This window comes from Salvelinus alpinus, chromosome 28, assembly GCF_045679555.1.
Source record: "Salvelinus alpinus chromosome 28, SLU_Salpinus.1, whole genome shotgun sequence".
Classification (NCBI taxonomy): domain Eukaryota; kingdom Metazoa; phylum Chordata; class Actinopteri; order Salmoniformes; family Salmonidae; genus Salvelinus; species Salvelinus alpinus.
Window position 1 is genome coordinate 20116375 of NC_092113.1, and position 50491 is coordinate 20166865.

Sequence of the window (50491 nt, forward strand, 5' to 3'; positions counted from 1 at the left end):
AAAAGAAAGTAACAGGCTGATGTAGAGAGAGCGTAAACTGTATTTGGGCTGGATCCATGGATTCTGCGGTGCAGAGACGAAAGCTGTACTCCCTGCGCCACAAAAGCTTTAGGCCTAGGGGCGGAGGCAGAGCCTCTTTCCATTCACACCAAGCCCCAAATGGCAACAATTCCTTACAAAGGCCATCCCACAGCTACCACCAATGTAGCCTAATATGCACTATACTTTACTTGTGGTTGATATAAAATAATATAGACGCAGGCTACTGATTGAGGAGTGAATCCACACTGGAAGCTTTACTTCTTAACACACACTACAGTTGCCCTGTAGGACACCTCATCCAAATACCACACATGTCATAACAAAATCATCCACAACTCAAAGGCCAAATTATTTCATATTGCTCCGATACATTGGCAACATTTAGCACATTTAGTAAAATAGATCACGGTTTATTAAATATATTATATTTACCACAATGTCTTGGAAAACATCTGTCCTGTCTTCACAATCCTTATCCTTGGTTCTTCTGGGAATCTAAAAAAACAACAACATAAAATTAAAATTAGCTTCTCAAATATATTTATTTTATGAATACTTTGTGCCCAGAAAGTCCTTGATATGCATCTCTAACTTTGGTCCTGGCAGTTCCAGCCAAGCACTTACACACACGATTCAATCTCCAGGACTTGTTATTTTTATTTAACCTTTATTTAAAACCTCTTGGAAATAGGGGGCGCCCTTTTCACTTCTGGATAAAATTGTGCCCAATTTAAACGGCCTCGTACTCTGTCCTAGATCATATGATATGCATATTATTATTACTATTGGATAGAAAACACTCTGAAGTTTCTAAAACTGTTTGAATTATATCTGTGAGTAAAACAGAACTCATTTGGCAGGCAAACTTCCAAACAGGAAGTGAAAATTCTGAAATGGGTCTCTGTGAAAGGCATTGCCTATTCAATTGTCTTGTATTTATGGATCTGTATGCACTTCATACGCCTTCCACTAGATGTCAACAGGCAGTAGAACGTGGAATGAAGTGTCTAGCCTTCCCTGGGACCGGATGAGAGTCGTTGGAGTGAGAGGTCAGCCATATTGGTAGTACTTGGCTACGCACTTAGGTTTGTCATATCGTTGTCTGCAATGCGTTAGGTAGACACGAAGAAATGCTCCGTCTGGAACGTTATTGGATATATTTGTGAAAAACATCCTAAAGATGGATTCTCAACTGAGTTTGACCAGTTTATTCGACTTTTATTATGACTTTTTGAATTTTTCGTTCATGCGTAAAATCTTCATGGACACGTGAGCTCCACCATGCTAGCCAAAGTTGCTAATTCGACAGAAGAAATGGACATTCTAAACCAAAACAACGATTTATTGTGGAACTAGGATTCCTGGCACTGCATTCTGATGAAAGTTCATCAAAGGTAAGGGAATATTTATGATGTTATTTTGTATTTTTGTGGACTCTTTGGACTCCAACATGGCGGAGAATGGCTGAGCGCTGTCTCAGATTATTGCATGCTGTGCTTTGTACTAAAGTTATTTTTTTAAATCTAACACAGCGGTTGCATTAAGAACCAGTGTATCTTTAATTATATATGCAACATGTATTTTTCAGCAAAGTTTATGATGAGTTTTTCTGTTAGATTACGTGGCTGTCTAAAATTTCTCCGGACATTTTGGTGCCATTTGTGACCATGGCGGCAATGTAGAACCACGATTTATAGCTATAAATATGCACATTTTCGAACAAAACATAAATGTATTGTATAACATGATGTCATAAGACTGTCATCTGATGAAGTTGTTCAAAGGTTAGTGATTAATTTTATCTCTATTTGTGGGTTTTGTGAAAGCAATCTTTGCGGTGAAAAAATGGCGTTGTGTGTTGGGCTATTGTGGTGAGCTAACATAAATATATGTTGTGTTTTTGCTGTAAAACATTTTAAAAATCGGACATGTTGGCTGGATTCACAAGATGTTTATCTTTCATTTGCTGTATTGGACTTGTGATTTCATGAAATTATATTATATGATATCCCTGTGGCGCTAGGCTATGCTAGTCAGCGTTTCTGATAAGGATGATCCCGGATCCGGGATGGGGGGTCCGTAGAGGTTTTAACTGATGGAGACCCCAGTTCTACTGTATATGTATGTTTCAACTTACCTGGTTGCACACAGCTTCTACATATCGTACAAAGGCAAAGTGTTCACAGTTGAGTGAGAATAGTCGGTATGGGAATAATAAATGTTCATCAGAGCATCAAGCCTCTGATTTATCTTTTCCTGTGATGAGGGCTGGTGACCTCCTTCACACACAGGAAACTCTGCTTGCAGGCCATGGCGGATGGTACTCATCAGTCACCCCTCATCTAGGATCAAAGCAGTTTGGGAATAAAGATGCACTTGAGGGTCATAAAATAGTAATTACATAAAAGTAGTTGTACATTTGTTGACTCAAGACTTTATGGGTATCATTAACTCTAAATATCAATATAAGAACTCTGTAACACACCAATCTTGTATTACCCTGTTTTCACATTCATGTCTCACCTGTCACTGCAAAATGGATTATGTGTCCATCTTCATCATATACACCGAAATGTGAGTATCCAATAGGGTAAGAGAATTCGATCAAGTCTCCAAACTTGGTAGCTGACAAAATGTCATCAATATGTACAGAACATACCATAAGAAATGCATTCAAAACTCCACCCTATGACAGCTTACCTATTCGGTTTAGCAGCAGAGTTGACATTGTAGATGCAGGTGCAGGTTTGTAAAGGATTTCACACAATTGTTCTTGCAATTTTCCAACATTCAATCAGTAGTTTTACTGTAGTTTAGTTATAGACTTGCAGTGTTTAACTTTTTTTTTTAAAGACATCATACAGTGCCTTCAGAAAGTATTCACACCCCTCGACTTTTTCCACATTTTGTTGGTGTTACAGCTTAAAATTAAATTGAGATGTTTTGTCACTAGCCTACACACAATACCCCATGATGTCAAAGTGGAATGATGTTTTTTGAAATTAATGAAAAGCTGGGGACTCCAGAATGGCACATAAGGCGTCACTACAGACCCTGGTTCACTCCCGGGCTGTGTAACAACCAGCCGTGATCGGGAGTCGCATAGGACGGCGCACAATTGGCCAAGCGTCGTCTGGGTTAGGGGAGGGTTTGGCCGGGGGGGCTTTACTTGGCTCATCACGCTCTAGCGACTCCTTGTGGCGGGCCGGGCGCCTGCAGGTTGACCTCGGTTTGTCAGGTGAACAGTGTTTCTTCCGACACATTGGTGCGGCTGGCTTCCGGGTAAAGCTGGCGGGTGTTAAGAAGTGCGGTTTGGCGGGTCATGTTTCGGAGGACGCATGACTTGACCTTTGCGTCCCGAGCCCGTTGGGGAGTTGCAGAGATGAGACAAGATCGAAAAAGGGGGTAAAATAAAACATTTAATTAAAAGCTGAAATGTCTTGAGTCAATTCAGCCCCATTGTTCTGACATGCCTAAATAAGTTCAGGAGTAAAAATGTGCTTAGCAAGTTACATAATAAGTTGCATGGACTGTGTGCAATAATAGTGTTAAACATGATTTTTGAGTGACTACCACATTTCAAACACAGATTCAACCACACAGAGCAGGGACATTTTCCAATTTGTCACGAAGGGCACGTATTGGTAGATAAAAAATAAAAGCATACATTGAATATCCTTTTGAGCATGGTAAATGTATTAATTACACTTTGGATGGTGTATCAATACACCCATTCACAACAAAGTTACAGGCGTCCTTCCTAATTCATTTGCCGGAGGGGAAGGAAACCGGTCAAGGATTTCACCATGAGGCCAATGGTGACTTTAAAACAGTTACATAGTTTAATGGCTGTGATAGGAGAAAACTCAGGATGGATCAACGACATTGTAATTACTCCACAATACTAACATAATTGACAGAGTGAAGAGAAGGAAGCCTGTACAGAATAGAAATATTCCAAAACATGCATCCTGTTTGCAATAAGGCACTAAAGCAAAACTGCAAAAACTGTGTCAAAGTCATGAAAACAAAGCATATGTTTGGAGCAAATCCAACACAACACATCACTGAGTACCACTCTTCACTTGTTCAAGCATTGTGGTGGCTGCATCTTGTTATGGGTATGCTTGTCATCGGCAAGGACTATGACGTTTTTTTATGATAAAAGGAAACACAATAGAGTTAAGCACAGGAAAAAGCTTAGTGGAAAACCTGGTTCAGTCTGCTTTCCAACAGACACTGGATGTCACGATCGTTATAATGAGTGGACCAAAGCGCAGCGTGATCTGAGTTCCACATCTTTTTATTTCGAGGTGAAACTCACAGCAAAACAAAAACAATAAATCTCAAAACGAAACGTGAAGCTAACAATAGGGCTAACATGCAACTATACATAGACAAGATCCCACAAAGCACAATGGGGAAATGGCTGCCTAAATATGATCCCCAATCAGAGACAACGATAAACAACAACCAGGCCAACATAGATCATTAATCACCTAGATAACTGACCCTAGTCACTGTCACGCCCCAACCAACATAGAGAATAAACAGCCCCCCCCCCCCCAAAGGTGCTGACTCCGACCGCAAAACCTGACTCAATAGGGGAGGGTCCGGGTGGGCATCTACCGTCGAGGGCGGCTCCGGTGCGGGGCGAAGTACCCACTCCGCTCGCAGATACGTCATCTCCCATGGCGGCTCTGGTGCGGGGATTGTCGCCGGAAGCTCCGGACCGTGGATCCTCGCCGGAGGAACCCGGACCGTGGCTCGTAGCCGGAGGATCCGAACCGTGGGTCGTCGCCGGAGGAACCGGACCGTGGATCGTTGCCCTAGGAACCGGACCGTGGATCGTTGCCGGAGGAACCGGACCGAGGATCGTCGCCGTAGGAACCGTGGGTCGTCGCCGGAGGAACCGGACCGTGGATCGTTGCCCTAGGAACCGGACCGTGGATCGTTGCCGGAGGAACCGGACCGAGGATCGTCGCCGTAGGAACCGGACCGTGGATCGTCGCCGTAGGAACCGAACCGTGGATCGTCGCCAGAGGAACCGGAACGTGGATCGTCGCCGGGGACTCCAGACCGTGGATCGTCGCTGGAGGAACTGGACCGTGGATCGTTGCCGGAGGCTCCGGACTGGGAACCCTCGCATGAGGCTCTGGACTGGGAACCCCCGCTGGAGGCTCTGGACCGCAGACCGTCACTGGAGGCTCTGGACCGCAGACCGTCGCCGGAGGCTCTGGACTGCAGACCGTCGCCGGAGGCTCCGGACTGGGAACCCTCGCAGGTGGTTCTGGACTGGGAACCCCCGCTGGAGGCTCCAGACTGCAGACCGTCACTGGAGGCTCCGAACTGCAGACCGTCTCAGGAGGTTCCGGACCGTGGACCGTCTCAGGAGGTTCCGGATCGCGGACCGTCTCAGGAGGTTCCGTACCGTGGACCGTCTCAGGAGGTTCCGGACCGCGGACCGTTGCCGGAAGCTCCGGACCGGGAACTGTCGCCGGAAGCTCCGGACTGGGAACTGTCGCCGGAAGCTCTGGACTGTGGAGGCGCACAGGCGGCCTGATGTGTGGGTCCGGTACAGGTGGCACCGGGCTGGACGCGCATTGGAGGCCTGATGCGTGGGACCGGTACAGGTGGCACCGGGCTGGTGACACGTACCTCAAGGCGAGTGCGGGGAGGAGGCACAGGACGTACTGGACTGTGGAGATGCACTGGAGGCCTGATGCGTGGGACCGGTACAGGTGGCACCGGGCTGGTGACACGTACATCAGGGCGAGTGCGGGGAGGAACAGGACATACTGGACTGTGGAGACGCACTGGAGGTCTGGAGCGTAGAGCTGGCACAACGCGTCCTGGACAAGGCAAGTGCGGGAAGCTGGCACAGGATGCACTGGGCTGTGAAGGAGCACTGTGGATGCAGCGCGTAGAGCCTGCGCAGGATATCCTGGACCGAGGAGGCGCACTGGAGACCAGGCGCGCTGTGCCGGCACAACACGTCCTGGACAGATACCCACTTTAGCACGACAAGTGCGAGGAATTGGCACAGAATGCACCGGGCTGTGAATGCGCACTGGAGACACAGTGCGTATCACCGCAAAACATGGTGCCTGACCGGTCACACGCTCCTCACGGTGAGTACGGGGAGTTGGCTCTGGTTCAAAACCTGGCTCCGCCAACCACCCTGTGTGCCCCCCAAAAAATTTTTTGGGCTGCCTCTCGGGCTACCGTCGTGGCCGCGAACCCCGGTGTCGTCATTGTTGTTCCCTCGCTGCCTCCGTCTGCTCCCATGGAAGACGATCCTTTCCGGCCTGGATCTCCTCCCACGTCCAGGATCCCTTACCGTCCAAGATATCCTCCCATGTCCAGGATGTCTGCTCCTCCTGGCCACGCTGCTTGGTCCGTTTGTGGTGGGATCTTCTGTCACGATCGTTATAATGAGTGGACCAAAGCGCAGCGTGATCTAGGTTCCACATCTTTTTATTTCTAGGTGGAACTCACAGCAAAACAAAATCTATATATCTCAAAACGAAACGTGATGCTAACAATAGGGCTAACAGGCAACTATACATAGACAAAATCCCACAAAGCACAATGGGGAAATGGCTGCCTAAATATGATCCCCAATCAGAGACAACGATAAACAGCTGCCTCTGATTGGGAACCATACCAGGCCAACATAGATCATTAATCACCTAGATAACCCACCCTAGTCACTGTCACGCTCCAACCAATATAGAGAATAAACAGCTCTCTATGGTCAGGGCGTGACACTGAAAGACAAATTCACCTTTCAGCATGACAATAACTTAAAACACAAGACCAAATATACACTGGAGTTGTTTACCAATACGACATTGAATGTTGCTAAGTGGATTAGTTACAGTTCTGACTGAAAATCGGCTTGACAATATATGGCAAGACTTAAAAATGTCTGTCTAACAATGACCAACAATCAAACTTGACAGAGCTTAAAGAATTTAAAAAATAATAATGTGCAAATATTGTACAATCCAGGTGTGCAAAGCTCTTAGAGACTTAACCAGAAAGAGTCACAGCTGTAATCCCTGCCAAAGGTGAATCTAAAAGGTGAATCTAACATGTATTGACACAGGGGGTTGAATACTTATCAATATACAGTATATTAGTGTTTTATTATTCATAACTTTTTTACAAATGTTAGAATTTTTCTTCCACTTTGACATTACAGAGTATTTTGTGCAGATCGTTGACAAAAAATTACAATTTAATTAATTTTATTCCAATTTTGTAACACAAAACATTTAGGAAAAGGTCAAGGGGCATGAATACTTTCTGAAAGCACTGTACATTATAGGCCTACATCTCTTCTGTCATGAAACAATACTAGGCTACATAGGCCCACTATTTTGTAAAGTTGTTAGTTGGTCAAGAAATAAACTATAAGAGTAATTTATTAATAACCTACTTTCAAAACATAATACACACACCACAAACAATTCCTTACCTGCGGCAGAAAGATAGGCTACAGTCACAGAGTACAGTAAAGCTGCAGGTGTTCTCGCGCGTTAAATAAAATGCAAGTTGGGCAACGAATTTCACCACTGACTGTTGTAGAACGCAATATTTTCTTAGTATATGAGGCTATGGTAAAATATATTGTAGCTCACATGCTGCGTGTAGTCCATTATTGTGTCAATAGTTTTGACCATTAAATCTTAGCAGGTTTGGTGGCAGGGCGTGTTTTTTTTAGTTGAAGGGAAAGTCGTTTGTAAATTATTTCAAGTGTCAGTGACTCATTAATGTTTGGCCAGTATTTGTATTGTTGTCAGGCTGAAGCCTATTAAAAAGTTAGCCAGTCTGCAAGAATATTGAGAATATTCTAATAGGTGGGATAAAATAGTAAAATATTGAAATAACTAGAAAAACGTCTAATGACATTAATTTGTTGAAGAAATCACACGATTTCATTAAAAGGTATGCAAAATGTGTTCTAAATTATTTCCAAACACATCATAACAACAAAAAATGTTGAACAAAGTTTATGAGTGATCAATTCTTCTGAAGGTGATTAAAGCTTTCAACTGACAGTTTGTATTGTTCTTTTATATCCAAAACATGAGGTCAGTTGAAAACAAACAAAGAAAATTATTTATTAATAATCATGGTTGACCTTAAAATGAGGGACAGGTTTTTTTTTCTTAAAATTATTCACTAATCACATAATATAAATAATAATCTTCAGAAATGACTTTGTCAAGCAACAAAAATAACTAGGGCTATGATGGTGAAAACTTGGGAAAATGTAGGGGTTAAGTGGGTTAAACTCTTCCTTGAAGTTCCAGAGTGCACATAGGAAATTGTCAAAATGCTGAATTTGCGAGTATGAATGTGCTCTATATTAAAGGGCACTTAATTTAACTGACTATTAAAATGCATTATTGGTGCTAAATTTTTACTTAAAATTTCAAAGGGACGCAAAAGGGACTCATTTCGTGGAACGACCTGCCTAACGACCCGCCTAAATACATTGGATTGATTGATTGAAGTGATGAGGATGATCCATTTCTTCCCAATATACAATATCGCCCACCCCATGCATGCAAAACAGACTTCAGTTATGTTTTATTTATCTATCTTTTACGCTACGTCAGACTATCAATTAATTGTTTTTGAACTGTGTAACAAAGTTATTTATTTTACATCTGAGTTGCATGTATTCCTCCCCAGCTGGTGCCTCTCATGCACTACTTTTTGTGGTTGCCAAACTGTACGGCCATCCTGTTGCTGACACAGCGGAAGGTGGTCGGCACCACCTCCCAGGAGTTGATTGGGTTATCAAAGAGACTGATCCCGTTGTAGTAAGTCTTCTTCACACCAAAACCCTCAGGGCAGAAGTCATTCATGTCAACCTGGCTGATGTTGTTGGAGTGAAGGTAAACCCCCTGTTTAAAAAACATTACATATATCAACTGTTATCAACATAACATAACATATCAAGTGAAATCACCAATGTTGATGTTTAAAAAACATTACAGATATTAATTGTTGTTAACATAAGTGAAATGACCAATGTTGATGTGATTGATGCTGCTTCACAACCCCCTCCACACTTTACCTGCAGATGCTTCATTCCAGCAAGACCTCCAGGGACATTGGGGATCCGGTTGTTCTCTAGATGCAGCTCTCTCAGGTTTTGCAGGTAATCCAGGCTGCCGTGCTCAATGTGGCGAATGTGATTGTAGCCTAAACCCAAACTAACACCCACACAGACACACACAGACACACAGACACACAGACACACACACACACACACACACACACACACACACACACACACACACACACACACACACACACACACACACACACACACACACACACACACACACACACACACACATTGAAATTGAGTGATTGATGAGACAATGAAGGGCAGACCAACTAGAGAAGGGGTCCCTAATTACATTCAGCCGTGTGTCGATTTTTCCTTGAGCGAATGGTCGGGCCACCGAAACATAGTTATTAATAATTTGTACACTGCAAATTGACCGCAACAATCCTAAACAGATATAGTTTTGGACAAAAACAGAATAATTTCAAACGTTGATGATTACATTGGGATACGATCACATATGCCTCTCCATTTTTGCGTGGGAATACTTGGAATCAGAATTCCTAAATTAAAATCACTTTCAGCTAATTTCCTGGTGATTAAACTGTATTTTATGTCCAAGAACGAAAATGATATATAAAAAAATCTTTCAGATGCTCACTTCTTATCTTCAAAGGAAAACATTTATTTAAAAAATTAAAAAGCATATAAGTAACAACAGCATAATAGAAGAGTCATTGTTCAAGTTGCACAACAGAAACTGTCGGGTATCATCATGATAGGGGCACCCTCTATTGCAGGGTTCCCCAATAAGCGGCTCTCAGGCCAAATTCGGCCAGCGGGTGATTTTATTTCCCCCCCAAGTTTTCTGAGCAAAGAAAAAATATATATAGATCTACAGCATTCATAAACTCCTCATAAATGCATAATGCGATGGACTTTTAGAAACTCTCAGATATTGAACACCCTCTTGTAAAGCTACTTGTACAGACGTACCTGTGCAAACCCTCATATTGCCTTAGGTCTTCTAGTTCAATGGCTTGAATTTGATTCTGATCCAAATGCAACTCATGTAGACCCTCAGGGAGATCCGGAAGGTGAAGGAGAACAAGTGACTGATAGATTCAAAGGATTTTTCAGTGGAAATGTGTGGGAAGTTGCAATGTAACAAACAGAACACTTAGCAGAACACTCCAAATATAATTATTGTAAAGGTTATGCCATGCTTTCTACCTTTAGGGATGCCTGTGAGTTTTGCCTCAGAAATGCGAAGGAAGGTAAGTTTGAGACCATCAAAGGCTCCCGGCTCCAAACCACTGTTCTGAATAGGATTCCTCCCCATCTCTGTAGGAGAAAAGTATGTGTTTAAGTCAATGCCAATACCTGCTCCAGTACTCAAGCGGCTAGATGTAGACCTCAAAGACCTTTAGATGTTAGATGTGTTTTGCTGTTCCCATATCTGGTACTAACACATAATAAATATGGCCTAAGGTCCAACTATAGCTTGTCATCTCACCAATGCAATTCATGCTGCCCAGGCCAGAGAAATCACCAGCCGCCACCTTCTTGATGTGGTTGTCATGGATACGGAGCTCCACCAGAGAGGAGGGCAGGTTCTTGGGCACGGCTGTCAACTGGTTGTGGGAGAAGTAGAGCTTTTGCATCCTTCTGAGGGGCATGAAGGCCCGCGGGTGCACCCTGGAGATCTTGTTATTCACCAACACCAGAGCCTGAGAAAAGAGGGATAGGTCATGAGGAGACCAGCCACCCTGACCCAAAATAAATATAGACCATCGCTCATAGAATAATACAAGCATTGTTTTCATTGTAATACTAAACCATGATATATTCAAACACAGATACGAATCAACCCATTACCATTATATAATAAGTTATGTACTATATATAGTAAACAATATATTACTTTTAACAGCATTAAAAGTGTTTATGTTTTCAGTATGGACACTGAAAGGGGGCACTACTATGAAAAAAGCAAAGACAGACAAGTGATGTATCCTTCTATTGAAATGCCAGAACTCTCTTTCACCATTTGTGTTATGACTGTTGGTGCTCACATAGAGGTTTGTGTTATGACTGTTGGTGCTCACATAGAGGTTGCTGAGACCCTTGAAGTCATCCTCTCTTATCTCTCTGATCTGGTTGCTTTGAAGGTCCAAGAGCCTGGTGTCCAGGGGGACGTCATATGGCACATAGTGTGAACCTGCAGATCAAACCACAAGAGATGAACTTACCTGCTTGACTTTACAAACTTTTCCACATTCTGTCAGTTCACAATGATTACAATTCAGTTGTAATATAAACAGTTGTTATTGTTGCTTTTCAAAAAGTGTTAAATCTATGAATCATGACAATATACCTCTTGGACACACACAGTATGTTCTCACTCTTAAGGTTATGTCTGGATAATTCTACAAGTTAGAATTTATCATCATACTGTAATTTGGTAAATGCTGAGTAATTTTCTGGGCTATGGTTTGTATGCATATGTTGCACTTTGTTGTTGTTTGTGTGTGAGATGTCACCATATAATTAGGAAGACACCAGATACCCCAGACTCCACGTAGCACTAACAAGTAACGTGCAGTTGTGCAGTGTGGCTGCTGTCTACACATTAACAATTGTATGTTAAGTGTGAAGAATAATTTGGAGAGAATATAATATTGTGACTTTGTATCTCTTAACTCACCCAAGTCAGAGCACTGCACAACCTTCTGGTTACACTGACAGCCGAATGGGCAAGAAGGCTGTTCTGGTTTGTAGTATTCCTCAACTGCTGAGCCCTCCTCTTCATCGTTCATCATCATCATCATCAGCCCCTCTACATCGATGCTCTTCCCAAAGTCCAAGAAGCCCTTCTGCTCAAAGGGCAGTGCCACAGAGGGGATGGGTAGAGGGGTGGCACACAGCAGGAGAAGGACAACAGAGAAGGGAATCATGGCTAAGCCTTTTGTTGAAGAGAAATCACAAGAGGAAGACAAAAAAAAGCACAAGGAAAATGAACAGCAGTCAATAAAGAACCACAGTTATGAATCCAGCAACTATTCCTGTAGCCTACAATTGCAGAGTTGCTCCTCAATGTAAAATCTATTATAAACTGGGTGGTTTGAGCCCTGAATGCTGATTGGCTGAAAGCGGTAGTATATCAGACCGTATACCACGGGTATGACAAAATAATTATTTTTACCGTTCTAATTATGTTGGTAACCAGTTTATAATAGCAATAATGTACCTCTGGGGTAAGCAGTATATGACCAATATACCACGGCTAAGAGCTGTATCCAGGCACTCCGCCTTGCATCATCCCTAAGAACAGCGCTTAGCTGTGGTATATTGGCCATATACCACACCCCCTCAGGCCTTATTGCTTAATTAACTTCCAGTTAGAAAATAAAACAATACTGAGGATCTCTATGCTTGTATTTGTGTCCCCTGCTCTATGGTGTGATTAAAACACACACACTTAGGCAGTTGCTGGTTGTTTCATCCTTAGTGGATGCTGAATTTGCCCTTTAAGTGGTGAGATAATACAAAATGGTTTATTTTGGGCATATATCTTAAATATAATTTGCTTAACTCACCAGGAGTGGTGGGATTGTATTGTATATAGTGTAGATATTGAATGAGAAGAAGTTTAAAATAACAAAAATGTCTCTCTGTTTGTCACACACACTCACACACACATACCAAACCTATAGCTAGCATTGTGTTACAGTTATGAGTAATTTCATAGTCAACATTGCCACTCCAGAGCAAAAGTCAGTCCAAAACAAATAGTAACCAGGGACAAAGAGGGAAATACACCCTGGCTTTCATACATATGTTTGTTAGGCTTCAATCTCAAGATGTGATCTATCATAGATGTCATAGGCGTTCTCACTTAAAAGTCAGTCTTACTCTTCCCATCAATTTTGGGCTTGGCATAAGAGGCAGTACAATCATGGACCATGGATACTATGTGGTCTTTGGGTCTGTAACTACTACACTGTGTGCTATCTGTCAATATGTATTAGCAGGATTGTACTGCAAACTATCAATAGATGCCCTAAGGTAATTTGGAAATTGAGTTACTAAGACATACACAGGCTATTTAAAGTAACCATAGACAATGAACAGCAATTATTTTACATGTTTTATTTCCAAAATGTTTCATTACACAAGTTGGTCACAAAGTTGAAACAGTTGTTCATCAATTCATAAAAAACAACAGTGAGTCTAGAGTAGAGGGCACTACTTTCAAGTAGCTACCTGGATCACCCTGGGTAACTGCACATTCTGTTTCTTTTGATACATGCTACTATCAAGCAAGATTAAAGTCACAAGTAAAACCTAACACTGCCTTACAGAGTGAATCTGTGAAACAGGTCAAAGACAAACACATAATCTGTCTTATTACTTGTGATAATGAAGCCCACTGACAAAGGGCTGGTTGCATTAACATTGCCCTGGACTTATGGTAAGACTTAGGATAGAAGTCTAAGTTCACCTGTTGCATACAGCGTGGGTATCATAAGTCTGACTAACCTAATCACAACGCATCAGAGAAGAAGACAATCAGAGACAGACTCAGAGGGAATTATGTAATGAGGCACTAGGTCAAACCCAGGACAAACTGACAGGGGGTTGGAGAGAGGGGTGAAAGAGGAGGAGGGAGGGGAGGAAGAGGGATGCTAGTAATCTTCATGGTGGTAATCTTCCTCGTGACTCTGTGGCCGTAGTATGATGCTGTGGTAGGTCTTGATGCAGGAGAGGGCAGTGGGTGGGATGAGGCGCCGGTCAATCAAGTTGTACTCCAGGTGAACGGAGATTAGGGGCGAGTCGTCGCTCAGGCGCGTGTCACACAGAGAGTTCAGAGGAACGTACCTGCAGGGAGGAGAGAAAAACAGACAGATGGACACTCAGTGACCACTGATAGAAAGACAGAATACTCAGACAAGACAGAAGGACCTTTGACCCAATCAAAGGAAATAACAACTGAGAGAGAAAACAAAAATTACACAGTGAGATTACACAGTGAGATTCACAATAGATTTGGATGTGCCATTATGGTTAGAGACTGCATGTGGCTAAGTGGCTATCTGTCTCTATTTCGAAAAAGAGTACAGTACTGTGCTCTTCTCAAAGTTGGTTTGTCTCCCAGTGGGAGGAAGAGTACAGAGAGAGGAACTTAATTATGTTAGATAACGTTGTAGCTGAATTACCAGATAACTTCACAGTTGAGTTACCTGATAACATTGAGATTGAGTTACCTGATAACATTGTGGTTGAGTAATTTGTTAACGTTGTGGTTGAGTTACCTGATAACATTGTGGTTGAGGCGGAGGAGCTGCAGGCTCTTGAGCTTCAGTAGCCCCCTGGGGATGGAGCGAAGCTGGTTGTGGTCCAGCAGGAGTTCAGTCAGAGTGTTGTACAGACCCAGGAATGACACATTATCAATGCCGTCGTTGCTCAGCCTGTTGTGGGACAGGTGAAGGAGGTTCAATCCTGGTTTCATGTGGCCAAACACGTAGCCAGGGATCCGCTCAATCTGGTTGTGGTGCAGGTGGAGCTGCTGTAGGCCCACAGGGAGGAAGGAGGGAACATGCACCAGCTTATTGTGCGACAGATCCAACGACTCCAACTTTCTGAAATGGTAAGGAAAATACAGGGAGATCTTTTGCTCAATATGTGAAAAGCTTGAAGACATGAAGAGATAGAAGGTAATGAATGTACTGCATTATGTCTCCAATTGACAGAGTTTTTTCAATTTTAGGACTATATTACTAGTCCACCTTTCCTTTAGAAGGCTGGTTCAATGTTTCCAAATCTTTCACCAGAGGGTTCCATCATATCCATCACATCTATGCCACGACTTTTGTAGTTTCAAACCACTAAGAGCCAGCAGTCCCTCCCTTTGGGCTTGACTCTCTCCAGAACCTATCATAAAGCTGGACTGTGTCTGCTGATCCGCTGTGTAGCCAGCCACATCAGCACGTCCCAAAACAATCTTTCCCTCTCCTCTCTTTTTTCCCCCTTTCTCCTCTTTCTTCAAATATGCAATTAAAATTGTGCCCTGCAAACATTATATTTTCCGCTCATTATTGCCACTCAAACTGGGAGACTAACACATGCACTGAGTGTCAGATGAATTACATAATTTCACATTTTGCTTCAGAATCCTGTATGTAATCATGTTTATATTCATACATTTTACTACATCGTTTTGTCATGTTTTGTCATTGATTATCATGTCTTGTCCCTGTGCTTCCCTTCTATTCGTTTCCCTCTGCTGGTCTTATTAGGTTCTTTCCCTCTTTCTATCCCTCTCTCTCCCCCTCCCTCTCTCCCTCTCTCGCTCTCTCTCTCTATCGTTCCGTTCCTGCTCCCAGCTGTTCCTCATTCTCCTAACTACCTCATTTACTCTTTCACACCTGTCCCCTATTTTGCCCTCTGATTAGAGTCCCTATTTCTCCCTCTGTTTTCCGCTTCTGTCCTTGTCGGATCCTTGTTTGATGTTTGCTGTTCTGTGTCCTTGTTCCGCCCTGTCGTGTTTTTGCCTTCTTCAGATGCTGCGTGTGAGCAGGTGTCTATGTCAGCTACGGCCTGTGCCTTCCCGAAGCGACCTGCAGTCTGTGGTCGCGTCTCCAGTCGTTCCTCTCTACTGACGAGAGGATTTCAGTTTTCCTGTTTTGGATTTACCTATGATAATATCCAGGAGTATCGTTTTTTGTTTAAGACTGGAATAAAGACTCTGTTTCTATTAAGTCGCTTTTGGGTCCTCATTCACCAGCATAACAGAAGGATCCGACCAAGAATGGACCCAGCGACTACGGATTCTCCCAACACTGCCGTCGAGTTCCAGGGAGCAATGCTCGGCAGACACGAGCAGGAATTGTCTGCTGCTCGTCATGCCGTTGAGACCCTGGCCGCTCAGGTCTCCGACCTCTCAGGACAGTTTCAGAGTCTTCGTCTCGTGCCACCAGCTACTTCCTGGTCTTCCGAGTCTCCGGAACCTAGGGTTAATAACCCACCATGTTACTCTGGGCAGCCCACTGAGTGTCGCTCCTTTCTCACCCAGTGTGATATTGTGTTCTCTCTCCAGCCCAACACATACTCAAGAGAGAGAGCTCGGATCGCTTACGTCATATCACTCCTTACTGGTCGGGCTCGGGAGTGGGGCACAGCTATCTGGGAGGCAAGGGCTGAGTGTTCTAACGATTATCAGAACTTTAAAGAGGAGATGATATGGGTTTTTGATCGTTCAGTTTTTGGGAAGGAGGCTTCCAGGGCCCTGGCTTCCCTATGTCAAGGTGATCGATCCATAACGGATTACTCTATAGAGTTTCGCACTCTTGCTGCCTCCAGTGACTGGAACGAGCCGGCGTTGCTCGCTCGTTTTCTGGAGGGACTCCACGCTGAGGTTAAGGATGAGATTCTCTCCCGGGAGGTTCCTTCCAGCGTGGACTCTTTGATTGCACTCGCCATCCGCATAGAACGACGGGTAGATCTTCGTCACCGAGCTCGTGGAAGAGAGCTCGCGTTAACGGTGTTCCCCCTCTCCGCATCTCAACCATCTCCTCCCACCGGCTCAGAGACTGAGCCCATGCAGCTGGGAGGTATTCGCATCTCGACTAAGGAGAGGGAACGGAGAATCACCAACCGCCTTTGCCTCTATTGCGGTTCTGCTGGACATTTTGTCATGTCATGTCCAGTAAAAGCCAGAGCTCATCAGTAAGCGGAGGGCTACTGGTGAGCGCTACTACTCAGGTCTCTCCATCAAGATCCTGTACTACCTTGTCGGTCCATCTACGCTGGACCGGTTCGGCTGCTTCCTGCAGTGCCTTGATAGACTCTGGGGCTGAGGGTTGTTTTATGGACGAAGCATGGGCTCGGAAACATGACATTCCTCTCAGACAGTTAGGGAAGCCCACGCCCATGTTCGCCTTAGATGGTAGTCTTCTCCCCAGTATCAGATGTAAGACACTACCTTTAACCCTCACAGTATCTGGTAACCACAGTGAGACCATTTCCTTTTTGATTTTTCGTTCACCTTTTACACCTGTTGTTTTGGGTCATCCCTGGCTAGTATGTCATAATCCTTCTATTAATTGGTCTAGTAATTCTATCCTATCCTGGAACGTTTCTTGTCATGTGAAGTGTTTAATGTCTGCTATCCCTCCTGTTTCTTCTGTCCCCTCTTCTCAGGAGGAACCTGGTGATTTGACAGGAGTGCCGGAGGAATATCATGATCTGCGCACGGTCTTCAGTCGGTCCAGAGCCAACTCTCTTCCTCCTCACCGGTCGTATGATTGTTGTATTGATCTCCTTCCGGGGACCACTCCCCCTCGGGGTAGACTATACTCTCTGTCGGCTCCCGAACGTAAGGCTCTCGAGGATTATCTGTCTGTTTCTCTCGACGCCGGTACCGTGGTGCCTTCTTCCTCTCCCGCCGGAGCGGGGTTTTTTTTTGTTAAGAAGAAGGACGGTACTCTGCGCCCCTGCGTGGATTATCGAGGGCTGAATGACATAACGGTTAAGAATCGTTATCCGCTTCCCCTTATGTCGTCAGCCTTCGAGATTCTGCAGGGAGCCAGGTTCTTTACTAAGTTGGACCTTCGTAACGCTTACCATCTCGTGCGCATCAGAGAGGGGGACGAGTGGAAAACGGCGTTTAACACTCCGTTAGGGCATTTTGAATACCGGGTTCTGCCGTTCGGTCTCGCTAATGCTCCAGCTGTCTTTCAGGCATTAGTTAATGATGTACTGAGAGACATGCTGAACATCTTTGTTTTCGTTTACCTTGACGATATCCTGATTTTTTCACCGTCACTCGAGATTCATGTTCAGCACGTTCGACGTGTACTCCAGCGCCTTTTAGAGAATTGTCTCTACGTGAAGGCTGAGAAGTGCGCCTTTCATGTCTCCTCTGTCACATTTCTCGGTTCTGTTATTTCCGCTGAAGGCATTCAGATGGATCCCGCTAAGGTCCAGGCTGTCAGCGATTGGCCCGTTCCTAAGTCACGTGTCGAGTTGCAGCGCTTTCTCGGTTTCGCTAATTTCTATCGGCGTTTCATTCGTAATTTCGGTCAAGTGGCTGCCCCTCTCACAGCTCTGACTTCTGTCAAGACGTGCTTTAAGTGGTCCGGTTCCGCCCAGGGAGCTTTTGATCTCCTCAAGAAGCGTTTTACATCCGCTCCTATCCTTGTTACTCCTGACGTCACTAAACAATTCATTGTCGAGGTTGACGCTTCAGAGGTGGGCGTGGGAGCCATTCTGTCCCAGCGCTTCCATTCTGACGATAAGGTCCATCCTTGCGCTTATTTTTCTCATCGCCTGTCGCCATCGGAACGCAACTATGATGTGGGTAACCGGGAACTGCTCGCCATCCGCTTAGCCATAGGCGAATGGCGACAGTGGTTGGAGGGGGCGACCGTCCCTTTTGTCGTTTGGACTGACCATAAGAACCTTGAGTACATCCGTTCTGCCAAACGACTTAATGCACGTCAAGCTCGTTGGGCGTTGTTTTTCGCTCGTTTCGAGTTCGTGATTTCTTATCGCCCGGGAAATAAGAACACCAAGCCTGATGCCTTATCCCGTCTCTTTAGTTCTTCTGTGGCTTCTACCGACCCCGAGGGGATTCTCCCTGAAGGGCGTGTTGTCGGGTTGACTGTCTGGGGAATTGAGAGACAGGTAAAGCAAGCACTCACTCACACTGCGTCGCCGCGCGCTTGTCCTAGTAACCTTCTGTTCGTTCCTGTCTCTACTCGTCTGGCTGTTCTTCAGTGGGCTCACTCTGCCAAGTTAGCTGGCCACCCCGGCGTTCGGGGTACGCTTGCTTCTATTCGCCAGCGGTTTTGGTGGCCTACTCAGGAGCGTGACACGCGCCGTTTCGTGGCTGCTTGTTCGGACTGCGCGCAGACTAAGTCAGGTAACTCTCCTCCTGCCGGTCGTCTCAGACCGCTTCCCATTCCTTCTCGACCATGGTCTCACATCGCCTTAGACTTTATTACCGGTCTGCCTTCGTCTGCGGGGAAGACTGTGATTCTTACGGTTGTCGATAGGTTCTCTAAGGCGGCACATTTCATTCCCCTCGCTAAGCTTCCTTCCGCTAAGGAGACGGCACAAATCATCATTGAGAATGTGTTCAGAATTCATGGCCTCCCGTTAGACGCCGTTTCAGACAGAGGCCCGCAATTCACGTCACAGTTTTGGAGGGAGTTCTGTCGTTTGATTGGTGCTTCCGTCAGTCTCTCTTCCGGGTTTCATCCCCAGTCTAACGGTCAAGCAGAAAGGGCCAATCAGTCGATTGGTCGCATATTACGCAGCCTTTCTTTTCGAAACCCTGCGTCTTGGGCAGAACAGCTCCCCTGGGCAGAATACGCTCACAACTCGCTTCCTTCGTCTGCTACCGGGCTATCTCCGTTTCAGAGTAGTCTTGGGTACCAGCCTCCTCTGTTCTCGTCCCAGCTCGCCGAGTCCAGCGTTCCCTCCGCTCAGGCTTTTGTCCAACGTTGTGAGCGCACCTGGAGGAGGGTCAGGTCTGCACTTTGCCGTTACAGGGCGCAGACTGTGAGAGCCGCCAATAAACGTAGGATTAAGAGTCCTAGGTATTGTCGCGGTCAGAGAGTGTGGCTTTCCACTCGTAACCTTCCCCTTACGACAGCTTCTCGCAAGTTGACTCCGCGGTTCATTGGTCCGTTCCGTGTCTCTCAGGTCGTCAATCCTGTCGCTGTGCGACTGCTTCTTCCGCGACATCTTCGTCGCGTCCACCCTGTCTTCCATGTCTCCTGTGTCAAGCCTTTTCTTCGCGCCCCCGTTCGTCTTCCCTCCCCCCCCCCGTCCTTGTCGAGGGCGCACCTATTTACAAGGTACGGAAGATCATGGACATGCGTTCTCGGGGACGTGGTCACCAGTACTTAGTGGATTGGGAGGGTTACGGTCCTGAGGAGAGGAGTTGGGTTCCATCTCGGGACGTGCTGGACCGTTCGTTGATTGATGATTTCCTCCGTTGCCGCCAGGGTTCCTCCTCGAGTGCGCCAGGAGGCGCTCGGTGAGTGGGGGGGTACTGTCATGTTTTGTCATTGATTATCATGTCTTGTCCCTGTGCTTCCCTTCTATTCGTTTCCCTCTGCTGGTCTTATTAGGTTCTTTCCCTCTTTCTATCCCTCTCTCTCCCCCTCCCTCTCTCCCTCTCTCGCTCTCTCTCTCTATCGTTCCGTTCCTGCTCCCAGCTGTTCCTCATTTTCCTAACTACCTCATTTACTCTTTCACACCTGTCCCCTATTTTGCCCTCTGATTAGAGTCCCTATTTCTCCCTCTGTTTTCCGCTTCTGTCCTTGTCGGATCCTTGTTTGATGTTTGCTGTTCTGTGTCCTTGTTCCGCCCTGTCGTGTTTTTGCCTTCTTCAGATGCTGCGTGTGAGCAGGTGTCTATGTCAGCTACGGCCTGTGCCTTCCCGAAGCGACCTGCAGTCTGTGGTCGCGTCTCCAGTCGTTCCTCTCTACTGACGAGAGGATTTCAGTTTTCCTGTTTTGGATTTACCTATGATAATATCCAGGAGTATCGTTTTTTGTTTAAGACTGGAATAAAGACTCTGTTTCTATTAAGTCGCTTTTGGGTCCTCATTCACCAGCATAACACGTTTGTCAAAAAATTATATTCAATACATTCATAAAGTAAATACAGAGGATCTGAAATACTGTATGTTTGCATTAATATTCCCTTCAAGGTGGAGATCAAAACCAGAGTAGCAGAAATCAGTAATCATTGCACTGAACAACAACCTCCTAAATGCTGCAAAAGTAAGAATGGAGAGAGGTTGGGTTGTTGGGACTTACAACAGGTGTATCCAGGCCCTTGGGGCTATGCGGTCCTCCCGGATCTTGTTATAACTGAGGTCCAGAAACCTGAGGTTAACGGTCTTGTTAAGGATCCTCTCATGTACCTCTTCTATTCTGTTATCTGACAGGTGAAGTGTCTGGAAATACAAGTCGCAAAAACCTTTAGTATCCGTGTTTTTAGGGGGTTCAGGGGGACCTACTGTGTTGTTAGGGGGGAGGGGGACCTACTGTGTTGTTAGGGGGGTGAGGGGGATCTACTGTGTTGTTAGGGGGTGAGGGGAACCTACTGTGTTGTTAGGGGGGTGAGGGGGACCTACTGTGTTGTTAGGGGGGAGGGGGACCTACTGTGTTGTTAGGGGGGTGAGGGGGATCTACTGTGTTGTGAGGGGAACCTACTGTGTTGTTAGGGGGGTGAGGGGGACCTACTGTGTTAGGGGGGAGGGGGACCTACTGTGTTAGGGGGGTGAGGGGGACCTACTGTGGTGTTAGGGGGTGAGGGGAACCTACTGTGTTGTTAGGGGGGTGAGGGGGACCTACTGTGTTAGGGGGGAGGGGGACCTACTGTGTTGTTAGGGGGGAGGGGGACCTACTGTGTTGTTAGGGGGTGAGGGGAACCTACTGTGTTGTTAGGGGGGAGGGGGACCTACTGTGTTGTTAGGGGGGAGGGGGACCTACTGTGTTGTTAGGGGGGGAGGGGGACCTACTGTGTTGTTAGGGGGGAGGGGGACCTACTGTGTTGTTAGGGGGGAGGGGGACCTACTGTGTTGTTAAGGGGGTGAGGGGGACCTACTGTGTTGTTAAGGGGGATGGGGACCTACTGTGTTGTTAGGGGGGATGGGGACCTACTGTGTTGTTAAGGGGGTGAGGGGGACCTACTGTGTTGTTAAGGGGGTGAGGGGGACCTACTGTGTTGTTAGGGGGGTGAGGGGGACCTACTGTGTTGTTAAGGGGGTGAGGGGGACCTACTGTGTTGTTAAGGGGGATGGGGACCTACTGTGTTGTTAGGGGGGATGGGGACCTACTGAGTTGTTAGGGGGGAGGGGGACCTACTGTGTTGTTAAGGGGGATGGGGACCTACTGTGTTGTTAGGGGGGATGGGGACCTACTGAGTTGTTAGGGGGGAGGGGGACCTACTGTGTTGTTAAGGGGGATGGGGACCTACTGTGTTGTTAGGGGGGATGGGGACCTACTGAGTTGTTAGGGGGGAGGGGGACCTACTGTGTTGTTAGGGGGGTGAGGGGCACCTACTGTGTTGTTAGGGGGGGGAGGGGGACCTACTGTGTTATTAGGGAGGTGAGGGGTACTACTGTGTTGTTAGGGGGGTGAGGGGCACCTACTGTGTTGTTAGGGGGGGGAGGGGGACCTACTGTGTTATTAGGGAGGTGAGGGGTACTACTGTGTTGTTAGGGGGGTGAGCGGGACCTAACCAGTCTACACACTACAGATCGGAGTTTGTGATATGTGTGGACCTAGCTTGCAATTACAAAAAACAATGCATGTTTAGTAAAACATCAGAAACCTCTGTCATGTTACTACATTATTGACGAGTCTGTGGACTATACCAAGGCGTATTTATTTTTTATTATATACTGTATATTTTGACTTTATTCAGACAGTGGGGAAATTAGATGGGGAAGGCTGGACGCAATGATTGAACTCTGGTATCCAGTGGGGAGTTGTATACGTGACATGTGCCGGGGAGTGTGACCACTACATCATGGCTCTGCACCCAATAAGTATTTCAAATAAGGGAAAATAATTTAGTTTGATTGACCCAAATGTCTCAGAAAGTCATGCCTCCCCAAGCTAAACTCCTCTGTTGGATTGAGGCTACTTACTGCATGTCATTGGCTCCTGCATGCTCACTAAAGTGGCATCACAGGCACCTTGTCCAATCACTGACCTGCAGGGTCGTAGGAAGCCCAGAGGGGATGGCCCGGAACTTGTTGTCCTCCAGTCGAAGATAGATGAGTTTCTTCAGGGGCCGGAAGGTCAAAGGTGACACATTCCCATCGTGGAAGTGGTTATCCTCAAGCTCCAGTGTCAGCAGTTTGGACAAACCTGAGGAGAGCCACATTTTCAAATCGCAACACAACAATATCAACATGTCAATAATATCTGATGTAGTTATTTGACTTGTTTTCCAGATACTTGTTGCCAAATGGGCTATGCCAACAATGCTAAAGTACTATTCTGCACATCCTATCAGAACAAATCTTTGTACATACACACACACAAACACACTCTGTCTGTGTCTGTGTCTGTGTCTGTGTCTGTGTCTGTGTCTGTGTCTGTGTCTGTGTCTGTGTCTGTCTCTGTCTCTGTCTCTCTGTCTCTCTGTCTCTCTGTCTGTCTGTCTGTCTGTCTGTCTGTCTGTCTGTCTGTCTGTCTGTCTGTCTGTCTGTCTGTGTGTGTGTAAATCTCACACTCCTATACCTTTAAAGCTACTAGGTGTGAGGCCCAGGATCTTGTTGTCATTGATCTTCAGCTCCACCAGGGATGGCGGTAGAAACGAGGGGACTTTGGTCAGATTGTTGCCATCTAAATTCAGCCTCCTCAGCTTGGTCAGGATCTGAAACAAGCCAAAAATCCACCCACCTTAGAACAGAAGGCGTGCTAGAACAGAAGGCGTGCTGTGATGTAACCAGTGTCCCTCTCTCTCTATTATGGCCAAGCACAAGAACTGCAATTTTACCTTACGCTTCTACTTTGCTGTTTAAGAGATGTACCAAATGAAACACACATTGATGGTATATGGCCTTATACCAGTGTAACTACCAGCTGAATAACCTACGTAATTACTATACTCTGTAATAGGCTTGTAGGCTATGTACATAATTGTGTTTTTCAATGGCGCAGGAATAATAATTTAATTTCTCCAGCAATGGCTGTTCTCACTGTGGGGATTTTATTTGTCTTATTTATGAAGTGTTTCTCATAATGTGTTTTGTTATATAGTCTTTGTCAACTCTGAGATGTACTGCAAGCAGAGTAGTTGATAAACACTAATGTTCTCTCAAGGTAGTTTTTAGCACTGTGAGTTCTTGGCATCAAGGGACTATGACAACTGAGTGGGAACAGGTGAATGTTAGGACACCTTACCAAAAATTATTGTTCTGTTTTTAGTTGTGGCTTGTCTGTTGACCGACAATATTCCCCGATTTATTTCAACAGCTAAGTGAGATTCAACCTGATGGCGCCAGATTCGACTTCTGCTCTTATGCACTACCTGGGAGACAGCAGGAGTTCTTGCAGTCCAACTACAAGATGGATCATCTTGTTGAAACATTAGGCGCTACCTATAACTTAAATGACTGTAACATGCACATACCTGTACTATTCTATAACAGGGTTTCCTGAACTTGGTCCTGAGGGCTACCCCTGGGTGCACGTTTTGTTTTTTGCTCACACAGCTGATTCAAATAACCAACTCATCATCAAGCTTAGATTATTTGAATCAGCTTTGTAATGCTAGAGCAAAAAACAAGACGTGCACACAGGGGAGGGATCCAGGACCGAGTCTTGGAAACCCTGTTCTATAACACTAGGCTGTGACATATATTCCATGTTAATATTCTATCAGAACAGTCCGAGAGGAATCCAGGTAATGCAGCATGAGAATGGTCAATAGAGCCCTCAGTAACATAAGGCTGAGATGTGTAGGTGGGTCTGGGAGCGCAGTAGAGGTCCAACTGGAACCAAAGACAAATATGTTGAGAAGAAATATGCTCCAAGACTCACCCGGAACAGGTCAGGGCTGATGGAGGAGTCGTCCAGCTTGTTCTTGCTCAGGTCCAGCCACTCCAGGTTGGGCAGCCCAGCCAGTGCCTGGTGAGGGATCTTACTGATCTTATTGTCTGATAAGAGAATAGAACACAAGCTGACCCAGTCACCTCAGACAGAGAAAAACCTGGGCCCTCATGCTATTGGACCTGCATTAGTGTTTATGCAGTATCTTTGTGTACAAACTATGTTTATATGCAACTGTGTATGCACCGCAAACCACATTTGATTGTATTGAAGCCATTATAGACAATGATAAATCCTTTGCCTTCATGAAATTCAAACTGATTAAACATAGCTTGACTATGCTAATTGTCCCTGTAAGTAGCATGTGAGATCTCTATCTCCTTACCTGCCAGATAGAGGGTCTTGACCCCCTGGTCTGAGAGGATGGGGATGTGGGCCATGCCAGTGCTGCCACAGGTGATCAGAGACTCCAAGAGCAGGCAGCCAGCAGGGAGAGACTCCATGATGCTGTGTTTCCTGGGGAACGTGACCACAGGATGTCCTGGCCCCGGCGCCCTCACCACGGGTTTCCTAGTGGTGGTCGTAGCCAGTCGGCCAGTCACCATGGTGACTGGTCTCCCCGTCGGTGCCACAACCGGGTGCCCGTTGGCCCTCATGGTGGGTTTTCCCATGGCCCTGATGATGTAATCGTCATCGTCGTCATCATCATCATCATCATGCTCGCTGTGGTCGTGGTCATCGTGATCGTCATCATCGTCATCGTAGGGAAGGTATGGAAGGCTGACTTTGGTTATCTTCGGGTCACGCCTTTTGGCCACAGGGACCTCAGCCCTCCTAACCTCTGTCTTCACTGCCACTTCCAGTTTCTTCACCGCTTCTTCTTGCTTCTTCTTCTGGGTGGCCACGGGTTTTACAACATAGACATCACACACAAAATATATACCATTATATATATTTAAATTGATTCTGCATTTGGTGACTCATTGTCCTCACAAATATCCCTGTCAGCCAATTCTCAGTCATAAACGCAGATTAGTGTTTTTCATCATGAATCTTGTTCTGGAGGCAGCTCTGCAAAGTGGTGACTAGCTGGCACAGCCACAAAGTCATAAAATATGATTTTAAACCTAACCCTAACCTTAACCCTAACCTTAACCAGACTGCTAACCCTAAATCCTAACCCTAAATCGCCCAGTTCTGCCTCCAGGACAAGAATAATGACAATAAACGCCAACCTGCATCATAAACAACATTTAAAGCATTGTTAGTTCATCTGCTGTGCAGGTCCTATAGCATTGCCCTCTTCATATTCCCGTGGGCCCCCACCACTTTCACTGGAGTAACAGGCTGCTCCTCTTTCTTCTGACTTCCTGCTCTCCTTTGGAAACTCTTCTTCCACTTTGGGATCCCCTCTTTGTCCTCTGCATTAGGGGAGGGCTTCTTGGCTTTGGGAGCCACTGTCTGCTGGTTGTTTGAACCTGAGGGAAAGAGCAATATATGTTAAATTCACATTTATACAGTATATATGTACACATGTACAGTACCAGTCAAAAGTTTGGACACACCTACTCATTCCATGGCTTTTCTTTATTTTTACTATTTTCTACATTGTAGAATAATAGTGAAGACATCACAACTATGAAATAACACATATGGAATCATGTAGTAACCAAAAAACTGTTAAACAAATCAAAATATATTTTATATTTGAGATTCTTCAAAGTAGTCACCCTTGCCTTGATGACAGCTTTGCACACTCTTGGCATTCTCTCAAACAGCTTTACCTGGAATGCTTTTCCAACAGTCTTGAAGGAGTTCCCACATATGCTGAGCACTTGTTGGCTGATTTTCCTTCACTCTGCGGTCCAACTCATCCCAAACCATCTCAATTGGGTTGAGATCGGATGATTGTGGAGGCCAGGTCATCTGATGCAGCACTCCATCACTCTCCTTCTTTGTCAAATAGCCCAGTTTCATCATAGCGCTCAATGGTTTTTAAAAGTTCTTGACATTTTCCGCATTGACTGACCTTCATGTCTTAAAGTAATGATGGATTGTCATTTCTTTTTGCTTATTTGAGCTGTTCTTGCCATAATATGGACTTTTACCAAATAGGGCTATCTTCTGTATACCAACCCTACCTTGTCACAACACAACTGATTGGGTCAAACGCATTAAGAAGGAAAGAAATTCCACAAATTAACTTTTAACAAGGCACACCTGTTAATTGAAATGCATTCCAGGTGACTACCTCATGAAGCTGCTTGAGACCATGTCAAGAGTGTGCAAAGCTGTCATCAAGGCAAGCGTAGATATTTTGAAGAATCTCAAGTATAAAATATATATTGATATGTTTAACCCTTTTTTGGTTACTACATGATTTCATATGTGTTATTGTATAGTTTTGATGTCTTTACTATTATTCTACAATGTAGAAAATAGCAAAAATAAAGAAAAACCCTTAAATGAGTAGGTGTGTCCAAACTTTTGGATGGTACTGTATGTATGTTCAATTCCATGCCCTGATCAATTTGTACACTTTATGGGAGCATGGACCATTTCAACTAGAAGCTGCCATGAAATCTAATGACCACAAATAAGACTATAATCGTTCAATAACAATCTACAACTTGAATGATGAACAATAGGAGTGAAGGCAGACGTACAAACTGGCTGCTGTGTAAATGCAGCTGCAGCTTACCGGCGCAGGGAACAGGGTGACAGCTGACAGTTCCCATCTGACACTGGCACACGAGGCAGGGCTGAGGCGACCACATAGCCCCGTCAAACAGGGACATCCCATTCACCGAGCACTGCCCGTTGCGGACTGCAATAGACAGACAGACACACACACACATACACACACAGACACACATAGCATTACTCACCTGCACGACACATGATCCACAGGTAAAGTACACATGAAACTGATACAAGCCACACACTCCAATTCAGTCTTAGAAAACTGAATGCAGTTCTTTGTGAAGCATTGTGGACCACCCTTGACTTGGGTAAATGCTATAATCACAAAAACTAGAGCACTGTGAAGTATGCATGCACATTTCCTCCATCTAACATTCCACCACCCTTTTCCAAAATCATGTTGAAAACTTACCGGGGAAAACAGCATCATTAGTATCATCCGGTTCAGATGAGTCAGTTGCTACCAGGGGTTTGGACCTCCTGAGCTTCTCTGCTCTCCTGCTGGGCTTCCCACTGATTAGTGAGACTGCTGCGCATAGGCAGAGACATAGGAGCGCTAATCTGTTCATGGTCAGCTCTGCCCTGGACTCTCCTGGTCAGTCTTCCTTTGGACAGAAACCCTTTCAAACTGAGTGTGAGAAATCTCAACTCCTGAAGGACCTTTATATACTCTCACCCCCAACAAATATTTTTTGGCCACACACCCCAGAAAAACCCCAAAGGTGAGAGGAGAGAGGAGTGGAGAGAGGAAGCAGGGGAGTGGGTGAAAAAATAAAAGGAAAACATTTTCAGGACAAAGACCCTCTTTCATTCCTTTTCAAGAACCACCTACCTCTTCTCTCCCCACCTCTCTCCTCTCCGCCCCCAGCCCCTGGTATACCTAACAAACCAATAGAGGAGGTCCAGTCAGAGACTGCTTATCGAATTACAGTGATGTCAACCAGCGGAGTGCTTTCTGACAGCCCAAACAGACATTCCCATTCCCATTGGTTACAGGCCAGAGGAGGTATAGCCCGCTGTACGGTATGGCCAGGAAAGAAGAAAAAAATTATCTCTCAAAGCCCAGCTGGAATGAAAGGCTGCTTTGAGCCCAATACCGCCACAACCCACCCCCACCACCAACCACTACCAGCCAACAGGACAGGGAGACACAGAGACCACACTCCTGAGAAATTCTTTGAGTATTTTTCCTCTGGTTTGTGACCCTGCTTGACCGCACAGTTTCCCCCCTGTAATGTCCCCAGGGCCTTGCCTCTCCTCTGTTTACACACAATGCGTGTAACTATGACAACCACAATGTATGTCGACAAAGTCGATTCATGTTTCCCGATATAGTAAGTTTAATATACATGAACACCAAACCTTATCCCTGGGAGTGGAGTGGGATATGGTTGCAGCAACACTTACTGCATTCTGGGCCACATCTATCACTGACCCTCTACCATTATTTCTCCCAGTATGACCCCTGGTTGTATTTCATGTCTAATTTCTTAAACATTTCTCAAAACCCCATCCAAATTGTCCAACTCCTACTCGATTGTGGTGTCCACATCCTGTTAGTGAGATTTAAAAAGGTGTGCCTGACACCAACCACTCAGAGAGAGTAAATACCAAATACTCCTACATCATCCTGCTTTTAGAAACAGACACCTGCTGACCTGCTGCCTGGCCAACCAGGAACAAAACAGACTGAGTATGCAATCCTAATGAGTAATCTGAGCATAAGCCATAGATACTTATAGGATCAGATTTACTCAAAGATTGCACTAGTTCAAAGTTTGCAAATGGGCCTGTATTCATAAAGAATCTTAGGAGTACCGATCTAGGACCAAGTCCCCCCTTTCGAAAAGGCTAAACAGATCCTAGATCAGCGATATTACTCTGAGACGGTTTATGAATATGTGCCCCAAAATGTACTGGTAAAGGTCAATAAAAGATTGTGAAAATTACAACCTTTACAATTGGCTCATTCATCCCCCTCCTCTCCCCTGTAACTATTCCCCAGGTCGTTGCTGCAAATGAGAACGTGTTCTCAGTCAACTTACCTGGTAAAATAACGGTTAAATAAAAAAAAATAAAAAAAAACTGCAAGTATAGAAAACAAAGGTGCAAACTTTGCACTGGCGCAAATGCTTAATAATCTGTCCTTGTGCCTTTCAATGCACTGCATGGTCTGAGAATTCAGAAATCTTGAATATTTTCACAATGCCTTTTTACTAAGAAGGTGGTTGGCTAAGAGGCTGACCTCAATATACCCTTGACAGCGAAACACAGGTTATTTGAGTCCATGTGAGAATCAAGTCTGGTTTGCAACACAATTCATTTACTATTGTTTTTACTTTTATCATCTCTCACTGTTATAGAACATTTGTCTAAATATATATTATGTTTTAATAAGTACCTAAACCTCTGTTGCATCTGTATCTGTTGCAACAATAAGGAAATGACATAATTCCAGACACAAAATAACATGTGGCTAAGTAAAGTGCTCAAAGTAACTGAATTCATCCATCCCCATTATAAGTCCTGACACACCTCAGGTTATTCTAGAGAGTAGTGTGGTGTGAGAGGAAGTCACATTTGCCACCCACCTTTCAAAATAGTATTTTTACTCAAGGCCTGGTATAGCACTTTCAGAAATGAAATAAACCTGAAACCTCACTACGTGCAAAGAAATGATGTTCACATCAGACATGGAGTACCAATCAAAAGTTTGGACACACCTACTCATTTAAGTTTTTTTTATTTGATTTTTTTACTATTTTCTACATTGTAGAATAGTGAAGACATCAAAACTATGAAATAACACATATGGAATCATGTAGTAACCAAAAAAGTGTTAAACAAATCAAAATATATTTGACTCTTCAAAGGAGCCATCCTTTGCCTTGATGATGGCTTTTAACACTCTTGGCATTCTCTCAACCAGTTTCATGAGGTAGTCACCTGGAGTGCATTTTAATTAACAGGTGTGCCTTGTTAAAAGATAATTTGTGGAATTTCTTTCCTTCTTAATGCGTTTGACCCAATCAGGTGTGTTGTGACAAGGTAGGGTTGGTATACAGAAGATAGCCCTATTTGGTAAAAGTCCATATTATGGCAAGAACAGCTCAAATAAGCAAAGAGAAACGACAGTCCATCATTACTTTAAGACATGAAGGTCAGTCAACGTGGAAAATTTCAAGAACTTTTTAAGTTTCTTCAAGTGCAGTCGCAAAAACCATGAAGAGCTATGATGAAAGTGGCTTTCATGAGGACCGCCACAGGAAAGGAAGACCCAGAGTTACCTCTGCTGCAGAGAATACGTTAATTAGAGTTACCAGCCTCAGAAATTGCATCCCAAATAAATGCTTCACAGAGTTCAAGTAACATACATATCTCAACATCAACTGTTCAGAGAAGGCTGCGTGAATGAAGCATTCATGGTCGATTGTTGCAAAGAAACCACTACTAAAGGACACCAATAAGAAGAAGAGAATTGCTTGGGCCAAGAAACACGAGCAATGTACATTAAACCGGTGGAAATCTGTTTTTTGTATGACGAGTCCAAATTTAATATTTTTGTTTCCAACCACCATTTCTTTGTGAGACGCAGAGTAGGTGAACGGATAATCTCCGCATGTGTAGTTCCCACCGTGAAGCATGGAGGAGGAGGTGTGATGTGTGGGGGTGCTTTTCTGGTGACACTGTCTCTGATTTATTTAGAATTCAAGGCACACTTAACTAGCATGGCTACCAAAGTATTCTGCAGCGATATGCCATCCTACCTGGTTTGCGCTTAGTGGTACTATCATTTGTTTTTCAACAGGACAATGACCCAACACACCTCAAGGCTGTGTACGGGCTATTTGACCAAGAAGGAGAGTGATGGAGTGCTGCATCAGATGACCTGGCCTCCACAATCACCCAACCTCAACCCAATTGAGTTGGACTGCAGAGTGAAGGAAAAGCAGCCAACAAGTGCTCAGAAGATGTGGGAACTCCTTCAAGACTGTTGGAAAAGCATTCAAGGTGAAGCTGGTTGAGAGAATGCCAAGAGCATGCAAAGCTGTTATCAAGGTAAAGGGTGGCTACTTTGAAGAATCTCAAATATAAAATATATTTGAATTTGTTTAACAGTTTTTTGGTTACTACATGATTCCATATGTGTTATTTCATAGTTTTGATGTCTTCAATATTATTCTACAATGTAGAAAATTGTAAAAATAAAGAAAACCTACCCTGGAATGAGTAGGTGTGTCCAAACTTTGACTGGTACTGTATATTCACACTTCATGAAATGAAACAACTAACTGACAGAGTTTGCCTCGGTGCAGATTGTGGTCACCTATCACCATAAAAATCTGATTATTATTTATGGTCTGTATATTTTAGGTTCGCATAAGAGATTTGACCTTTGACCTGGGGCCTGTAATACAGCTGGCAGACAATGGCAGGTACTGTCTGTGTCTCCAGCAGTACAGTAGATGAAGAGGAAATATTTATCACCGTGCCATATCACCAAAACATATTCTCTCTCTCGCTCTCTCTCTCTCTTTGACAGCTGAGATGTTGGTGCACACTATTTCCAATTCAAGGACACAAACCATCCAAAATAGCTTTACTGTATCTATGTATCTATTGTCATAATGACTTCCCGTGCCCATTTCACCCAACGATTGGCAGGGCATTCTCTTCCTCTTCTTTTGCTGATTTCAGAAGTTTGCTGTATAAAGTATTTGTAGCTAAAAATATTATACATCTATAGGCCTATCAAGAAATAGGGAACGTGCAGACCAATACACTCCAGTGTTCATGTGATTGCTTTTGAATAATCCTTAAAAACGACAAAATATTTAATTAAAATTAAATGTACATTTGATGCTTCTCTGTTGACTTTGGGGACATTAATACAGCTTATGATAGGCAGGGCTTCACTGTTGCAGCCCTCCACTTAGGCCCAACTGTAGTTTAAACCCCCTCTTAACACCATAAAGACTATTTGTACTGTATACACTTCATACACAGTGTTCACTATTATCTCCATAGTCAAATGAAAGATAAAGGTGCAAGTACAACACATAATATGTACAGTATCCCTGCACTGATTGGAACTAATTTCTCTCCCCACAGACCAGTGCGGAGGCCACCAAATCCCCAACAAAACCCCAAATCTTGTATTTGAAAGATAATTATTTTGCTAAGAAATTGCTCTTATGTCAAAAACAACCACATTGGCATAAAACAAACAAGTGTACTGATTTGACATGCTTAAAAAAAAGTGTTCCTACTTGGTTTCACGTTCGCTCTAGGTCTAGCTTGGAGACAATACATGTCACCAATTTAGCTGCTGCGGCCTAGGCTCTCTTATTGTTGGACCATCTCTGTAATTCATCTATTTATAGTTATCCTTCTCTCTCTTGTGATGAGAACAGTGGGATGACGCAGAGAGGGGGTTCAGAAGTTTTTTAACACCACATGCCCCGAACAATAAAGGCTGGGGCAGGTGTTGCTTCTATCCTTTGTCCTGTGTCTGAGGCATTTGTGGAAGTATCGTTGTGTTCCGGTGACTGAAACAGAGACAAAGGCAGGCCAGCAGCCATGGATGATGTATACAAAGCAGCGGTGAGTACAGATACAGGGACAAAACCTGCAGGGTGGTAGTTAGGTGACACAGGGGGATGCTAGATAGTTTATGTCGAGGACAGTTAGAATCAATTAGGAGTCTTCATCTGATGTACTAAGGAGGAAGGAGGTTCATGATCTCAAACTTCCCTCATTGGTGTTGTAAAGAGTTGTAGTCAATGGAAATTCAACATTGTATCTTTGAATAAGCAACTTACAAGTACCAAGATTCACCAAGGTTAAACACAAAGTTAGTCATGTTCTATGAGCCCAGCTATTCTGAAAAAGTTAATTCAATTTGAATTACCCCTGTGCTAGCACAACAACAGAAAGCATGTTGTCATGTCAGTATGATCATTTGAGCTCATCATTATCTTCTCTGAGGACCCGGAGAACGTCCTGTGTGTTTACATGGGATTTCTGGCATTTCTCTGCCTGACAACAATAAAACAAGGACAGTTAGGAGGAAGAAGAGTGTCGACAGCTTTCGGCTCAAACATATGGCTGTCAGTGGAGTCGGTGCCAGAGCCCCCCATCGCCACCCGACAAGAATAGTAGGTGAAGAAAGCACCGTGACATTTCAGTCAGACGGCACCAGGGGTAGGTGGCTGTGCTCGACAGGTTTTGGGCTGAGTTCAAGGAGAGGGAGAAGGTGCATTACACACTGCGAGGGCTAGGGGCTGACTGCGGATCAAGGGGAAGAGAGACAAGAAAATGAGGAAATGACCACCAATGGCCTCCAGTGTGGTCCAACTATGAGTGGTTTGTCAAATAATAAATGACAAGAGGCCAACCAACCTGCATAATTTAGACACATAAAGTAGGTTAAAATGAGTTCTAAAGCACTATAACTGCATTTTTAACTTGCTCCACTATTCCCTTCAGGTTGAGAACTTAACAGAAGAGCAGAAAAATGACGAGCCTTGCTTTTTGTACACAATAATCCCATGACATTTCTTCTTTACCTTTGCACCATTCATATCTATGTAGAAACACTAGGAATACCCATAAGCGCCACTAAAACTGCTTCTCACCACTATGTCCCCACAGAGTTCAAGGCAGCCTTTGACATTGCATGTCAGGATGCGGAGGACGGCTGCATCAGCACAAAGGAGTTGGGGAAGGTGATGAGGATGCTGGGGCAGAACCCAACCCCTGAGGAGCTGCAGACGAGGTGGATGAGGATGGTGCGTCACCATGGCTGCAAACTTATTAACACTCAATACTACACACACAATATTACTGTACATCCCCTATACTAGCATGCTAACAGATACCCATAGACTTCTGCATTGGCTTGCAAAACTACCTCTAACTTCCTTCATACTGGACACAGAGACATAAAGATGGTATCCACTAGTTCATCTGACTCTGGGGAAGTAGAGAAGAGGCCTCATTGCCAAATTCCTGAAGTATACCTTTAACCTCAGGCAAAATCATTAGGTCAAGTAGCCTGAGGGGGTGGTTCATACATCAGACTGGTCTGAAATGTTACTTTGGAACTCACCTTACTATGTTTCAACATTAAGACACCATGTTACAGCTGCTGTGTGTGTGTGTGTGTGTGTGTGTGTGTGTGTGTGTGTGTGTGTGTGTGTGTGTGTGTGTGTGTGTGTGTGTGTGTGTGTGTGTGTGTGTGTGTGTGTGTGTGTGTGTGTGTGTGTGTGTGTGTGTGTGTGTGTGTGTTTACAGGGAGCGGGACAGTAGGCTTTGATGAGTTCCTAGTCATGATGGTGCGTTGCATGAATGAGGAAAGCAAAGGGAAACCGGAGGAAGAGTTGGCCGAACTTTTCCGCATGTTTGACAAGTAAGGCTAATATCAAGCAAAGTGGTTGCCAAAAAACATTTGGCTTTACTCTAACAAGAACCTATAAAGACAAACATATAGACAACTAAAACAGTAATGTCAATAAAAGTCTAAGTATATAAATTAATTAATATTGTTGACAGAGTAAGTAGAGTACAGTACAGTGTTATAAAGAATATGTGTACTCATTGGTGCTGCTTACAGAAATGGAGATGGCTACATTGATTTGGAGGAGCTGAAGACCATTCTGGAGTCAACTGGAGAGGCCATCACTGAGGATAACATTGAAGAACTCATGAAGGATGGAGACAAAAACAATGATGGAAAAATTGATTATGATGGTAAGACAAGAGGCCCAACAGTAATAGTTATGTTATGAAATACTGTGAATAGAATAGAATACTGCGGTCAATAATACATATCAAATATAAATGCGCTCAAAGACATTTGAGCCTAAAGATCAGGTTGGCACTTCCAGAATGTGTAATTATTTAAAAAAATTGACACTCATCTAGGCTATCCTTTCATGCCAAACCTTTCACAGTTCAAATCCAGGCAGTCAGTAAGACATTTTATTGATGATCTATCATGTGCCCTGGGTGTCATTCTCTTCCACAGAGTTCCTGGAATTCATGAAGGGGGTGGAGTAAAGGAATCAAAAGACTCATGGACCCTCAGACCGGGAAAATACTCATACCTCCTCTTAGCGCTGACATGCCATCACACCATTGCCTGAACAAGTTGGAAAACATTGAAATAAAAGCCTCATCTGCTCGGCTCCATCTACCACATGCATCCATCCTCAACGTGTATTGGCCTTGGTTAACATCTTGTATGTGGTCCAGTTTCTATCCACAACACTATCATCCACAACATGGCCAGATGTGATACAGCCTGGATTCAAACCAGGCACTGTAATGACACCTCTTGCACTGAGATGCAGTGCCTTAGACCACTGAACCAGGGTCTGTAGTGACCCCTCTTGCACTGAGATGCAGTGCCTTAGACCACTGAACCAGGGTCTGTAGTGACCCCTCTTGCACTGAGATGCAGTGCCTTAGACCACTGAACCAGGGTCTGTAGTGACCCCTCTTGCACTGAGATGCAGTGCCTTAGACCACTGAACCAGGGTCTGTAGTGACCCCTCTTGCACTGAGATGCAGTGCCTTAGACCACTGAACCAGGGTCTGTAGTGACCCCTCTTGCACTGAGATGCAGTGCCTTAGACCACTGAACCAGGGTCTGTAGTGACCCCTCTTGCACTGAGATGCAGTGCCTTAGACCACTGAACCAGGGTCTGTAGTGACCCCTCTTGCACTGAGATGCAGTGCCTTAGACCACTGAACCAGGGTCTGTAGTGACCCCTCTTGCACTGAGATGCAGTGCCTTAGACCACTGAACCAGGGTCTGTAGTGACCCCTCTTGCACTGAGATGCAGTGCCTTAGACCACTGAACCAGGGTCTGTAGTGACCCCTCTTGCACTGAGATGCAGTGCCTTAGACCACTGAACCAGGGTCTGTAGTGACCCCTCTTGCACTGAGATGCAGTGCCTTAGACCACTGAACCAGGGTCTGTAGTGACCCCTCTTGCACTGAGATGCAGTGCCTTAGACTGCTGCGCCACTCTGGAGCCCTAAAAGCCCTTAAAGACAAGGGGTCTTGTTATGTCCTTGAAGTGAATTTCTTAAATATAAATGTATTTAATCCCCAATAATCCTAGATTATTCTATGCAAAATCTTAACAAAGGGGAGTTAACACTATACTCCACAATACTGTATATTTTCAATAAAAAAATATTTTCAGTAATGCAGATGAAAGTGTATTCAGTTCAATAAAACTGATATCAGCAGGATTGCTTATCAACATTCTATTGTAGCCTATTGTATTATATTGTGGACGAACGAATAGCTAGCAGGGTTGATGCTGTATAGAGGGCACAATGTAGGCCTGGTGAGGCTCTTTAGATGAGTGAGAAAGTCCATGGTATTGGCAAGGGTTAATGCCACGTTCAAAACAACTGGGAACTCGGGAAATCTCTGACTACCGAATTCAGTGCGTTCAAGACAACTGGGAACTCGTGAAAAAACGTTATCCGACTGAGAAAACTCGTTTTGAACGGTCATCCGGGACAACTGGGAACTCAGACAGAAACAAGGTCAACTCATGATGTCAGTGATTTTCAGGTCGGCGCTCTAGAAAGCTCCCCTAGTTTCCAACATGGAATTCCGAGTTTAAATGCCGTTCAACTTGGAATGTCAAGTCGGAGCTTGTTTTTTTTCCCGAGTTCCAAGTTGTATTAAAGGCATTGAAGTCGGCGATTTCATAGTTCCCAGTTGTTTTGAACATGGCGACACGCACGCACGCACACATACATACATACACAGCCCTGTGAGTCCAAATATCGGCGTACGTTAACCAGCTGCTGCAGCAGACGCGTCTTCAACCAATGGAAATGTTGCGAATCATGTGGGCGTTTTGTGCAGTGCGCAATCGCGCACGCCGAGTATACACCGCTGAGAGGAACATGGCGTTGGCAAAATAACCACAGTGAAAAGATTATGTAGCTACCTGAATAAAACATAACATATTGTTGTTTAATTTTTACCCTTCATAAAATCATTGGACTCGCGTCAGAAACCTATGCTCAAAATCATGACTACCTGGTCGGAAAAAATGCTCCAGGTGCTTCGCCGAATGAATAACTTTTATTCGCCAGGTTAGAGTTAAAACTATTTGTGATAACTGGAAGTGAATGATAAACTGTGGCTAGCTATGTGTGTTTGATAGCAAAATGATTAGGTGTTATGTCGCGTTCACGTGCTAGTCAGAACTAGGAAATGTCTGACATACTAACTGGTAAATCTGGCACGTGTATAACTACAACCAGTTAGAAAGTCGGACTTTTCCGAGTTCCGACTAGTACATGAACGCGGCATTATCTAGCCTATACTACAAAGCATCTCTCTCGCATCCAATATGTATGTTTGTGTCACCCAGGCTCCAGTCGCACCACATGCCTTCGGTTTGAGGTGGGAGGAGAGCAAGTTGGGTGGGTGCCTTCCAAAGTGGCGTCCATTTTGAGTACATTTCCAGAGGTCTTCAATCCACCACAAGGTGGCGCTATTACTCTGTGCCAAAATCTTGACTCCTATGGGAGGAGGTCAGAGGCTGTAGATTCTGTTCTTCAGTCACTTAGGAGGGAAGGCTTGTTGACTGTCTTGAAAGGATGGAGAGATGAGGTGAGAGTACTACAATATGCTGTAAAACTGAAAACAGACTATACGAATTTTTTTAATTCCCTGAAATTATATATTTGGGCCTCTTCTATAGAAGTATGAAGTAATGCCCAGATTCTGCGACACTCCACTAATGTGTATGGAGAGATCTGCCACAAGTAAGTCGTGTCCTAAGCAATAACGGTAGAAAATAATCCCAGTGTTCCCCCTGCAATTGCATGCCCCATTAACATTGTCTTTGTAGGCCTTTTTGGAGTGAAACGGTATGGAGTCCATATTAATGGGTACTGCCAGGATGAACATGGGGAACTCAGGATGTGGGTGGGACGACGATCCATGACCAAGCAGACCTACCCTGGAAAACTGGACAACCTGGTCAGTACCTATTGATTTAAAATTAGAATACAACCGATTACATTTTACCGGTACATCTTTTTTTGTGAATGGCAAACTGGTTTGACCATGTTCTTCCACCATGTTTTCAGGCAGCTGGGGGACTAGCAGCAGGTATCAGTGTGAAAAACACCCTGATCAAGGAGTGTGAGGAAGAGGCCTGCATCCCAGAAGATATAGCAGAGACTGCCCGCCCCGTGAGCACAGTGAGGTGATTGACATCTCAACAGGAGTAGCCAGCTCTGTCTGCAGTGTCTCATTGAGAATATCTCTTTGCATGCTTTTACATAGGCCTACAATCGTATCCACATTATTTCAATCATCTCTGTGTCTTCTCTCATAGCTATACTTATGAGGATGAGGAAGGGGTGTTTCCTGAAAGCCAGTTTGTGTTCGACTTGGAGCTACCTCCTGAGTTCAAGCCTAAGATAGGGGATGGGGAGGTGCAAGATTTCTACCTCTACTCCATGGACAAGGTCAGCCACTCTACTTTTGAGCACCTCCAGTACTGCATGTTAACTTTTATGTCTGGCCCACAAGGAATGTCTTCAAGTAGGCCTACAATGTTGTTTTCAGGTGAAAGAACTGCTGATCAGTGATGACTTCAAGCCCAACTGTGCCATGGTGGTCCTAGACTTCCTCATCAGACATTCCTACATACAGCCTGATACAGGTTTGCATCAGTACAATCAATCAATGACATGGGATAACATAGTTATAAAAACTAGGCAGAGGCTGCGGATCTGTCGTTAACCACCCCCCCCCCCCGGTTATTTTTCCTTTTTCCCCCAGAACTGAATAGCCGATTCATGTTCCGCGCATGTGTTATTTTATGGACACGTTTTGTTTACGTAGGTGCTGCTCACGCTCCCTTCGTTTCTTTCTTTCCTCACCCTCTTCTGAATCTTCTACCAATATGATCGACAAGATGTAGCTACGTTTCTGCCTCATATCTGAAAAGCAGAAATAAAAACCCCACTGCTATTTGAACGAACATTCCAAAGTAAATATATTTTGTAGGCTACAACCTTCTATGTCTGTTGTAAATAAGAATATTGCAAAAGCACAAGCAGGGCTCGGTCTACACATTGCATTAGGGAAAAACAGTCTGGTTTAACCACACTGTACATCTGTGATGTAGCCTCATCTTTATAGGTATGCTGCCATATCGTAGCCTGAGTTGCTGAAAAATAACACTACGACTGCCACCTGTTTTGTCGATGCTTGCAATGATGGTGAACTCCCCACCTGAGTTTTGCATTGGGGCAAAACAATCTGCGTAACAGGTTAAAACTGTTATTTCGCAAGTATCACAGGATATGGTTGAAATTCGCCAGAGTAGCTGTTCCACCTATGGGCAGCCGAACGTTATAGGCAGCCGAAGTGTGTACAGCCGTGGCCAAAAGTTTTGAGAATGATACAAAAATTAATTTCCACAAAGTTTGCTGTTTCAGTGTCTTTAGATATTTTTGTCAGATGTTACTATGGAATACTGATGTATAGTTACAAGCATTTCATAAGTGTCAAAGGCTTTTATTGACAATTACATGAAGTTGATGCAAAGAGTCAATATTTGACCCTTCTTTTTCAAGACCTCTGCAATCCGCCCTGGCATGCTGTGAATTAACTTCTAGGCCACATCCTAACTGATGGCAGCCCATTCTTGCATAATCAATGCTTGGTGTTTGTGAGTTTTTGTTTGTCCACCCACCTCTTGAGGATTGACCACAAATTCTCAATGGGATTAAGGTCTGGGGAGTTTCCTGGCCGTGGACCCAAAATATTAATGTTTTGTTCCCTGAGCCACTTAGTTATCATTTTTGCCTCATGGCAAGGTGCTCCATCATGCTGGAAAAGGCATTGTTCATCACCAAGTTGTTCTTGGATGGTTGGGAGAAGTTGCTCTCGGAGGATGTGTTGGTACCATTCTTTATTCATGGCTGTCTTCTTAGGCAAAATTGTGAGTGAGCCCACTCCCTTGGCTGAGAAGCAACCCCACACATGAATGGTCTCAGGATGCTTTACTGTTGGCATGACACAGGACTGATGGTAGCGCTCACCTTGTCTTCTCCGGACAAGCTGTTTTCCGGATGCCTCAAACAATCGGAAAGGGGATTCATCAGAGAAAATGACTTTACCACAGTCCTCAGCAGTCCAATCCCTGTACCGTTTGCAGAATATCAGTATGTCCCTGATGTTTTTCCTGGAGAGAAGTGGCTTCTTTGCAGCCCTTCTTGACATCAGGCCACCCTCAAAGTATTCGCCTCACTGTGCATGCAGATGCACTCACACTTGCCTGCTGCCATTCCTGAGCAAGCTCTGTACTGGTGGTGCCCCGATCCCGCAGCTGAATCAACTTTAAGAGACGGTCCTGGCGCTTGCTGGACTTTCTTGGGCGACCTGAAGCCTTCTTCACAACAGTTGAACCGCTCTCCTTGAAATTCTTGATGATCCGATAAATGGTTGATTTAGGTGCAATCTTACTGGCAGCAATATCCTTGCCTGTGAAGCCCTTTTTGTGCAAAGCAATGATGACGGCATGTGTTTCCTTGCCGGTTAACCATGGTTGACAGAGGAAGAACAATGATTCCAAGCACCACCCTCCTTTTGAAGCTTCCAGTCTGTTATTCAAACTCAATCAGCATGACAGTGATCTCCAGCCTTATCCTCGTCAACACTCACACCTGTGTTAAAGAGAGAATCACTGGTCCTTTTGTGGCAGGGCTGAAATGCAGTGGAAATGTTTTTTGGTGATTCAGTTAATTTGCATGGCAAAGAGTGACTTTGCAACTCATCTGATCACTCTTCATAACATTCTGGAGTATATGCAAATTGGCATCATACAAACTGAGGCAGCAGACTTTGTAAAAATGTATATTTGTATCATTCAACTTTTGGCCACGACTGTAGCTAGAAACCAGTTTGACAGTGGAAAATTTTTAATGAATTCCAGTGATCGGTCTGCCGCAAGGACAATGGAAAAAACAACAACATTAAATCGCTATTTAGACTGTGTCTTGCTTGTTTGATGTCTAAATAGCTGCATGTACTTCCTCCTGAAAAAAGAACATGGAATCGCTACTTAGACTGCCTGTTTGTGTCATGCTTATGTTTGTAATAGCCTACTGTTACAAAAGTGTGTTGTACAACATGTCAAAGTTTGTAGACTACACCACACAGACGTCCAATCCGGAGCAGCTATGAATAAAAAAATATATGTAGAGTATCCCGCACATCGGGCCTCTCATACCTTTAACTGTTGGGACGAGGTTAAGTAAAAGTCGGATCCGCAGCCACACCATAAAAACTATTTACAGTAGTGCAATTGTCAATAATTTAAACACCAACAACAGCAGAAGATTCAAGAAAAATCTGACCGCTATCTTTTTTTCAGAGCCCTATTACCAGGAGTTTGTTGCTGGACTCCACCACACTTTGTAAATACTGAAGTGAAAAATGTTACATGAGGGATGGTCAGGAGATGCACACCTTTCTAGATGCCTTGATCTATTCTGTCAAATGTTCAATCTTGTACTGTTTTGTAACAGAATCATGAATAAATTCCATTCACATCTTGGGATTTCGTGTTGAGAGGCATGACGCATGAAAGAACGACAACCAATCATTCCCTATAACAATTTATTTTCTTAAGAGTACTTTTAAAAAGAGGACTGAGGAAATGTGAGGGTGCATTTTATACAAAAGACCCCCCTCACAAATGACTAAGATATTATTTAAAGAAATGACTTGCGTTTAACAGTATGACATCTTGTCAATCTTTTTCATGGATTACTAAGCATTTTACATGTTATTTTTTAAACTCTCATCCTAAAGTTACTAATTTTTGCTAAATATGCACAACTGATACAGGATAAGCCAGTAGACTCTCACAAGGTTGGTTAAACATACAGTACAAGAGGGAAAAAAAGGGAAGACATACAGTTTTAGAAAGACGGACTGGAGGGAGTGAGCAATAGGTCACATTAAAAACCCACTCCCAATAATAGCCTGGCATGCAGGCAAAAACAATCTGCAAGAGGAAAATACCAAATTTGCAAAACCTTTATCACTTAATAAAAAGTCACACCCCCCCTTTCAAACCAAACAGTGTCTGACAGTCCTCATCAAATGTAGATTATTTATCTGGCTTGAGGCCAACTAATGATAAAACCAAATTCTAAAATTATTTTTCATTACAATACATAAACAGGCGTACAAAAATCAGTTAGTATCAATATTATTGTATGCATTTTAATATGAATTTTATAGTCAAAGGCAAATAAAAATATGTAGCCATTCAAAATCAAAATTGCTTGTATCAAATTAACTATACAATTGGACCAATTATATCATAGGTGCTGGTCCACGCAAGATTATGATACCATAGGAGATGCTGGTCGCGCAAAGATAGGGTTAGTCTATCCATTGGGAGAACAAAGAAAATAAACACCTATGGTATGGCTGGACAGAAATGAAAGACAAGCGCAGACACACACTGCAAGCCAGGGAGGTCAGAGTTGGGAGAACATGCAACATGATGCAACGAAACCCCCTTTTTCTCTGACAATGCTCAGCTCTATGAACCAGGGCAATAGCGCTGTGGTGAACAACCTATCATGAACACCAATTTTATCCCGTCCCTCAGTGTACACCACCCTGACAAGTTTACCAGAGAGATGTTTTTTCTTTACCCTTCTACTTGTCCAAGACCCAATTTAAAAAACCTTAAATCATACGATTATCTTATTTAAAAAAACAATTGGCAATCACCTTGGCCTTAAATGTAAACTCCCCTTTTCGTTACATTTGACCTTCACCGTCTCCATTTCCTTTGGCCTAGTTTAATTGTGTTATTCTCCCTCGCACCCCCCTTGAAACTCACCCCACCCTTCCAGAGGCAGACTTAGGAGAGGGGTGCAGCGTTTTCCTCGGCCCAATTTGTTTCCCCCTTCCTACCCGCTCCCGTCTTTCCCCAGCTCTCTATAGCAGGAGGCAGGCATTCTTCTTTCCACGTTTCTTGGCCTGCAGCGCGGCCCTGGTGGCCATCTCAAACACCTCCCTCACACCGTCTTTCGTCTTGGCTGAGCACTCCAAGTAGCCAAACGCGTTGATGCGGTTAGCCATGTCCCGGGCCTCTTCTGGCTTCACTGGTTCCTGTTCACGTGTCAGAGGTGTAAGTGTTCAGACGTATTCTATGGTTGGCATCCATTGTGACATACTAAACCACCAATCATAACAAGCCAAACAAAAACATAACTAGCATAACTGAACAAAACAAAAACCTCAACCTGTGTATATTTAGACAATAGCAGACAATACATGAAGTGTCAGTAGCTATGAGGCAACACAACCACATTAAAACAAATGTCATGGATTGTTTAGTTTCAATGCTACATTTAAGAAATATCCTGAATGGATCAGGACAATGAGTGTTTGCTGAAATTATAATATACATTTTTACAATGAATACTGTACCTGCTTCATTTTTGCTAGCTCCCGACGTGTGTGCTCGTCATTCCGCAAGTCCTTCTTATTACCCACAAGAATGATGGGTACATTTGGACAGAAGTGTTTAACTTCAGGGGTCCACTTCTCTGGGATATTCTCTGTTTCAGACACAGGGGATCATTTTAGGAAAATGCTGCTAGTGAAACAGAATAATTTGTTGCATTTACCACACATGATAGATTAACATTACAGTCACCAATGTATTACCCAAGCTGTCGGGGCTATCTATGGAAAAGCACATGAGGATGACGTCAGTGTCAGGGTAAGAGAGAGGCCGTAGTCTGTCATAGTCCTCCTGTCCAGCTGTGTCCCAGAGGGCCAGTTCCACCTAGAACCCACACGGAGAGCAGAAATTCACATTTTAATCATTTAGCAGATGCTCTTATTCAGAGCGACTTATAGTAGAGAATGCATACACTGCTGTTTGGCCAAAAACTGTAACTTGCTCTGGAGAAATGGTGAAAACTAAGACTTCAACATAAAAATTGTGTTTTAAGTTATGTCTTAATAGCATACTGTGTGACTAACAGTACAATCTCACCTGCTTACTGTCCACCTCAATATCTGCCACATAGTTCTCAAACACTGTAGGTACGTAGACCTCAGGGAACTGGTCTTTACTGAAGACTATGAGCAGACAGGTCTTTCCACAAGCACCATCACCAACAATCACCAGTTTCTTACGGATCGCAGCCATCTGCAAGAAAATTTCTCAGTTGAAGTGCAAATCCAGCAACATTTTGAGTTTGTGATAATATAGCACAACCAAGAAAATTAAGATTTGTAAGCAAATGTGTTCATACAGTGTTAACCTGTTACTCAGACCCCCTCTGGTGGCATTTTCTAAACAATGCATAATATTGTATACTACCCTCAAAGTAAATTTTGTTTTCAAAATTATAAGTCCTACAAACACAGTACTGTTAGAAAAGTATGAACTGTGGGACTCAGATAAAGGTGTCAGAAACTATGTAACTACTACAGGGCCTGAGATACAGCAGACCATAAGAGATTTAGTCTAGATTTGAGAAAATATGTCACCAATTACTGTTTAAATATTTTACCTAAAGATGGCCTAAACATACGCAAATTCCCATGGGATCACAGACATTTTAAAAGTGCAGGGCTTTTGCAACGTGCTATACTGTCATCTTACAGGAATGATATACTGTACATATGAGTAGAAAGCTGAAGTCTACCTATCCATTTATTTAAATATATCCTCCGCCTAACTCCCAGTTCTTCCACTAGAAAGCAGTAGGAGATCACATGACGTCTCTTGGCCACTTGAAACTAGTTGCGTCTGGTTTGGGTAGTGAGTCATTGTGCCAAAATGGCTGAACGGATTTTCAAGCCTGTCATCTTAAATGACCTTCGCAATCGGGGCTTTCAAGTTATGAGGTCGTTTTTTTGGTATAAAATACAGACCGGTGAAGAAACATAATTTATTTTCCCATTGTTAATGATGAGCTAGCTAAACGGCACATGTGGAGGATGCAAACAAGGTAATGTGGATAGAGAAGGAAATGCATTGCATACTCAATGCATATGTGGTCAGTGTTCTGGAACTCTACGGCACTGACTGAGTTGGCCTAACGTTATCAGCCCATATGTCCAATAGACATTTAACCTTCGTTGCGTCCCAATTGTAACTACATGTGGCCTCTTGCACACCTCCCAACACATAAAAGCATTGGATTGTAGTAAGCCACCTTTTATATCCATGAAGGCCATGCACTCCTTTTGGCTCCAAGTAAGTCTGAGCCATTTTGTCAATTGCCCACCGCCTACAATCCATAATACTGTGTAAACCACTTCATGTGTCGGACTGGACTGCATTTTATCCAACGGCCTTTGAATGTGACCAAAACCATGGTTCAATGGTACCACAACGGTGCATGTTTAGTGCACAAGTGTTCCTACCATAGTTTCCATTGTGAAAACGTGGCGCTGGGCATTTGACCGGCAGCATTGTAAATTTACGGGACCCATGTGCATTGGATGCGTAACTTGATTAGGGCGTCCACCCATGGTGCTCAGAATGACAGAAATCACATTTCAATTAATTTATCTTAAACAGAACATGCAAGTCGAGCGTGTCTTTACCACGCACTTTGAAGATGTTAGAATAACTCCACATGTACTTTACCTCAGCCAACAAGAACCAACAGCGAAATAGCCTACTATTCGTAATGTGAGTAGATTAGATCGAGTTAATCTGTCTAAATTCTGACTATCACTGTTTGCAAAAAATACTGTTCAATGCATGGATGAGCGCGTAGAAGGCCTGGGCTATAGACTATCAGATACGTTTCTTATTTCTTTATAAGGGAAAAACACATTTCATGCAATTATACTACACTATACGTCTGGAGACATTATCAAATGTTTTTTATACGACAAATTACAGGGTAGCCTACTCTGCTAACACTGACAAACATATCAAGAAAAATGACGTGAATATAATAGGCCTACGAGAAGGGGAAACAAATAGAATGACGTCCATCTAAACTGGAGGAAATTATTGTCCAAAACAAACTTAAGTGTCACTGACTCAACATTGATAGTGAATATGCGCGGATGCTCTCAGCTGGTGTCAATAAGATAGGCTGTAGGCCTACTGTTTGCTCAATTAAGTTGAGAATTTTGATAACTAATACACCGTTTGGGGTAATTTCATTGTCTTCTCTTTACAGCAATAGCCAGTTGCTTTCCCGCGATTTTATTTTTAAATATTGCGATATGACTGGTTGGGCCTCTACTTTTCACTGACAATCACAACTCAGCTATCTGATACTTGCTGCCTTTCCTTCCCACTGTAGGCAAAGCAATAAATAAATATTGTTTTAAGGCTAGGGATAGCTAATGATCTACTGTGGCCAAATCATGCTTTAGAAGGCTATTTTGAATGGTTTTATTTATTTCTGTGTAGACAGGAGTATGCTAATTAGGCTGTCATTTTGGCAATTTAATTCAATTTACTAACTTATGGGCCTGTGAGCCCATGTCATTCTACTACCCCCACCCCCATTAGTAGAAAAGTTTACCTATTATATTGGTCAGCTTGTTGAGAAAGAAATAGCCCAAACAGACTCTAGGACAGTTGTGGGACGGTAGATCCCAAATTCATACAAATCAGTAGGTAGGCCTAGGCAACAAAAGTTAAAAAGCAATGAATCTGATGCAACAGATCAGAAAGTTTAGCTTAAAGTGTTGATAAACTATTTCTTACCATTTTTAGCACAGGAATGCGCAATAGGCTAGATGCAAATGTGCATTTGGTTACCGGAAAATGAAATATATATATATATATATAGTACATGAGCGAAAATAGGCTTCGTTTCAATTGCTTAATGAAGTCTATAAAATAATATCTTCCACGGATATGGTCGGATTTTGCCTAGGCTACTTTGAAGGAAGGTATTGAACTATGCCTCATATGAAGTAAAACGTTCAGGGTTCAAACAATTAAGTAGCTATGTTTTCAAAATGCATAGTGCCTCATACTCATGGCAAAGTGTTGTGATGCGGTGATGAAGCCTGGCATGTTGCCTAGCATTTGAATGGCGAATGGGTAGCGCGCTTCAATTACCAGGTGAGAAATATACGATTGCGTTTAGAATTGTTGCGCAATATTGGGTTTATAAAAGGGCCGTCTGACAGATTTTCCGCTCACAGGCTCTGTATCTATGTTGTGCACGTGTGATAAGATAAACGAATACACACGCGCGCCAATTTAGTACCACGAAATTATGCAAATTACCCATAGAAGATAGGTATGACCGGTGAAATGTATTTACACCAACGAATAGGCTAAAAGTCGATTTCGCAATGGGATTTTTTCCCGGGCAATTTGCCGGTGCCAATTTTATTTATCGGCTTGATATTACCGTCTAATTGAAACCCTGTTTCCCACCTGTTAAACTGAATTTGGGGCTAAGCCTCCTAAATTCAAAGGACCTATGAAAGCCAACCACCAACTTCAGTTCCAATGACAACAGAATCTGTACATCTGGAACATTACCCTATAGCCAGTTTCCCACACAGATTTAGCATAGTCCTCCTCGACTAAGAAGAACATTCAACGAAGAATCGCCATTGCACAGTGTTTTTCAGTCCAGGACTAGGGTTAACCTGAGTCCTGGAAAACAGTCCATAGTGCTCAAGGCCTGTAACCCCATAGATTTATAGTAACCAAACTTAAATTATTTCTCTAAGCCTACAGAATTTCAGGAAAATACATAATTGCAAATATTTAACACATTAACATGGAATGATCCCTCATACCAAAAAAGTCACTATCATCACTAAGGGCAGACTGACTACCTGCAGAAGACCCTTTGATTGTCATCCAGCGAGCCACCACATGGAAGCATGTCCTCAACACCTGCACCCTAACTCACAAAAACCCTCAGTAGGGTTTTCAGGGATTAGCTTCGCCCACGCTGTGTATTAACGTTAAGAAACGTCACTCGTCTCTTGCTAAACGGTTTTTGAAACACGCTGATATGCCCCTCTTTCATATCTGGGGGAAATAATCTTTCAAATAAAAAATATAGTAAGTAAAGCAGTTTTGCACAGACCTATATGCTGTGTGTGCCTCCAGTTGACGAACTACACTTCCTATCCAGTTACACTTACAGGTGTCCAGAGTAAGCTAGATAACACAGGTACAGCTTCCAAAACCTGTACCGCAAGCGAAGTGTTAACGATGAACGTTGGGGATCTTAAAATTCCCCATGGCAGATGATGCTACAATAGGCGCTAAAGGTAGTTCGTCTATGAATGGATTAGCCGCTCCCAAGTTCTATTAGCTAATTAGCTAATTTCCCCCTCTTCACGTAAACTCAGTACTAGATAACTACTGTAGCTAGTTGGACAAACAAATGGTTAGCTACAATGATTGTCTCATTTAAAAAACGCCCAGTATTGCAAGTGCGGTTCGGTGGACGGCGGTTATTTACATTGTCACTTGTCATGTCAGTGTTATCTAGCGAGTTAGCTAGGATAGCTTGTTAACCAAGTTAGTTAGCGAGAGCTTGTCGACTACACAGGGCGAAGAGTTAGCTAGCTAGCTCTCAGACCAGGGATGTGTTACTAACTTCCTAATGGTGATGGTGGCACTGTATACCCGACTCTGGTGACCTGCTAGCTATCTAGCATTGGCCTGTCTAGCTCTGACTGGTGGAGCTGAAACGAGGAGTCTTTTCACTTCAATTGTTCGTTCGTTTCCGGCATCAACGCCGCTAGCTAATTTGTCACTGGCCTAATGTCATCTTGGCTACAGAAAACACGTTTTAAAGCCTCATCCACGCATTTAGTTTATAAATGGTCCATTTTCATGGTGATCAATAACAAAGATGTTAAAATAGGTTACATTTAGCTACTAGTTTTATTACCGTTTTCGTTACAGATGTCCTCGCCTTTTTCTTTTCCTGTCCGACCCTTCAACCCCGCCCCCGACAGTGTGCCACGCCGATAACATCCGCCTATGTCCATGATCTCGCGCCAATAGGACGCCTCAAATTAATGAGTGACAGATATTTAAGTCAACAAATAGATACATGTATACCGGTTCAGGGAAAAAAACGGAAGTCAAGAGTGGATCTTGTTCGGTCCATGCTATTCGGAATCCTTGGGACGTCCCTAACCCAATATAGACCAGAAACTGTCGTTCCGATGGGAGAAAAATAATCATAGTGAAAAGAACAAGCAAGGTGGGCAGAGCCAAGCACAAGATAGTGTGATTCTATTTGGGTATTCTACCATTTATTTGCATTTTTACGTTAGGGAACGCCTACTCTGTGCTAAAGCGAACTCAATTTGCCCTTGCACTAATTCAAAACAACACACTTTTGTGAAACTTTGGCAAAGGGTAAGGTCTAGAAAACGCAGTCCACTCAGTTACAAATTCTAGTTTTGGAAACACAAAACTGTATGGAGATCAAATGTTTAATCGATGAGATAATTAGCAGAATTTCGGCCAAAATCGATCTAGCTACATCTTCTCCCACTACCGGCCATTGGGCTTCCTCTCAGCACCATATTTGGTAGTAAGTGGAAACGCCAAATGGAAGCTTCTCATTTATAGATCTGGGGAAATATCTGGCTCATTGTTCTATTTTTTGTAAAATGTTAACGGTTATGGTAGGGTTTACGGTACAAGTAGGGTGAGTCAACATGTTCTTTACTTGCACGAATGTACACACACAGAGAGAGAGAAATCAGAACCATAGACAGCCACATCATATCGAGGCTTACATTGATTGGACTGAATTGTTTTTGGTATCTTTCAGTTGTCACTATTAGACTAAGCATAGGTGATTTGATGATGTTGAACTGGTGCTGTAATAGTGGAGGCAGCTCCTGTTTTCTTTGCGACTTGCGCTTGCCCTCCATGGTTCTAAGTTTGTTAGTCCGAAAATGTTGGAAACATTAACTTGCTTGAATATGCTGTAGGTCATGGAACTGTTTGTTACATGTAATATGCTTTGTGGACTTCACCGGACAGAGGTTGTT

The 50491-nt window shown here is 43.8% G+C and overlaps 4 protein-coding genes and 1 pseudogene across 5 annotated transcripts; 2 read left to right on the forward strand and 3 right to left on the reverse strand.

The window, feature by feature from the left end:
• Positions 1–7274: 7274 nt before the first annotated feature.
• LOC139557379 (biglycan-like) lies at positions 7275–10849 on the reverse strand. The gene is made up of 5 exons (XM_071372114.1): positions 10650–10849; positions 10367–10477; positions 10130–10248; positions 9137–9275; positions 7275–8963 (listed from the first exon to the last, which is right to left on the reverse strand). Exons 2-5 carry the CDS (start codon positions 10424–10426, stop codon positions 8766–8768), a joined length of 516 nt encoding a protein of 171 aa, XP_071228215.1. The 5' UTR covers positions 10427–10477; positions 10650–10849; the 3' UTR covers positions 7275–8765.
• A 2421-nt stretch (positions 10850–13270) lies between these two features.
• On the reverse strand, positions 13271–28182 carry LOC139557378 (extracellular matrix protein 2-like). Of its 2 annotated transcripts, none has more exons than XM_071372113.1 (10): positions 27836–28182; positions 27422–27547; positions 26047–26198; positions 25106–25610; positions 24712–24827; positions 23407–23542; positions 22874–23031; positions 20968–21107; positions 14449–14775; positions 13271–14014 (listed from the first exon to the last, which is right to left on the reverse strand). In XM_071372113.1, exons 1-10 carry the CDS (start codon positions 27990–27992, stop codon positions 13822–13824), a joined length of 2010 nt encoding a protein of 669 aa, XP_071228214.1. In that variant the 5' UTR covers positions 27993–28182; the 3' UTR covers positions 13271–13821. The 2 variants fall into 2 exon arrangements, with proteins under 2 accessions (XP_071228214.1, XP_071228213.1); XM_071372112.1 differs by having other exon boundaries at positions 25106–25613.
• Positions 28183–32959: 4777 nt separating this feature from the next.
• Positions 32960–36439, forward strand: LOC139558039 (troponin C, slow skeletal and cardiac muscles-like; annotated as a pseudogene).
• An 875-nt stretch (positions 36440–37314) lies between these two features.
• Positions 37315–42044, forward strand: tpk2 (thiamin pyrophosphokinase 2). Its single transcript, XM_071372140.1, has 8 exons — positions 37315–37551; positions 37833–38074; positions 38166–38229; positions 38316–38446; positions 38557–38675; positions 38808–38940; positions 39041–39137; positions 41859–42044. Exons 1-8 carry the CDS (start codon positions 37476–37478, stop codon positions 41903–41905), a joined length of 909 nt encoding a protein of 302 aa, XP_071228241.1. The 5' UTR covers positions 37315–37475; the 3' UTR covers positions 41906–42044.
• A 45-nt stretch (positions 42045–42089) lies between these two features.
• LOC139557391 (rho-related GTP-binding protein RhoA-C-like) lies at positions 42090–49717 on the reverse strand. Its single transcript, XM_071372142.1, has 5 exons — positions 49372–49717; positions 44514–44669; positions 44180–44300; positions 43940–44070; positions 42090–43618 (listed from the first exon to the last, which is right to left on the reverse strand). The coding sequence occupies exons 2-5, from the start codon at positions 44667–44669 to the stop codon at positions 43445–43447; spliced, it is 582 nt and encodes a 193-aa protein (XP_071228243.1). The 5' UTR covers positions 49372–49717; the 3' UTR covers positions 42090–43444.
• Between the last annotated feature and the right edge of the window lie 774 nt (positions 49718–50491).

Excerpts from the sequence above, each read along its gene's own strand:
- LOC139557378 (XM_071372112.1), bottom strand. The coding sequence starts at position 27,992 with ATGAACAGATTAGCGCTCCTATGTCTCTGCCTATGCGCAGCAGTCTCA. Across the intron at positions 26,199-27,421 it reads TCACCCTGTTCCCTGCGCCG|GTTCAAACAACCAGCAGACA; the intron begins GTAAGCTGCAGC and ends TCTTTCCCTCAG. Across the intron at positions 24,828-25,105 it reads CAAGACCCTCTATCTGGCAG|ACAATAAGATCAGTAAGATC; the intron begins GTAAGGAGATAG and ends TTCTCTTATCAG.
- LOC139557379 (XM_071372114.1), bottom strand. The coding sequence starts at position 10,426 with ATGGTCTCAAACTTACCTTCCTTCGCATTTCTGAGGCAAAACTCACAG. Across the intron at positions 9,276-10,129 it reads CAATATGAGGGTTTGCACAG|TTTGGGTTTAGGCTACAATC; the intron begins GTACGTCTGTAC and ends TGTGGGTGTTAG. Across the intron at positions 8,964-9,136 it reads CTGGAATGAAGCATCTGCAG|GGGGTTTACCTTCACTCCAA; the intron begins GTAAAGTGTGGA and ends TTTTTTAAACAG.
- LOC139557391 (XM_071372142.1), bottom strand. The coding sequence starts at position 44,669 with ATGGCTGCGATCCGTAAGAAACTGGTGATTGTTGGTGATGGTGCTTGT. Across the intron at positions 44,301-44,513 it reads TTGAGGTGGACAGTAAGCAG|GTGGAACTGGCCCTCTGGGA; the intron begins GTGAGATTGTAC and ends TGTGGGTTCTAG. Across the intron at positions 44,071-44,179 it reads AGATAGCCCCGACAGCTTGG|AGAATATCCCAGAGAAGTGG; the intron begins GTAATACATTGG and ends TGTCTGAAACAG.
- tpk2 (XM_071372140.1), top strand. The coding sequence starts at position 37,476 with ATGCTCAAAATCATGACTACCTGGTCGGAAAAAATGCTCCAGGTGCTT. Across the intron at positions 38,230-38,315 it reads TATGGAGAGATCTGCCACAA|GCCTTTTTGGAGTGAAACGG; the intron begins GTAAGTCGTGTC and ends TTGTCTTTGTAG. Across the intron at positions 38,447-38,556 it reads CTGGAAAACTGGACAACCTG|GCAGCTGGGGGACTAGCAGC; the intron begins GTCAGTACCTAT and ends CCATGTTTTCAG.